The following is a 71,797-nucleotide window of genomic DNA, read 5'->3' on the forward strand; positions in this document are numbered from 1 at the left end:
CCCAGTAGAGCGTTGTAGGACTCAGTCAGGAAAAGATGGCAGGAGGCATTCCAAGGAGAGACCCTCACACACTGCCATTAGCAATGGCCTTCTTAGTCCAGGGGAGTCCCTTTAAAGCTCCTGAACAGACTACCCGTGAAGCCCCCGGCCCAGACGGCCTGTAAATGTTAAATGTTATCTTGGGCCCCTCCACACTGAAAGCAGCTTCTTAGCATTTCAGTGGTCTGGCCAGAACTGACTTCAGAGAAGACAGCAATCAATCAACTGTTAATGGGATAAGGACCTCAGGACACTTGCTTCTGCAGTAGCATGGTGTGCCCCCTCCTGCACAGCCTACAGTGACATGAGGCCTTGCATCTAGTCTCTGCCTCTCTTGCAGAGTCTAATCTCCCAGGCTTGGTCTCTCCGCACCACCTGGGCCCACGTTGGGAGCCCCTTTGATTGACCGACTATGGTTAGACGATCTTTGGGTGGCCTTACCTTAGTTTCTGGGCTCCACTTCCCTAAACACTAATCCCAGCCCCAAATACAGCACAAAGAGGCATGTCTAAATCCTACTTCCTCTCCTACCAGGAAACGAGACCCAGTCCAGGCCTGGAGGCGGTGCTGGGACCTAACATTTGCTCGCCTGGGCCACTGGATTCTCAGACCTTTCTAAACCCGTCCTACACATCCACCCACATTTCTCAGCACCTTCTAAGTCGGCACCTCCTATTAGTGACCTCTGCACAGGTTTTGTAATCATCAGTTGGAGCCAAACTAGCCCAGAGAATTATCTGAATAGTATTTGGCAGGCAGGGCTGTAGGGATGCAGCAGTTTGCTTGAAGCCCTGGGCCTGTCAGAGATGGGCTGGAGCACTGGCACTTTACCCGGGGGGCCTGCCTCTCCCTGCCGGCTTGGTGAGGGGATGCTCCTCCCTAGATTCATGATTGTTGAGCCTGTTGGGACTTGCCTGTCCTCTGGCCCCTTTCCAGCTGGAGGCCTGCCTTGTAACCAGGTCCCAATACCTTCCACGCAGACTTCAGACAGAACTCTATCTGGCCAATGCCTTAGCTAGTCATCTCACTCTCTTGCCCTTGGGTTCGGATAGAACCTCATACTTGACAGGTTCTGCTAGGCAGGAAAGAGGACCAGGAAACTCCTGCTCTGCTGAAAAGCCCAGAGCCGTGCTTTTCTATATCTCATGTACCTTATTAGCCACTGTGGCAGACTGAATAATTGCTTCACGAAATGTCCACCTCTTGAGGAGGAGATGTACTGATGGAAGTGGGGATTGGAGTGATGCGCTCCGAAGATGGAGGAAGGGGCCACGAGCCTTGAACTCTTTCCACCCCCACACAAATGCCACCCTGTCACTCTTCAGAGGGCAATGAAATCCAAGCTCCTTGACACCTGCAACCTCATTTCCCACCATTTCCTGTCACAGACCAGGTGGTTCCCTTGGCCTGGAAGCTGGAATGCCATTCCTCATCTTCTCAAGCTGGCCAAAGTGGATTTACCCTGTTTTATTTATACGTTTATTTTTTGAAAGTAGCCATCCTCATGGGGGTGGAATGGTATATTATTATGGTTTTGATGTCCATTTCTCTGATGATGAGTGACGTTGAGCATCTTTTCATGTGCCTGTTGGCTTATCAGTCACTCTTAAGCAGAGTTGGCAAACTTTTTCTGTAAGGGGGAATGTAGTAACTATTTTAGGCTTTGTGGGTTACACGGTCTCCGTTTACAACTGGTCATCTCTGCCATTGCACCATGGATGTGGCCATAGACAAGATGTAAACCAATGGGCGGGCTTGTGCCAGTAACATTTTATTGACCAAAGCACAGGCAAATAGGATTTGACCCCAAGTTCAGTTTGTGGACATTTGCTTCCAAGGCAAAGAACACTTGGGTTATTACTTTTCTCTGTGGGTCACTTCTGCATCGCTTTGGACTTAGCAGGCGCTCAGTTAATATTTTCTGAATTGATGGTCTCCACAGAGAATAAAGCCAGTGGTGTGTGTGTGTCTCCCAGTACTTACTAGAGAAGACATCTCGTAAGAGTTGCAGTACAGGGAAAGGCTGAAAGGCATTCACCCTCTTCCCCCCCTTTCTCTCCTACCCAGTTCACTCAAGAAAGTTTTCTGGACTGAAGGAGCTAATGTGAACACACCTCCTGGGGGCTGAGTGGGTAAAAGACCTGACCGAGGGAAGGCTCTAATTTGGGTCCACTATCATTCCGAGTCTTCCATAATTGGCAACTAGGCGGTGCTGGGGAAAAGAGGGCCATGATGGAAGGGTTCTAGTGTCTCTGAACATGCCTCGTTTTTGTCTCCATTCCCAACTCTTCTCTGTGCCCTTTCAGCCCTTCGTGTTGCAAAGCGTCTGTTTAGAGCCCGTGTCCCTTCCTCCCCAGATGAGCCCCTTTGCTCTGTTAGCTTCATAAATCTAGATGCGTGATGTGGGGTGCACTGGCCTGAGGGATCAGGAGCTTGTGGTTTAGCCCTGGCTCTGCTAATTCCCTTGGTCATGACTTCTCTCTCGAGTTCCCCCAGTTGGTCATTGTGTTAGTAGTTTTCTTCTCTTAATGCCCTTTCAGTCTGGTCCCTCTTACTGGGCAGAGAAACAAATCAAAAGTCCCTGGTCCTCGAGGAATGCAGTGGCTTGTTGGAGATCTGGGCAGCTAAGCCAGTGACTGATGGCAATGCAGGGCGGGCTCTGTAGGAAGCCAGAAGAGGGAGACTATGGAGATGAAGCTGTGAGGAGTAAATGATGTTGGAGATGACATGTGAAAGAAAAGGAGGCTTCAGGCCCAGCAGTAGATACCCTGAGGTGAGCTGTGCAGAGGAGAATGTAGCTGAGAAGCCATGCGGAATTTATAGGCCAGCTTGCTGGCGTTAGGTGGAGAGAGGAAGGCAAGGACCCACAGACAGAACAGCTGGCCACAGCCACCACTTGGTCCATGACCACATGCACCTGAAGATGCTAACGAAGCCTGGGATCCCGACTCTGGCCACTTCCCCCTCAGCTTGTCTCTTGGACCCTTCCTCAAAAGCAGGCTTCTCTACAGCTGTTGGCACTCACCCCACTGACTTGAATTTTGTATGAGGCCACAGTCATCTTTGAAAAGCTAATTAGAGCTCTGTGCCCTCTTCCGACAGAAGACACACACAGATGCCCCAAGGCTGTGTCCAGTTCCTGGGGTTCACAGGCCTCCTAATTCTACATATGAACGCCAGGCCTGGAACCTCTGCTCTAACCAGTCCCACTGGCTCTTCCATTCTGTTGCTGCTGTTATGCTGGGATTTCAGTAGAGGCAGGTGGTTACCCACATTTCTTGAGCACCCACTCTGTGGGGACACTGGTTGCTTCTGCCCTCAAGGAGCTCTGGGCCTGGCGGGGGTGGGAGAAAGTGCACTGAGGGAACACTCTAAATAAAGCAAACACTGAGAGTGATGGCCTGGGAGCCCAGAACAAGTAGATGATTTCCAATCGGGAAGAATAGGGTAGATTTTTGTGGGGAAAGGGATGTGGCCACTCTGTGTTTGGGGACGTAACAAGGAGAGGACATGGCAGGCAGCCAGGGCAACCCGAGTAAGGGGATGTCTGACAACTCGTGAGCAGTTTGGCCTGTGCAGAAGTGTGAAACCAGTGGAAGAAGCTGGAAAGGTGGGCTTAGAACAGGCTGTGACAAAATGGCTGCAGAAGGTGCTTGAGACGGTTGGAACGCACTGAAGTGTTTTTGATGGAGGAGGGACAGATCTGGTCTCTTTTGGGAACGACAACCTGGAGATCCACAAAGGCTGGATCAGGGGAGGCGGAGATATCAGCTTGGCTGTTCCAGTACACCTGACCCCGGTGCAGATAGGGCCAGGAGCCGAACTAGGTCAGTATCAATGGGGAGGGGAAGGGACTGAAATAAGAGACCTCCCCAATGAACACGCCGAGCTGGACGTGGACTTTCAGCTGTCCTCAAGCCGGCAGACAACTGGCTTCCCTCCAGCCTGATTCTGCAGGTGGATGTCACGAGGAGGCGGTTGGAGGGGGGAGGGAGGTGCGGGCCTAGGTCACTTCTCCAGGATGTCATTTTAGGGAAGTGTGCAGCAAAGTCATCAGCCATCAGACGAGGGACGGGTTGGAGTTGCCTGGGGACTCAGGCTGGTGAGTGAGATGAGTTCAGTCTTGCAGTGGCTGCGGCAAGATTCTAGCTGGACTTGGTGACCTGGAGGGAGTCCGCTTCGGTGGTTTGGAACCATGGGTGGGGCCTGTACACAGAGCGGCCGGCCCATGGAGCCTCCGCCAATAGGTCTGGGCAGTCAGAGCTTCTCCAAACAGATGGGAGTGACACAGGTGTGAGTCAGGAACGCCGGGCAGAGCGAGGAGCGGCCATAAAAGCTGTGTTTCCACTGTGGTATCGGCTCCAGGCTGTGCCCGTTTCTTCCCCATGGCAGCCCACGCAGTGCCCAACAGACGTGTAGAAGGACTGGCAGTGGGGCGCCTGGGTGGCTCAGGGGGTTAAGCCTCTCCCTTCGGCTCAGGTCATGATCCCAGGGTCCTGGGTTCTAGCCCCGCATCAGGCTCTCTGCTCAGCAGGGAGTCCTGCTTCCTCCTCTCTGTCTGCCTGCCTCTCTGCCTACTTGTGATCTCTGTCTGTCAAATAAATAAATAAAATCTTAAAAAAAAAAAAAAAAAGAAGGACTGGCTGAACGGAACAAGTGAGCAGACAAAAGGTTCCCCGAGGAAGTAGAAGATATGAACGGACTACCCCATCCATCTTAAGCAGAGGCAGCTGCCGGCATTTCCCGAAGATGGCTGGAAGGACAAAGCTGAGGGCACTTTGGTCTGCCAGCTTCGCTTTTTTAGGCCTGAGCCTGTCCTCCTAGCAGCTCTGAGAGCAGAGTATAACAGTCCCATGCCCTGGCCTCCTGTAGGAAATCAAGCAGTGAGCACTGAGTCCCTTCCAGATGCTTCTGCTAAGGCTTCACTTCTATCTCCTGGCTGCACCATCGTCACCCAGACCTTTGTCACTTCCTATCCGATCGCCCAAGCTCCACACAGGGTGGCCACAATACGTTTCTTGATTTTTGCGCTCTACTGCGTAAAGCGTCAGTGGTTTCCCATGCCTGCAGGAGACAGTTTAGTGCTCTTGGCTTGGCAGCCCTCAGCCCTGCGTATCCATTCAGCTAAGCCAACCTCCCACTGCTCCACATCCCCCACCCCAAGCCCCGCTGGTCCCTCCTGTGCTTCGCTGGATCCGAGGAAGAAACTGTAACAAGACTCTGAACCCGACCTTTCAGCCTGAAGTGCCACCTACTGACTCAGTCCGATTAGTGCTGTCACCTCCTCCTTGCAAGCATCTTTGACGGTTTTGCCTGGAGGCCGTAGCTCCCCTCCTTGAACTTAGACCACCTTGTCTCAAGTGTCTCATTTTCTGTCTGGTGTTACAGGGGCCTGTGAACATACCTTGGGCTCCTCAATTCTAAGTACCTTAAGGGCAAAGACCTTGTCTGTCTTTTCTAGTTGTGCGCCCCTGCCCCGTCGGCTTAGCACAGTCTCCCCCCGGGCGGGTGTGATACTCCTGTCACAAACCTCACGGCACATACAATATCGTCACTTTCTTCGTGTCCCCGGCTGCCTCTCCACCCCTAGGCAATGACAGAGAAGAGAACAGAAGTCTTTCACATTACATTTCCATCAGTCTGGGAAGAAACCAGGTCCTGTAAGCAGAACGTCACCAGAAAATAGAGAACACCACATCTTGTGTGCTTTGCCTCTTAGAAACTGGCCTGAAGGGATCTATGAGCATGAGCTGCAGAGAAATTGTCCTTTCTGCATCATCTTATGGACTTTCTGCCCAAACGCCAGTGGCTCACTGTCACCCAGCCCCATGCCCCATGTTAGAAGAGCTACACAGCAGAAATGGAAGGCCACTGGGGCACACTACCTTGCAACTAAAAAGGACAATGGGTCTCTGCTGATAGAGAGAGATGTGTGGGGGCACCTGCGTGACTCAATTGGTTAAACGTCTACCTTTGGCTCAGGACATGATCCTGAGGTCCTGAGATCGAGCCCCGCATTGGGCTCCCTGCTCATCAGAGAGCCTGCTTCCCCCTCTGCCTGCCACTAGCCCTGCTTGTGCTCTCTCTCCCTCTTGCACCCGCTGGCAAATAAGTGGATAAAATCTTTCAGGAAAAAAAAAAAAAAGAAAGACGTGTCCACGAAAGAGTGTTTTATGAAAGAACAATGGAAGCAGGCACACCAGCTGTACTGGGCAGAGAACACGGAAGCAGAGAAGGAGGAGGTCAACCAGTGGTCAGTTCCCACTAGGGGCTGATGGGGTGAGGGGTGACAATTATTTAAGCTTTTAAAAAGTGTTTGCTTTACATTCTGCATCTCTCTGAAGTTTCACCATGTGTTTGAAACTCCTGCCTTTCTTCTGTGGCTTCTACTCTAGTACTGCGTTGCACAGAAGTAAATCTAGTTTCCCAACATCGATTAGCAAATGGATTGTTTTTCCCCTACAGCTTCGATTATGTAGGACGCTGGAATGCTAAGTAACCTGGCGGGTTGGGGGGGACAGGGAGAGAACACCAAAAAGCAGAATTCGAAGCTGCCTGCTTTAAGAAATTCCAGTCCAATCTGACAACGGGAGAAATGCCAGCTGTTTCCTCCACCCTTGAAGGATGTTAGTTTGTGGGTCCACAGAGGAGCTGGTGGCTGGGGAATGCACTGAAGTGGGTCCAGTCTCCGGGCTGCATCAGTCGACCTTCCGCAGGTAACGAAAACTCTGCACGGTCCTTTCTATGGCGTCATCCATGCTGACCAGTGGCCGGTAGCCCATGAGCCTTTTGGCTCTCTCACAGCTGTAATAGTGGAACGTGCCAGCCAGTGCGACACGCATCGGTGTGAAAGTGGGCTGGAGCTGGATGACGGGACGCATCACCATCACCAGGAGGGCCAGCAAGAGGGCCAGGTAGTAGGCCACCCAATAGGGGATGTGGTACTTGGGGGCCTCGTAGTTGAGGCCTGTCAGGATGCGGGACAAGAATGTCCAGAAAGGGATGGGTTCGTCATTGGTGATGTGAAATGCCTGGAGAGAGAACAAGAAGTTAGGAAATGCTCCCTAGCTGGAGAGGTGGGCAGAACACACTTGGAACTTGGAGCTCAGGCGTAAGCTGATGACTCAGGCTGGGACCAGTATTTTGGGAAGCTAGTGGCCTCTCCCCACCGGCCCACCCAGCATCTCTGATCTGCAAACGTCAGCCAGCAGCAGAGAGGCTTTTCTGATTGGGAGCTATGGGCAGCCTTAAGGTGCAGACAGGAAAGGTGAGTTTTCTCTGTGGGGCAGGATTTTTAGGTGAAGCTTAGATTGCACTCAGGAAGGTATGTTTGTTAATTTAATTTAATAATCATGTTAATCGTGGTGAAACTCCTTATCTTCAGATGCAACAAGAGGTCACACACCATTTCTCAACTGTGCTGTATTTGGTCTGAAACATAAAGACCGACCCCCACCACCCTAAGTGTCCCAGGAGTGGGAAAACAGCAGAGGCCCAGGAGAAAAATGAGATCCAAAGAGGGGGTTCCAAAGGTAGCAGTGAGAAACAAGGAAGGGGGGGGCCCTATGAGTGGGAGGAGAGGGCGAGGGGGCCCTACTGTGCTCTCCCCTCTCCTCATGAGAGCCTCTTCCCGACATGTCTGTCCTGTGCACCAGGTGCCAAACGCCAGGAGACTGAGATACATCCACCCCTCCGGAGGGGTGAGAGGCATGAGCAAGGGTGGGCAGTGGGGGAGAAAATACGAGATTTTCAGAATGACGGGGAGGGAAGGTGAGTAGCAAGCACCCCACCAAATGTACATGGGACCCTGCTGGAGCGGTCATGTCCACAGTGGGCATCCAGGTCACGTGGCCTGGAGAAATAGGCCCCGAACGCTTGGTCAATCCTGGCTCATTGGCTCTGGATGTGGGCTGTCCTGAGGGATGAGGCACTGTAATTCACCACACTCCCGCCCACAGGGCATCAGCCTGGGAGCGAAGGGGTCCTAAAGCAGATCGGCCAGGATGCAGAAGCATGAAGGCCATCAGCCAATGGATCCAATCCCAGGGACACACAGTCCGAAGACAGGCAACTGTGCTTGGGGCAGGAGGAGCAGGTGCCCTACCTTCCCACTCCCAGCTGCATCTCGGGAGAGGTGCTCTGCAGCCAGGATGTGTCCATGTACCACGTTCTCCACAAAGGTGAAGTCCACCAAGTTCTCTCCGTTTCTGCAAGCAGACGAGGCACGGTTAAGGGACCAGGATTCCTGGGGCCCTCAGAGGGAGATGTAAGGGCCAAGTGACGAGTCTGAAAGCCCGGTCCCCTGCCTGCCCATCCTGGCATGGCATATACAGGTACTCCCTGCTCTAGACTTCTATCTGAGCTGTAAATCATCTTCAGCTCCCCCTAGGACACTCAGGGCTAAGGGCTTGCTTTGGCCTCACACTTTTCTACCATCTCTTTCTAATCCCTCAAAGCAAGAAGACAGGGCAGCAGGGGGGCAAAGCTATAGGCAGGGAGGCAAGGTAGCAAGGCAAAAAAAGAAAGGAAGCAAAGATGTACTGGGGAAACAGCCACGTGCTGTCAGCACCCACAAAGGCCTCGCCACCCGCACTTTCCTGGAGAAGGAATGTGAACACCTCTACAGGCCTTCCTAGATCCAAGGGGAGTTGAAGGCCTGGCCCTTGACCCTGTGCCAGTCTCTCCCCCCTCCCGGGGCCTATTTCCTCAATTTTCAAAAAGGGACATACATATTTTCTCAGGCTACATGATGAGGTACTAAGTTGAACAGTGTCCTACCCAAATTCATGTCTCCCTAGAACATTTGGATGTGACCTTATTTGGAAATAGGGTTTCGGAAATACCATCTCTGAAGATGTGACCAAGTTAAGGTGAAGTCATACTGGGGTCGAGTATGCCCTAAATCCAATGGCTGGTATCTTTGTAAGAGGCAAATTTGGATACAGACACACAGGAAAGATGGCTCATGTGCGGGTGGAGGCAGAGATTAGAGTGACTTGTCTACAAGCTAAGGAACAGCAAAGACGGCTGCCACCACCAGAAGCTGGGAGGAAGGCCTGGAACAGATTTTCCCTCTGTTTCCAGAAGGTACCAATGCTGCCAACACCTTCATTTCAGACTTCTTGCATCCAGAACTGAGAAAGCATTAATCTCTGTTGTTTTAAGCCCCTCGGTTTGTGGTCATTTGTTGGGGGCAGCCGCCAGAAACCCACACAGAGGGCAGCAGAGAAGGCAGCATTAGATAAGAGCTAACCAAACAAGACTGATCTTTGTTAGGGGCCAGGGAGAAGACCAACTGTGGGCCAACTTACCCAATCATGAACTTCATCTTGCCCCTCCTGGCTGCCTCGATGAGAATGGGCACCAACTGGGGGTCCCTTGGGCCAAAAATGCCATGAGGGCGAATGGCCACGGTTAAGAAATTCCCCTTGGGATCATTGGCACCCAGGACTTCCTGTAAAGGAGCAGAAGGGGCATGTCAGGGGACACAGAGGCTGACTTCTGCTCTGGTATAATTTGGGGCTACTTCTCTATCCCATCCACCTACGGGAGACACAGCTGGGTCAAAACCAGTATGATCAGGGGCCCCTGGCTGGCTCAGTCAGTAGACCATGTGACTGTCGATCTCAGGGCTTTGAGTTCAAGCCCCACATCGGTCACAGAGCCTACTTAAAACAACAACAACAACGGCATGATCAAAGAGAAAGGCCTGGGGTTGGGTTCAAAGACTAAAATGCACAAATGCAGTCAGGGGAAGATGAGCCTTGGCCGCAGTCTGTGGAAAAGATCTGAGGGTTCCAGGCAATGAGTTAGCCATGAGCCTCTGCCCTTCTTGCCTTAAGTTCCATGTGCTAGTTCACACCAGTCCTGAGCTGTTCTGGTCAGTTCTGAGTGCCACCCCCTAGGAAGGGACTCTGATGAACCCAAGTGAGCCAGGAAGAAGGGGCTGAGAAGGTAAACGGTCTGGGAGAAACAGGTCAATTCTTTAAGATGTGTCCTGTGAGGCTCAGTGGACAAACCAGAACTTAAGGGATTAAAGTACAAAGAGGTTTTGCCTCAAAAGTAACAAAACATCCTATATGATTTGTTATGTTATTGGTCAAAATGGTGACCATGACAATTCCTACCTAGATGGGACTGTGCACTTATAACATGACTTATGTCACTTGACTCAGGAAGTACGTGCTTGATAAGGACACTTACTGTAATGCCTCACCTAGGATTTCTACTCTATGGTGACAAAATTCCTGTGTACATTTTAGTTCCAGTGATGTTAAGCTACTTGACTGAGTTTACCATCAGGCACCCAACGTCAAGGCAAGTGAGACACTGATGGTCTGAGCCATGGCTGTCCCTTGCAGCTCCTGAGCACAGGAGGTGGGAGTCTCGGTGCCTGAATCAAAGTACACGAGGCCCGGCAACAGCCTCGGTGCTTCCGGGTTAAGTCCTCACAGGTGGGAGCTCTGGAAAGCTCCCTGTGCTCCCAGGAACAGGGTGGCAGAACCTGGAAACGGGACTCTGACTTACAAAAGGCCAGGCTTCTGCCCCTGGATTGGGGAGGCCCTTGTGCCTGCCTGCAGATGAGTTCTGGAACTTTCTGACCTGGAGTGACAGCAAACAGATGGGAGGCAACTGGCTCTCGGGCAGCTCAGAGGAATTCACGCCAAGCAAGCACTAAGCTCTAGCTCGATGTGGGACATGCTGCAAACACCTGGGAGAGGCACTCGCAGCTTCCCCAGCTAAGGCAAGTTGTCTGTGGCCCACAGGCATCCATGGCCTTCAAGTGAGTCTGTCCTTACAGTAATATTCTCCTTGGACGCTAGTGCTGGGGCCGGCTGCTCTGGAGTCCGAAGGCCTGGTGCCCATTACTCAACGCGGACTGCTATGAGAACCAGGTCCTCCCTGGCAAAGTGGGCCTGCCAAGTGGGAATCACTACCTTCCCAAGTACTTTTCCTTAAAATAAAGCAAGATCCTTTCATGGTTTAACTTAAATAAGGGAGGGGGGCAAGAGTGCCCCTAGGAAGGCGTGTTCAAATGAAAACACTTGTGTGTTAAGCCCAAGTTCTGCCTGTGTGCCCGGGGTCAGCATAAATTGCCTCTGATTTCTACGGCAACTGCTGACCTTGCGTGGCCTGGAGGCCCTGTGGTTTCGGGCCCCTCCCAGCGGCACGGCCTCAAGATGCAACTGAATCCCTGCGCATCAACTGTCCTCCGGCATAACCTGCTGCTGCCGACAGTGTCTCCCTTACGGGCTCCTTGTGAAGCTTAAACGAGGTACTTCCTGTACAATACTCAGACCCCTGTCTGGTCACATTAAGCTATTGGCATCGTTTTTAAAGTTGAATTTCAGCCCCAAAGTTCACTTCCCCAGTTAGGTATGCAGGCTTGAGAACATTAACGGCATAAATACTTTTCTGAAAAATCTAAACCATCCAGATGTTCATGGAACTTGCTTGTCACTCAACCAGTTCTCGGGTACATACTCTCTCCTGTAAGATTTTTGTCTCCGTGTAATAGTCAATCGGTCTCACAGCGTAAGGGAGGTCTTCAGTTCCATTCTTGATGTTGACACCCTCAAAAATGACACTGGCACTGCTGGTTAAAATGAGTTTCTGGCAGAAGAGAAAGGAAGATTTAAAAAATACAAGAAATGATCACTATTTAAAGAAGCTGATGGTCATACATGAAACAAAATCAAATGGCCCACTTTGTAACCATATAAATGATTTATTGCTTTTCAGGCCTTCTTAAAATAATTCAAAGCTCACCTTCTTCTGTAGCTACGTGGATTTGACACACATTCTATTACATTCTAAAACAGTGGATTTCACCTTTTTTGTCTGCTATCACTACTGAGAGATGGTACGGACTTCCATTATTTGTGGTATCTCAGTATGGGAATGATTCCCCAAGGGAAAAGGATAGCCCACAAACTCCAAGGGTCATGTCTGTCTCAAAGAGATGCTTTGTGATTCTAAGGCCAACCCTGGCATGTCAGCACATGTACACATGCCCAATTGAGGGCGCCTGGGTGGCTCAGAGGGTTAAGCCTCTGCCTTCAGCTCAGGTCATGATCTCAGGGTCCTGGGATCGAGCCCAGCATTGTGCTCTCTGCTCAGCAGGGAGCCTGCTTCCCCCTCATCCACATGCTACTCTGCCTACTTTTGATTTCTCTCTTTGTCAAATAAATAAATAAAATCTTAAAAAAACCCCCAAATGCCTCAAAGTTGTTCTCCTTTACCATTATTATTTTTAGTAGTCTCATTTATACATACTGATTTCCTACGAGGGTCTCCGCTTCCCTCTGGTTAAGGGCGGCGCCCAATACTGAACACCATTAGCTCGAATCATAGCTTTACCACTTTTATTCGACATTGTACTGAAGTCCTAGCAGGCACGGTGGGTTAAGACAAACAAGGAATAATTTGGAAAGAAGAGACAGAACTATCACCATTCACAGTTGTTGGAAATGTCTACGTAGAAAACATTATGAACATATAGAAAATTTTACAGTTCTGGGGAGTACAAAATCAATATACAAAAACCAACTGTGTTTCTATGCGTTAGCAATTAAAAATGTAATATGAAAGATATTACTTCAATAACCAAAAATTAGGTACAGAGGGATAAACTTGACAGAGGATGTGCAAAACCCTTCTAAAGTAAAGGGTAAAGTATTAAAAGGCATTCACGAGAGAGAAAGAGATGATGTGTCTATGGATACAGAGACTCAGTATCGGCAAGGTATCTGTGCTCTCCCAAACTGCCTTTAAATTTGATGCAGTTACAGTAATGATTCCAAGAGGAACTTGACAGGCTGATTCTACAATTTAGATGCATGAGCAGAGAGCTAAGAACAGCCGGGCAGATTCTGAAGAACACAGCTGGGGGTGGCTTGTCCCAGCAGTTACTGAGATTCATCCTATGGCTTGCTTGTGAGGGCAGAGCGCGGTGGCACGGGCGCAGGCGGAGGCCGACCGGGTGGAAGAGAGTACTGCAACAGACCCATGCGAGGCACCGATGCCTGCGGTGTGCAGGACGGGGCGCTGGGCGGGTGGAAAGGATGGATCGCGGGATAAATGGTGCCAAGCAACAAAAATTCAATCGGTACCTCAGACCATATAGAAACGCAAATTCCTGGTGGATTAAAGATTTAAATGTGCAAAGTAACGCTTTAAACCTTTGGGGAAAAAACCCCAAATCAAATAATCTTTTGATGTTACTCTTATCAAATGATTCCTAAATACAACATGAAAGCCATTTTTTTCCTTTTTCTTTTCATTCGAGAGAAAGAGAGGGAGGGAGGGATAGAGGGAGCACGAGATGGGTAAGTCTCAAAAACATAACATTGGGGGAAAAAAGCAAGTTGCAGGAAGATAGAGTCAAGATATCATTTCTATAAAGTTTTTAACTTTATAGAAACTGATAACTTATATTGTGGCTGCACCTGGAGCAAAACAGCAACGATAAATCCGGATTAAGAACACTGGTTCCCCAGGGGTGGGCAAGGACAGCAAAGGCCTCGAGAATGGATACACATAGAACTTCAATTCCACCGGTGACGTTACTGAAATGCTGTGATGATTATATGGGTGCTATGTCATTCCTGAATCTTTTCTGGATAACAAGGTTATTCCATTTAAAAAACAGCAGCCAGAAAATTCCAAACTCTAGTTACACAAGCATGGTGTAGACTAAGGAGGCCGGGATTTGCCATCAGAGAGTCTGATCTGAGTCCCACCTCTTTCATTTACTAGCAAAGGGCTATTTCCTCACCTCTTAAGTGACATTAGTAGCTCCCGGTTAGCTATCCAGGAGCAAATCAGGTGACAACTGCAGGGCAAAGTTCCTTGCCATTTGCAAAGCATAAGGGGTGGTTTTGACCCTGATCCTTCCTTTCCAGGGCACTGAGCCCTTTAGAGCTTCTTCCTCAGATGTTCTTGCTGGGCCAGCTGATGACGCCGGGGACCCCATAAGGGTGAGCCGAGAACCCGCATTTGTAACAAAGCATGTGGTAGAAATGTATAGCTCCTCAGGTCTGAGTTATAACAGGTTTCTATTGGTGAAAAGTAAATAGCTTGAAAATAGAGGCAAAGTCTGGAAAACAGTATGGCAGTTCCTTGAAAGGTTAAACACAGAATTACTGTCTGACCCAGGAATTCCACTTCCGGGTCTTTACCCAAAAGAACTGCAAGCAGAGACGGGAGCAGGTATCGACACAGGCATGCTCCTGGCAGCACGATGCACAGTACTTTCTCAAAAGTAGAAACAACCCAAATGTCTACTGGTGGATGAATGGCTAAACAAAATGTGGTCTATCCACTCAATGAAACATTATTCAGCGGTTAAAAAAAAAAGAAGGAAATTCAGAGACACGGTACAGCACGGATGAGCCTAGAACACATCACACTGAATGAAGTAAGTTAGTCAGAAAGGTACAGATACCGTATGAGTCCACTTCTTTGACATCTCTAGATTCATGGAAACAGAATGTAGGATGGTAGGTACCAAGGGCTTGGAGAGGAGGGGGTGGGGAGCTGATGCTTAATGGGGATGGAGTTTCAGTTTGAGAAGATGAAAGTTCAGGAGGACGGTGGGGATGTTTGCACAGCAATATGAATGCACTTGATGCCACTGAGCTGTAAATTAAAAAATGGTTAAGGGGCGCCTGGGGGGCTCAGTTGCTTAAGCGACTGCCTTCGGCTCAGATCATGATCCCAGGGGCCTTAACAGGGCCCCGTGTTGGGCTCCCTGCTCAGCAGGGAGCCTGCTTCTCCCTCTCTCTCTGACCCTCCCTCTGCCACTCCCCCTGCCTGTGATCTCCCACTCTTTCTGTCAAATAAGGAAATAAATAAAATCTTTTAAAAAATGGTTAAAATGGTAAATTGTATGACATTTATTTAACCACAATAAAAAATAAAAGCAATATCGACACTTTTATGGCTCTTTAACCAAAGACTAAGCCTTAGGGTCCTTAAATGGCCTATTGACATGCAGCTCACGTTGGCCCAGCAGCAAATAGGACTCAGTTTCTAGAATCTGCATTAACACTTTAGGAAGCAAGCCTGGCTAGGCCCAGGAAGAGAACAAGAAGAATCCTGGCTCCCACACTTAGAAAGGGCCATGACATGCTCCTGACAGCACTCACTCAGCTTTCCCCTTACCTGAACCCCAGCCGCTTTGCAAGTTTCAATGACATTCTTGGTGCCAATGTAATTCACTCTATAAAAGAGTTCCTTGTTGTTACTGGATGGTGGGGGTGATGCACAGTGGAAAACTGTGCTTACACCTTTCAGAGCTGGGTACAGATCCTGGAAAAGCAAACAAAGACAAAAAAAAATCACTCCCGCTTTAGACAAGTAAACAGCCTCCTCACATTCCCACTGTCCAATCTGTGGCACGTAGGTGTCTTGCCCTTTTATAATTTTGTAATTAACATGAAAATACATCTCATTGTAATTAACATGAAAATACATCTCATTGTAAAAGAGTCAAACTAAGTACCTAGGATGGGAACCATGCTGTCCCTTCAATTGCCTCTCTCCATTGACTAGTCCCCAATAAAAACTGTGTTAGGGCTTTAGAAACCTGTGGGATCCAGAAGAAGGTAATATCTGTACCTCTGTGCACCATGGGGGTGGGGGAGTGTGACAATACAAGACACCTGGGGGTAAAAGTCTTGGGAAAATAGATACAAACTATGAATCACATGAAAAAGTTCCATACCATGAAAGGCAGTGCAAATAGCCAATACAAGGAGTATTCCTTTCTGTGAAAATAGATATAGAACAGCAATCTGAAAGGGAAGGAAAACATGTCCATTTGATTTACTGCTAAAAGGAACCAAAACTCCTGGGAGCAATGGCTGACTGCAGATCTGGGTCAGGAAATAGACAAGAAAAGCCAGGAACACCTTGTCAAATCACAAAGTAAGGACGCTAGCCAAGACTCCTGGGGTCCTGTTGAACTCAAGAGTTAACCTGAAGAGGCTCTCACTGTCCCAAGAAGGGACAATTTGATCACCAGTAAGAATAAGAATTTGTTCTATAAACTAATGAGTAAAGGTAAGGCCAAGCAAAGAACTGAATCAATTAAAGAAAGATAGCATGTCACCATTTTCTGAAACGTTCATTCGGTAATAAGATCTAAGAATGACCATCAATAGATTCACATTACTAAAAGAAAGACAATCATGAATTACGTGCCTAGATTCAATGATTATCAATATTTTTCCATAATTGTCTTTGTGTAGATAATGGACATATGATTTTTTTTGAAACCATTAGAGAGTGAGCTGCAGGCAATGTGCCACTTTGCCTCTAAGCTCTTCACTACGTATCTTCTAACAACAAAGACATTTTCCTAAATACTGCTAAATAATGATCACATACAAGAAAGGTTACAGGATAGGACACTCTTTTCCAATAATCAGTCTATATACAAATTTCCCCCATTGTCCCAATAATGTCCTTTAAAGGCATTTTTATATTTCGATCCAGGATCCAGTCACAGATCATATTACATTTAGTCCTCCTATCTCTTCTGTTTCTTTGAATCTGGAACATTCAGTGATGATTCTTGCCTGGAACAATTATTAACATACTGGTTGCAAAATGGTAAAATCCTAATTTTTACTTTTATTAGTTGACATTCCTCTGTAATGTAGATTATATTCTACATTATGTAATGTAGAATTTATTATCTACATATGTAATTGTACATTATCTACATATGTAATGTAGATTATATTCCTCTATATAATTTTTCTTTTTAGCATTTCCATGGACACATGGATTCTTATTTTATTCAATGCATTACAATCCACTACTATTGTCTATTGTGAGGCTTAAAACGTCCCAAATTTGGCTAGTAGGGGTTCTTGAAGTTGGTTCTTGCATTCTTTTGGTATGTTCCCATTAGTTTTTGAACACGTTTTAAAAAAAGTAGGCTCCATGTTCAGAATGGAGCTCAATGTAGGGCTTGAAATCACAGCCCTGAGATCAAGACCTGAGCTGAGTTCAAGAGTCGGACACTTAATGGACTGAGCCACCCAGGTGCCCATGAGTACTTCCTAATTCTGTCCTAAGAAAGCGTTTCAGGCTCACTTGGACCACCCCCGCTCAGAGTCCTGAATGGGAGCCCTGTTTTCTTCTATGGGCAATTGTGTCTAGCAATGAAAATCTGAGCATTAGATAACGCTGATTGCTATTGGTGCCCCAGAAGAAAAAATGGAACCAAAGTCATATCCAGCTTTTAGTCTACTAGAAATATAGTAATACAAGGCACAGCTGTGACTTTAAATTTAGTAGGACCCACATCAAAAAAGTAAAAAGAAACAGATGAAAATAATTATAACATATTTTAAGATAAGATTATCCAAAATATTATCACTTCGACATGTAATCGATAGAAAAAGCATTTATGAGTTATCTATATCCCCTTTTTCTATTCTAAGTCTGCTTTACTGGACAGTGCAGTCCTAGGTCTTCCAGTTTGGAGAGAACACCAGAGGACAGAGGGACATAGCAAACAAAACCATGGGGATGCAATCTGTGAAATCTAGTCCCTGGGAAATGTTGTAGGACAATAAGCACAGTTTTAACTAAATATCGGTTATTCGACAAACAAAATGGGAAGGGGAACATATAGGAGAGACTTAACTAGGTCAATCAACTTCAATGTCTTCACCTTTTTGGCTCCTTATTTGGAAAAAAATCTACATAAAAATTCTTATTAGACATTCAGGGATATTTGAACACAGGTTGGAGATAAAGGAATTGTCAGAGTGTTTTAGGTGTAGTCATGGAATTGTGTTTTTAAAAAGGCTCCTTTAAGGAGCACTTGGGTGGCTTAGTCGGTTAAGTGACTGCCTTCAGCTCAGGTCATGATCCCGGGGTCCTGGGATCGAGTCTCGCATCGGGGTCCCTGTTCCATGGGGAATCTGCTTCTCCCTCTGCCTCTGCGCCCCCGTCCCTCGTGAATAAATAAATATTTTAAAAATGCAAAAAAACGGCTCCTTTAAGTCTTGCAAAAAGGGAGGGGGCACCTGGGTACAGTTAGTTAAGCATCAGACTCTTGGTTTTGGCTCAGGTCTCATCTTGGGGTCGGAAGATCAAGCTCCCTGGGCTCCATGCTCAGTGTGGAGTCTGCCTGAGATTCTCTCCCTCTCCCTCTTGCCTCTCCCCCACTCATGCTCTTTCCTCCTCAAATTAATAAGTAAATCTTTAAAAAGACTCCTTATCTTTTAGAGACAAATACTGAAATATTTATAAAAAAAATGATAATGGTGCCTAGGATTGGCTTCAAAATAATCTGAGGGTGGTGTGGGGATACAGGTGAAGCAAGACTCTCCATGACTGGACACGAAACAGGAAACCTATAAAATATTACAAAGACAGAAAGTGAAAGAACATATGAGGGAGAAACTAACAGACATGTAGATTATAATGAAGACTCTACTGTATGTCCGGTAAGGCTTCCAGAAAGAAACAAAATAGAGAATGGAGGTATAGTCAATATTTGAAGAATTTTCCAGAAATGAGGAAAGGCATGAGTCCTCAGATTTTTAAGGCCCACTAGCTGTTGAGTAGGTTTTAAATATAAAACTAAAATACAGACCTAGACATATTCTCTACAAAACACATGGGATAAAAAAGAAAATCCTAAAAGGCACGAGAGGAAACCCAGCTGACCCTCAAAGGAATGATGATCAGATTGAGCACCGGGAGGAATAATTATGAACCTAAAATTCCGCACCTCTCCCAGCAAATCAGCATTTATGAGAGGGTGAAATAAAGACATTCTCAGGCACATGAGGACTCAGCTCAGTGCCCAGATATTCAGTGAGAGATGCTAAAGGAAATGCTTCAGGAAGAAGAGGAAGGAACCTGGGAGAAAGAAATGGGGAATAAGAAGTACTGATGAATGAACTCAAGAATATGGCAGAAAACCCAAGCGGTAACTTTCACACCCATTTCTGAATGTCCTTCACCCTCTTCATGGCCTCCTGAGTTTGGACTTCATGATCCATCATGGCGGTCTCGGCCTTGCTCATGTCTGTCTTCACCAAGCTGGTCTGGCAAACTCTGGCCCTGGTTAAGGGCGACTCTCTCCTTGTCTCTGCAGGTGCCTGAGAGCAACACACCATGGTAGCGGGTCTCGCTTTGAGTTTGTGTTTACAACAAATCTGTAAACAAATACTAGCAACACCATCACAGGAGCAGTTGGGAGGGAAGCTGAAATTTGCTATGGAGCCTCATGTCCTTTGAGGGGACCCAGCAGTGATCTGAAGAGACAATATCCCTGCCTTCATGGAGCTTATTTTCTGTGGGGGCGGTGGGCGGAGAAACCAGCAGACATAGGGTACATCAGGTAGTACCAAGTGTCATACAGAAAGCTCAGGTAGAATAAAGGTGATCTGGAGAGACTTAAACAAATTTAGGGAGCAAGCTCTGTGGTTCACAAAGAGCACTCCTGGCAGAAAGAGCAGTGAGTACAAAGGTCCTGAGGCAGAAACACAGTTGGTGAGTTTGAGGAGTAGGAAAGAGGCCAGCGTGCCTGCAGCACTGAATGAGTATAGGACAGGGTGAGGCCAGAGAGGGAGTGAGGCTGATCATGCAGGGCCTCGAAGGTGATGATAAGGGCCTATACATTTACGCTAAACAGAAATGGACCACTGGAGGCTTCTGAACAGAGGGGCATCACGATTTGACTCACGCATTAACAAGGTGGTGGCTGGGACCAGCACGGTAACAAAGGAAGGAGTGAGAAGTCGCTGGACTGGGGATCTATTCTGAGAGTTCAATGGACACAATCTGCTGATGAATGAGATGGAGGGTACAAGAGAAAGGAATCAAGGGTAAATCTAATGTTTTCTTTTTTTTTTAATATGAAGAAGCCTGGTTTTATTTTTTATTTTTTTTAAGATTCTATTTATTTGACAGACAAAGATCACAAGTAGGCAGAGAGGCAGGCAGAGAGAGAGGAGAAAGCAGGCTCCCCGCTGAGCAGAGAGCCCGATGTGGGACTCGATCCCAGGACCCTGAGATCATGACCTGAGCCGAAGGCAGAGGCTTAACCCACTGAGCCACCCAGGTGCCCCTAAATCTAATGTTTTTGGACAAAGCAATTGGGAGGACAGAGTGGGCCATTTACTGAGACAGACAGGACTTTAGTAGGTTCGCTGTAGTGGGGGCGGGGACTCGCTGTAGTGGGGGCGGGAACTCGCAGCAGGGAACCAGGAGCTGAACTGTGAACTGTGAACAGGGCAAGTACAAATGTCTATTATGTATCCACACAGAGATGTCCAGCAGGCAGCTGGATGGACACGAGTCCAGCAGAGCTACAGGCTGCAGATCTCAAGCTGGAGCTTGTCAGCCCCGACACTGTACTTCGTCTGTGAGCCGGGGACGGAGGGCTTCGCTTGGACACCAAGTGTGCTCAGAGAAGGAAAGAGATGTAAGCAGTGAGCTCTGGAGCCTGCTACATTCAGATATTACAGAGCTAATGAGGCAGAATGGCAGGAGGAGAAATGGGCAAGTGGGGTGTCCTAGGCTTGGCCACTGGATCTGGTTGCCTCCAGGTCCTCGGTGGCTGTGACAGGGGTTGCTGGTGACAACCTCATGGGAGTGCTTGCAACAGACAGTGGAATGAAGCAATCACAGGCGGCAAGGGCAAATGGCTCTTTGAGCTCTCCTGTGACGGTGGAGAGAAGTGGGAGCACACATCAGGGTATTTTGCTTTCTTAAGATGGGTGATTCTGCAATGTGTCTGCGTGTTGTTGGCTATGACTGGGTGGAGAAGGACCCATTGCTGATGCGGGAGAAGAAGACCAGAATCCCCAGTGGGGCTGGCTGAAGGCCATGGTCAGTAGAAAGAGGCAGAAACCTTATGTTTTCTTCTCCAGCCCCGTTCAGCTGCCCAGAGGCTCCCAGGGAGGAAGGAGAATCAGATTTAAACATGGCTGGGGTTACGCCGAGGAAGTTATTCCATCCAACACTGGTCTAGGTACTGCTGCAAAGGTATCTCACAGCTGGGGTTGACACCTGTCATCAGCTGACTTTAAGGACCGGAGAGTGTCCTCCGTCCTCTGGGTACGCTTCATCTACTCACTCAAAAGGCCTTAAGAGCAAACCCTGAGGTTTCTGTAAGAAAAAATTCTGCCTCAGGACTGTAGCAGCACGTCTCGCCCAAGTCTCCTGCCTGCTGGCTTGCCTTGCAAATTGGTCTTGCCAGCCCCACAATCACACGAGCCAAATTCTTTCATTAAATCTCATTCTATCGCCAGCCCCCCAGCCACTTCCTCTGTCTACATACACACGCACCTTACTGGTTGTTTCTTTGGAGCGCCCTGACTGACGATAGAGACAAGAAGAAAGAGGCAAGGCGGCTAAGTGTTATGCAAGACAGTGAGTCAGTCATGGACTTCAAGGCAGTGAGGACACAAACGGGGTGAAGGGCAGTGGCAAGGAGCCCGATGTCTGGTACAGCGCAGGTATTAGAGGGCCTGAACTAGAAAGACAGTAGGTGCTGCTCAGAGCGGAGGGCCTGCAAGTGAGATCGTGGAGAGGACACATTTACTGGTGACAACAGGCTCTGGGGCGGGGGATGACAACAGGCCTGGAGGCCAAGAATGAGAGGAGGCCAAGGAGAGGTGAGGCGAGAGTACTGGCAGGGTCATGTGTGTGAATACTGAGCTCATCAGCAATTATGACAAGGCTGACCTCAGCCAGGAACTAAAATCACTAAGAAATGAGAAGGAGCCACCTGGGAAAGTTGGGAAAGGGAGCAGGTGCCCATGGAGGACTGTCACAGGGAAGGGCACTGGGGTATGTACAATCTGCCGCATCCCCCACACAGCCAGAGGGACCTCAGGGCAGTGAGGAAGTGGCAATGACAAACAAGGAAGACTTCTACCCCATCTCCAGGCTCAGAGGCGTGGGCAGTGTGGGAGGGAAAACAGCCTGGAGGGGAAGCCGTATCTTAAAATTCAAAGTAACAAAACCATAGTAAAGGATGCCAAAGCCAAGAAAAAAAGGTCACTGATGGGCTAAGGGAAGCTATCTGTGACACAGCATTCCAGATAGAAAGGAATTACAGAGCCATAAGAAAAACAAGGTAAGCCAAACACAAATGGACAAAGGTCACTGACAGGCAACCTCACAGACCATCAACAAAGAGCAGAGCCTGGCATCCTGAACAGGGAGGGCACATGCCTGTAAGCCTCACCTAGGTACCATTCTACACCTTTCAGAATGGTGACACCAGAAAGTCTAACTACATCAAATGTTGGCAAAGACGTACAATAATGGCGATCCTACCTACCACGCTGCTGGTGTGAATGGAAAATTGGCATAGCAGCTTTGCTGAGCAATAGGGCAACATCTAATAAAATTCAAAATGTTAATACCCTTATGACACAGATAAAGCCTGCAAACGTGATGCTCCGTGAAAGAAGCCAGTCACAAAAGGACAGATATCGCATCACTCCACTTAGATAGGCACCTCCAGAGAGACAGGAGAGGAGTGCTTGTCAGTGGCTGGGAGGGTAGTAGAGGAAATGGGGAACGATTGCTAATGGGCCTGGGATTTTCTTCTTGGTGGACAAAAATGTTCTGGAATGAGATAGAAGTGATTGTCACACAACTCTGTGAATACACTAACAACCACTGAGTTGTATATTTTAAAAATGTTAAATTTACAGAATGTGAAGCAAATCTCAATGAAAAAAACTCCTGAAAGCCAGCAATTGCACTTCTGGGCATTACAGGGGACCCTTGAACAATATGGTCTGAACTGCACGGGTCCCCTTATATGTAGTTTTTACATAAATACAGTACAGTACCATGAATGTATTTTCTCTTCCTTATGGTTTTCTTTTTCAAATTTTTGTTTCAATTCCCTTCCTTTTGTTTTTCTTCATAACATTTTCGTTTCTGTAGTTTACTTTATTGTAAGAATATAGTATATAACACATACAACACACAAAATGTGTGCTAATTGACTGTTTATGTTATCAGCAAGGCTTCTGGCCAAGAGTAGATTATTGGGGACTCCCCAAGCTTTTGGGGAGTCAAAAGTTGTACACAGATTTACAACTGCATGGGGGTCCATGCCCTGACCCATGCTGTCTCAAGGCCAACGGAATACTCTGCAACAGCAGGAGGTACGCTATAGCTGGTGGACAACTGTGTTTGCAAATGAAGGTGTCCTGGCCAATGGCCACACCCACTCATGCGCAGAGCTCGGCTGCTTTCCCAGTACCATGGCAGAGTAGAGTTGTACTGACCGAATGTGGGTTACGTTCTTTCCTGTAACTTCAAAATTTTTCAAAAACATGTTTTTTTTTTTTTTTAAACAATGTGGCTGACCTGGGAGTCGGGCAAGCCTGTAGTTTCCTTCTGGGGGCCTGTGGAACCCTGACAAGGCTGGGTGGTGCATTACCTGTTGGCTGCAGAGGTCTCCTAGGAAGAACTGCACCCGGGGATTGTCGAACCCCTGCCGCATATCAAATACATTGACAGTGTAGCCCCTTGCCAGCAACTGCTCCACCATGTGCTGCCCCAGGAATCCAGAACCTCCGATAACTGTGCACTTAGTGGCCTGTAGAAAGAAAGGGGTGGTAGGTGGTACGTGAGCACTGGAAGCTACAAAGCGCATCTAGCTGTTTGAACTTCTCGTGCTCTATCGCCAGTGGTACCCTCATCTCCCGGGGTCAGTTAAGAAGGAAAGAGAGAGAGCAAATGAGACCAAGATAGATGTGGCTGGACTGGATGATCTCATACATGCACGCTGCACATTTAACGAAAGGAGCAGGAGGCATCTCCGAAGAAAAATGAAACTACCAACGATCAAAACTGGACAATACAAAAAACCCCAAAGCGATACTTCTTGCTCCTAATAACTGAGGCCTGGGACTTCTAAGGCATAAGAAACAGAAACAAAACAGAACAACATACCACCCACTCAACTGACAATGTCCACTTAAACCATCAGAGAAGAAAGCAAGGTCTCTATGCTCACAGGACAAAGCCCCTTTCCCTCCCTAACCAGTCCAGGGCTGGGCTGCGTGACTTCAGGCTTGTCGCCTACCCACTCCCTGCCTTAGTATATCCAAGACTGTTGCTGTCTGGTAGGATCTCCTGAGGGGTTGCAGGGAGGATCGGCAAACTGTTAATCAGCCAGGCCCAGGACTTGTTTTCCCTTCTCTGAGCCCTGAGCAAGTTGAGGTATCAGGAAGAGCCGTGGTGTTTACATTTCAGCTTTTGCAACTTGTGCCCCTTCTTAGTTACATTCCAATTCCGCTAACTGGGGATAATGGAAGGCCAGAGCACCAGATGCGGGCACTTCAATACTCTGACACCGGGGAGGCGGTGTAAAACTGCATCTGCTGCATACTGATTGAGCTGGCTCCAAGTGCCTCTGAAGGCACACCCTGGGGGACTTTTGGAAACCATATCTGGGCTTCCTGAAGGTGACAAATCCCCATTCTCTCTCCCTAAGATCATCAGAGCTGGGAGTGTGGAAACGGAAGACATTAAAGATGTGGTCCATATATACAACGGAATATTACTCAGCCATCAGAAAGGATGAATCCCCAACATATGCATCAACATGGAAGGGACTGGAAGAGATTATGCTGAGTGAAGCAAGCCAAGCAGAGGGAGTCAATTATCATATGGTCTCACTTACTTGTGGAGCACAAGGAGTAACATGGAGGACATTAGGAGATGGAGAGGAGAACAGAGTTGGGGGAAATTGGAGGGGGAGAGACTGTGGACTCTGAGAAACAAATTCTAGGTTTTAGAGGGGACAGAATTGGGGGGGATGGGTGAGCCTAGTGGTGGGTATGAGGGAGGGCACGGATTGCATGGAGCACTGGCTATGGTGCATAAACAATGAACCTTGGAACATGAAAAAAATAAAATAAAATTAAGATGTTTAAAAAAAAAAAGAAATTCTGGGGCGCCTGGGTGGCTCAGTGGGTTAAAGCCTCTGCCTTCGGCTCAGGTCATGATCCCAGGGTCCTGGGATCGAGCCCCGCCTCGGGCTCTCAGCTCAGCAGGGAGCCTGTTTCCCCCTCTCTCTCTCTGCCTGCCTCTCTGCCTGCTTGTGATCTCTCTCTCTGTCAAATAAATAAACAAAATCTTAAATGAAAAATTAAAAAAAAAGCAATTCTGCTCCTGACTAGAAAACAGTCAACCAACCCCTCTACTTTGTCCTTAAATACCTCTATGACTGCGATATGCAGGAGACTCGGGAGGCGCCGGGGTCCCTTCTACACATTCACCCCTTCAACCTGGTGTCCCATCCAGGCGGGCATCTTTAGTGGAGTCCCTCGGGCCACCTGGAGATGGCTCTGGAGCTTTGGCATCATTGGTCCGGGCCTGCATAATCTACTGACATAACCAGCCTTGCCATTCCACCCCCGACACCAAATGATCTCTTGAACCCATTTCTGTCTAGGTTTTGTTTTGATGACTCCCACATACATGTCATCATACCATGGTAAATAATTTGCACTTCGACTCAAATTTTGACTTTCTGCAGGACACAGGCAAACTAAATATGCAATTCCATTTGATCCTCATGTGGGCTACCCCTTCTCCTTTCCTCAAGTCATCTGTACAGGAAAATGCAGTATTTTTAGATAACTCCAAGCCTCCCTGCTCCCCAAACTGATTTTTCACGGTTTACTAAAAGTTTGCCTGAATCCAAAGGTGTTCAGACTAGACATGTTTTGATAGTATCCCACAGGATTTCAGATTATTTTGGTTATATTATCCGGCATCTCTAGTTACAGTTGTTTCAAAGTTTGATGTTCTAATTAAAAAAAATCAAATAATCTTTCTATTATGTCCAGTGTAATTTCATTTCATGATTTTAAATGTGGATAATCCTTTTTTTAAAAGAGATTTATTGATTTATTTGAGAGAGAAGGAGAGAGCATGTGCATGGGGGAGGAGGGGGAGAGACTTTTTTGTAATGATGGGAACTTAACTGACATTTATCTCAGAGAAGTCAGGTATGCGATGGGGCAATGTCTCCAATCATACCCGTAATACTACATGGTTAGAGATCGTGTGAGATAACCACTTGCTTTTTACCGCCACGAATGATGATGCAGAGGAAGTGGGCACAGTGGATAAGAAGGAAATGTGTTCTAACCACTCCAAACTGAAATCAGGTAGTGAGACACAAGAATGGGTTACTCAGGGAAATTACAAACTCAACATCTTGGAAAGAGTTTTAAGAAAGAGTTTTAAGAATAGAATAGAAAGCCAACCGAATGATTTCAATTGCACTATGATCTTGGGCTAAGAGAATGGTTTAGGCCCCTGGGTTTCTTTAACCTGTTCTGTTTTCCTTCGTCGCTAGCAGTGGGCCTCTTTTCAGAAGTCTTACATAGAATATATTATAAGGTAAGATGAAAGTATTCTTTTTATTTTAGTAGTTCAAATTTATAACTTCTACTTCTTATCAAGTCAGCCAGCAACAAAGAACACCATTGATACAACCACTGAAATCTACATTTCTTTGGCAACCAGACTCTCACATTAACCTTCAACTAACAGAGGCGATTTAGAGGCTTTATTCTGAGCTATGCATGAAGACCAGGATGGTCTGGTGGTTCAGGGCACCTCCTGGGCGTCTATAATTTATTAACATTTGATACAAACACGTTTGACCTTGGTGTGATTTCATTTCTGAAGTGTCAGCATTCATTAAAAGTGAGTCAAAAAGTCAAACCCAACATCTACAGATCTACACAAAGATCCTCCAGGGGGGCCTAACAATTCCTTCAAGTCTTTTCTGACACTTGCTCAAATCACAGCATCATGAACAAAGAAACGGATGTTGAAACCACTACTGACATTGTTCTGACATTGTTACACAGCGGTAAGTAACTGGTAACTTAAATAAATATATATGTATCTTAAAAGTCAACACTGATTGATTAAATAAATGTACCAAATACAATTTTTGACCCGCAGCTAGTATCAATGGTTTGCTGGTAGTGTATGTGTGCTTGACTTCCCCCTTACCTGGTTTTGGCTGATCTTTTTCATGTCGTACTTACATTGGGAATGTCTTCTGTCCGATGTGTCTGTGTGTCTCTCACTGGCTCATCACATGCTTGGTCCATTTCAGCTCCGAATCTGGTTACGCTTGTGATGAAGTTTTCTCTTCATAAAGACATATTTAGAGACATTCATGTTACACGACTGAAACATCTCTTAGGTGTTCGTGTTTTTGTGGGTGCCACCCCGGCGGGTTTTCACGAAGAGCTGAACCAGCGCTGTCGCTGTTAAAGGAAGCTTCCTGCTTCCCGCTCCTGACGCAAGGGCGTGACTGGGCCCATGACTCACCATACACTTGAATTAGAGGCAGAGTGAAAAGTGAGTTAAATGACTTCACTCATCGTTTACAACAAAAGGAACACCTGTGGCACTGCAGCGTTTTCCATGGCGCTCACGGGCTCCAATTGTCCTGTTAGTCTGTACTTATCATTACGCTGTGGTAGTACGGTGGCAAAATGCACAGACCTTAGGAGTCCCGGGTTCTGGTGCCAGCCCTGCTACAAACTAGACACAACCTCTTTGCCGCTGCTGAGTTTCCCCCAAATGGACGACGTGCTCATCCCCGTGACGCGAGGGCAGGGGCTGCTGGGAGGGCTAGAGTGTAACAGGAGACAGAGCTCTTCTTCTCCGTGAAACGAAAGCCACCCTGACAAGGTGTGGAAGGACCCAGTGTCTGTGACCATCAGAAACCCGCAGGAAGTGGCCCCAGCGTGGTGAGCACCGAGTACCTCACAACCGCGAGACAGTGAAGTCTGTCGGCTGACAAAGACACACACCGCCAAACAGAAGAGTGGTTTCTAAGAGAAACTTTTGTGATAGCCCTTAGGATATGCTCCTCTCTCCATTCACTCACAATACTGACGTGAAAACCAAGAGCAGTGCTCAGTCTGGGTTAGATGTATTCGGTCTTACACCTGTTTTCTTTATAGTGGTCAATGTACTAAAGTCATGGATTTCCAACAGAGAAACAGATACTATCTGGAGACGGTGAAATCTGTCACAAAGAAAACAATCGAACTGCCTGCAAAAAGCCATATTCAGAGAACACTCACTGGTGAGAAGATGGCTGCCAGGCAGCCAACGCTGGGATCTCAAAGGCCATGACTGCTCCAGTCCAATCCCATGCCTCTAGTTACACACACACACACACACACACACACACACACACACACACGGCCTTGTAGGAAATGATTTTGTGGGTGGATGAAATGGCCTTGAAATGGATATTATGAACCTCTATGTCCCATGGGAGCCATTTTAGGGAAACTTATCTCTGAAATCATAATGGAAGTTATCAGGAAAACGTATTTCAAAAAACTTCACTTTTCATGACCTTTCCAGATGCACAGCAGAACCCCTCTGCTCCCTACCATGCAGACACCCCTCTAAAATGCAGGAGCTTCCCTGAGGGCCGGTGGGTTGCTACAGTGCTCCACTCACAATACCCACTATTTCCCAGATACCTGAAGAAGCGTGAGGAAACAAGAGGGCAGTTGGTCTTTGCAGTAACGTGGCCGTGAGCCAATGAGCGTCTGGAACCATCAGAAGCTAGAAGAGGCAAGGAAGTTTCCTTCCTTGGTGCCCTCAGAGGGAGCATGGCTCTGTAGACACCTTCATTTCAGACTTCTGGCCTCCAGAACTGGGAGAGAAGAAATTTCTGCTGTTTTAAGCTACTGGGTTTGTGGCTGTTTGTTACAACAGCCACAACAAATCAAAACAAGCATTCTTTCAGTTCGGAAATCCAAACAGCACAGCTGCCGATCCCATAATCATCTGTACTGTTAGAAAAGCAAGAAGCCTTTAAGCCTGTTCCCCACTTGATCTCTAGGGAAAGATCTGGGAGGTAAAAGAAAGCCATTTTGCTGCCATGATCCATACGGTGCAAACAGTGCTCACTCAACAAACCAACCCCCTGTTGAAGCAAAAACAAAATCAAATCTACTTTGTCTCAAATTATATACAAATCACTTTAAAGTCTGCAAACACTATGAGCCAGTTGAGAATGTTGGTGATACTTCAGTTGTCTCTAGGGACGAGGGTACCAAAGACGAGCTCAGAAAATGAGTCAGATCCCACTGGTGATCCCCTCCAACCTAAACCCCCATTTGATATACACTCAGATTAAAATGAACACCAAGAATAGCTCTGATCGAATAGACATTTCTTCAAAAAAGATATACTTTACAGATGGCCAATGGGAAGATGAGACAATGTTCCATATCACTAATGATTAGGGAAATGCAAATCAAAGCCACAATGATACCACCTCACACCCATTAGGATGGTGATTATAAAAAAAAAACCCCAAGAAAACAGAAATTGACAAGTGTTGGCGAAGCTGTGGAGAAACTGGAACTCTTGTGCACTGCTGTTGGGAATGTGAGAGACAGCATATGGTTCCTCAAAAAATGAAACATAGAATCACCATAGGACCAAGGAATTCCATATCTGGGTATACAGCCCCCAAAACCGAAAGCATGAATTTGAACACATAATTGTACACCCCTGTTCACTGGCACCACTACTCACAATAGCCAAAAGGTAGAAGTGGGGGCGCCTGGGTGGCTCAGTGGGTTAAAGCCTCTGCGTTCAGCTTGGGTCATGATCCCAGGGTCCTGGGATCGAGCCCCACATCGGGCTCTCTGCTCCGCGGATAGCCTGCTTCCTCCTCTCTCTCTGCCTGCCTCTCTGCCTACTTGTGATCTCTGTCTGTCAAATAAATAAATAAATAAATAATATATATATTAAAAAAAAGGTAGAAGTGACCCAAGGGTCCATCAGTGGATAAATAGATAAACAAAATGCAGTATTATTCTACCTTAAAAAGGAAGCAAATTCTGGCAACTACATAATGGGAGGAAACATCTACAAACCATATATCTAATAAGGGTTTTTAAAAAATGGGCTAAGGACTTGAATAGACATTTCTCCAAAGAAGACATACAAATGGCCAACAGGTACATGAAAAAATGCTCAGTGTCACTAATCATTAGGGAAATGCAAATCAAAACCATAATGAGATATCACTTCACTCCTGTTCACTCACGATGGCTATTATCAAAAAGTCAAAAGAGATGGGGCACCTGGGTGGCTCAGCGGGTTAAAGCCTCTGCCTTCAGCTCAGGTCATAATCTCAGGGTCCTGGGATCGAGCCCCACATCAGGCTCTCTGATCAGTGGGGAGCCTGCTTCCTTCCCTCTCTCTCTCAGCCTGCCTCTCTGCCTGCTTGTGATCTCTGTCTGTCAAATAAATAAATAAAATCTTTAAAAAAAAAGTCAAAGAGAAGTGTGGGTGAGGATGTAGAGAAACTGGAAGCCTTGCACACTGTTGGATGGAATGCAAAATGGTACAGCTCCTATGGAAAATGTTATAAAAGAGCCTCACAAAATTAAAAATAGAACTACCATATGATACAGTAATTCTAGTCCTGGGTACATATCCAAAAGAATTGAAACCAGGATCTCGAAGAGATAAACATTAGCCCTCCTTTGCTCATTACAGCACTATTCACAATGGCCAAGATGGAAACAACCTAAATATTCCTTGACAGATGAAGAGATAAAGGAAATGTGGCCCAACCACACAATGGAATACTACTCAGCCTTAAAAAGGAAGGACATTCTATAATATGCAACAACATGGATGAACTTTGAAGACATTATGCTAAGTGAAATAAGCCAGTCACAAAAGGATAAATACTATACGATTCTACTTATATGAGGTATTTATATGAGTTAAATTTAAACACACAGAAAGTACAATGGTGGGTGCCAGGAGCTGGGAGGAGAGGGGAATTGGGGAGTAAGTGTTCGGCAGGTACAGTTTCAGTTCTACAAGATGAAGAATTCTGGACATGGATGGTGATAAAATGTACTTGATGCCAGCCACTGTCCTCTTGAAATGGGCTCAGAACAGCTCTGATTGGGAAACATAAGACCCCAAAGCGCAACATGGATTGTTAAGATTCACATATCAGAAGCCTCAAGTCTGTCTCCCTTTACAAAGTTATGTCTTTGAACCCATTAAAAACCAGTATGTATGCCCGCCATACACATTGGGACAAAGCCTTGAACTAAAAAAAAATATCTAGGAAGAGACCAACTGAGCCCAATCTCCTCCCTCCTGCTGAGGCAAGGTCTCAACAACTGTTCTGGAGGCAAAAGGAAGGGACAACCTGTCCACTTCAAACCAGACAGAAAGACAAGTGTTTTCTCCTTTGAAAACATGGGAGATCAGCTTCTTCGTAAAGATGAAATACAGAGCAATTCAGAGGGACCCTGCCTGCTGTCCTCCATGGAGTCAGTGCTGGAAGCTAAGATGTGGTGAGCCACAAGTTCACCACTCTAGTCTGTGGACAGAAAATGCCTGTGTGCACAAGAAAACTGCAAATAGGAATCAAGGCAAAATGTTCTTCCTTAAAGGACTCAATTAGTGCAATCTTGTCCTTTCATAGATCTGAGGTATCTGGTTGTTTCTGTCAGTCATTCGTCTCCCTGCTTGTCTGTTTTTTAGGACACAGAAAGGCCTTGACTTTGAATGTGAGGTGGCCCCTGAGAAAACCATCAGCGCGCTTGCAAGTTTTGTCTTATGTTGTTCCCCCCACCTGGAGTGTCTTCTCTCCTTGGTGAGTTCCTTAAATAAGTCCCAAGGGGAAAGGGAGCTGCAAGCTGGAAAAGAGCACTGGGCACTGGCTCACTCAGTGAATGGCCACCGCCAAGCAGGACCTGCACAGGACACAGCACCAGGAAGCCCACGATGTAGTATGGGAGACAGACTCAGCGGAACACCGTGGAAGCGCTCCTGAGATCTGATGAAGGTACACCCGGAGCAGGGAGGCTGGCCCACGGTGATCCCTAGGCCAAGTTCTCAAGGCCCTGGAGGAGTGAGTCAAACAGGGGTTGGGTGTCCTGAAAGACATTCCATGGCCAGGGATGGAAAGGACAAGATGATGACACAGAGCCAGCATATTCTGGCAACTGACAAGTTGTGTCACAGCAAGTGTGAAGCAAGACTGGGAACAAGGTCAAGAATTGGAAGGGGCTGTGTGTCAGGTTAAGGGGTTACACCAAGAGGATATGGGGGAGCTCCAGGAAGTTGCAAGTAGGGTGAGTGTTAAGATCCGAAGCATCACTCTGGCTGGAGTGTGGAGAAGGGATTTGACCCAAGTCTAAGGCTTTGGGCGTGCCTGGAAGGGAAAGAGCCAATCAAAACGCTGCCAGATGTCAAGTCCTTTCACATCCAAATATATTAGGCCATTAAGATCCCCAAAGCAAGGAGAAACCCAGGCCTAGAGAGGTCAGCAGACTTGGCGGGAGTCACGCTGATGTTCCACAGCAAACGCAGCACTTGTGGCGGTTTTCTCTGCTCTGCCAGGCTGCCGCCCCGCACGCTGACTGGGAAGCAGGGTATGGAGGGACGCCATGTGCAAGGACTAGCAGAAGCAAAACTGGGCACGAGGCTCAGATGCCAGGCTGAGTGTGGACTTTACTCAGTAGTCCCGGGAAAAAAGGGCAAAGGGTCAGCAAACACTTTCACTTAATGGATGCTGATATATTGCATGCCTTTCTCAGCCTGAGAGACTTATGTTGTCCCCTGCCTCGCTAAATAATGCCCCAATGCCCAGAAGGGAAGCACATAAGGGCTGGGAACCCTCTTACATTGGGCTAGCTGCAGATGGCAGCTCCTGGATCTCCAGCTCCCCTGCTTCAGCCCATACCCTTGCACACCCCCCTTGTAATTATCCAAGCATGCATGCAACAAGGAGCTGGTTCTTTGACAAGATCAACAAAATTAATAAACTTCCAGCAAGACTCATCAAAAACAGAGAGGACCCAAGGAAGCAGAATCACTAATGAAAGAGGAGAAATGACAACCCACATCAGAGAAATACAGAAAATTGTAACAGAATATTATCAAAACCTGTATACCAACAGACTGGACAACTCAGAAGAAATGGGTAAGTTCCTAGAAACATGTAACCTACCAAGACGAAGCAGGAACAATTAGAAAATTGGAACAGAGCAATTACCAGCAACGAAATTCAATCAGCAATTAAAAAACTCCGAACAAGCAGGGAGAAAGAAAACTCCCGAATTCATTCTATGAGGTCCGTGTCACCCTGATGCCAAAACCAGATAAAGACAGCACAGAAAAAGAGAACAGGTTAGTATCTCTCACAAATGAAGAAGCAACAAATCCTAAACAAAACCTTAGCAAACCAAATTGAACAATACATTGAAAGAAATCATACACCACAATCAAGTGGGATTTATTCCTGGGACACAAGGGTGGCTCTATATTTGCAAATCAATCAACATGATATATCACATGAATAAGAGAAAAGATAAAAACCATATGATTATTTCAATAGATGCAGAAAAAGCATTTGACAAAGTACAACACCCATTCATGATTAAAAAAAAAAACCCTCACCAAAGTAGGTCTAGAGGAAACATGCCTCAATATATTAAGGGACTTATATGGAAAACACACAGCTAACATCATAGTCAATGGGGAAAAACTGATAGCTTTTCTCCTAAGGTCAGGAACAAGAAGACAAGGATGTCCAGTCTTGTCACTTTATTCAACATACTACTAGAAGTCCTAGCCACAGCAATCAGACAACAGAAAGAAATAAGAGACATCCAAATTGGCAAGGAAGAGGTAAAACTTTCACTGTTTGCAGATGACATTCTATATATAAAAAACTCTAAAAAGAGTCCACCCCAAAACTATGAGAACTGATAAATGAATTCAATAATGTCACAGGATATAATATTAATTTACAGAAATCTGTTGCATTTCTATGTACCAATAATGAAGCAACAGAAAGAGAAATTAATGAAACAATCCCATTTACAATTGCACCAAAACAATCCACTATCTAGGAATATACTTACGCAAAAAGGTGAAAGATCTGTACTCTGAAAACTGTAGAAAGTGATGAAAGAAATTCAAGATGATGGAAAGACATTCCATTCTGATGGGTGGGAAAAACAAATATTATTAAAATGTCCATACCACCCAAAAGCAGTCTACACATTTAATGCAATCGCGATCAAAGTACCAACAGCATTTTTCACAGAACTAGAACGAACAATTCTAAAATTTGTGTGGAACGACAAAAGACCTCGAGTAGCCAAAACAATCTTGAAAATAAACAAACAAAACCGGAGGTATCATAATCCCAGATTTTAAGTTATATTACAAAATGGTGGTAATTCAAACAGTATGGTACTGGTATTAAAATAGGCCACATAGATCCATAAAACATAATTGAATACCCAGAAATAAACCCAGAACTATGTGGTCGATTGCTCTATGACAAAGCAGGAAAGAATGTCCAGTGGGAAAAAGGCCATCTCTTCAACAAATGGTGTTGGGAAAACTGGACAGCCACACACAGCAGAATGAAACTGGAGCACTTTCTCATAATATGCACAACAATAAACTTGAACTTTGGATTAAAGACGTAAACGTGAGACCCGAAACCCTAAAAATCCTTGAAGACAGCACAGGCAGTAATCTTTCTGACATTGCCTACAGCAACATTTTTCTGGTAGGTCTCCTGAGGAAAGGGCAATAAAAGCAAAAATAAACTTGGGACTACATCAAAATAAAAAGGTTCTGACTGGCAAAGGAAATAATCAACAAAACTGAAAGGCAACCTATTGAATGGGAGAAGATATCTGCAAATGACACATCTGATAAAGGGTTCATATTCAAATATATAAAGAACTGATACAACCCAACCTCCAAAAATCCCCAAATAATCAAATTAAAATGTGGGCTGAAGACAAGAACAGACATTTCTGCATAGAAGACCTCCAGATGTGCAACGGACACATGAAAATATCCTGAACATCAGCCGTCATCAGGGAAATGCAAAAATCAAAACTACAGTGAGGGATCACCTCAGCTTCCAGAATGGCTAAACTCAACAGCACAAGAAATGGGTGTTGGTGAGGATGTGGAGGAAGGGGAACACTCTTGCTCTAGTGGTGGGAATGCAAGCTGGTGCAGCCACTGTGGAAAACCGTATGGACATTCCTCAAAAGATTAAAACTACAGGGGTGCCTGGGTGGCTCAGTCGTTAGGCGTCTTCCTTTGGCTCAGGTTATTATGATTCGAGAATGCTGAGATCGAGCCCTGCATCAGGCTCCCTGTTCAGTAGGGAGTCTGCTTCCCTTTCTCATCTTGTCTGTCTGTCAAATAAATAAAATGTTGAAAGAAAAATTAAAACTAGAACTACCCTATGATCCAATAAGTGCACTATTGGGTATTTACCCAAAGAACAAAAATAAAAATTCAAAGGGATACATGCACACTGATGTTTATAGCATTATTTATGATAGCCACGATATGGAAATAGTCCAAGTGTGCAGTAACTGATGAATGGATAAAGAAGACATGGTCTATGTACACAATGGAATATTACACAACCATCAAAAGGAATGAAATTTTGCCATTTCCAATGACATGGGTGTAGCCAGAGAATATTATGCTAAATGAAATATAGGAGAGAAAGACAAATATCATATGATTTCACTCATATGTGGGATTTAAGAAACAAAACTAATGGACATGGGAGGGGGCTAAAAAGAGAGGTATACGAACAAACAGGCTCTTAACTAGTGAGAAAACAGTGATGGTCACCAGAGGGGAAGCAGGTGAGGGGGTGAGTTACACAGGTGATAGGGAGTAAAGAGTGCAGTTATCATGATTGGAAAAAAAAAAACCCCACAATAAAATAAATTAAAAAAAGAAAAACAGAAAACCTCACACTTCCAAAACTCTTGTGTGACTTTGCTCACATTTCTCGGCCGAGTGTTTAGGTGTCAAAAAGAGTATATTTTGATGACTTCTCCGTCATGGTCACTCATATCTCTTTCGCTACCTTCAAAGTCCGTTCCCAAGTCCCCACCTTACCTTCCTGGGCTGGCCTTACACTGGAGAGAGAAGTGATCCTCTCTTAAAATCTGTTCGGGGGACGGGGCAGTGCTCTAGAACGGACACTCTCAAAGGAAGAGCCTCGGCTGGATTCGGTTTCTAAGTCTCGGTGGTCTAAAACTCTGTGACACGCCCGTTCCCTTCTCTGGGTCTCGGTTGCCCCTTGAGCACAGTCTCACGCAAGGTCACGGTCTTCTCTGGCCCCTCGGTCCCTAATTCACAAAGTCCCGACCGAGAGGCCCCACCCAGTCCCCTACTCTTCCGCCCAGCAGCCGTTAGAAAGGCAGCCTCCAAGGATGAGGTCGTGATCCTTACCCGTCCGTAGGTGATCCCCTGCGCGCCTTCGGCGTTTGCACCGAAAGACCTCCGGCCCCGGCGGCCACCCTTTTCTTCCCCGCCCGCATGAGCAGAGGATCTGCCGAGATGCCTCCGCCGAGAGGATTGGCTCAGCTCGGTGCCAGCTCAACCAATCGATGCTCAGAACATGATCCTGCCCAATGAAGCCAGGTCTCTGCTGGGAGCGCGCAGCCCCCGAGCCCCGCGCCTGGCGTTTGTCCGGTTAGACCCTCCCACCACAGCCCTACGCCAATGGGGAGCGGCGCCCCGCGCGCGGGACGGTGGGAACAGCGCCGAATCAGTGTGTACGTCGGTTGCCGTAACAACGGCCCGCGGAGTCCATCGGCAATGGTGAGTGGGGGCCGGCCTTTGGTGCCCTGCGCCCAGAGGCTGAGCTCTTCCCAGGCCTCATCTGGCCCTGGCAGCTCTCCGGCGCCGTTCTCGGCTTTGGAGTGACCCTACTTCCTCTGAGCTCTTTCCCGGAAGGGTAGGGTAGAGACGCTGGCCGTCCACCTGGGCCTGTGATTCTCCGCTGCCTCCCCTTCACCCACTCTGCGCCCACCCATCCCTCGGGCTCCCCTGGCCTTCCCCTACCAGCCCCCTCGGTGACCGCCCTTGGTCAAAGAAAACTCGGGTTACCCGCATGCCCAGACCCTTCAGACCCTGACCTGCTGGCCGCCTTGCCCTACCGAAGTTTACCCACAGGACAGGGGGGGAGGTTTATTATGTTTGTTAACGTGCATTCTAAATAAGTACAGGGACAATTGGGAGACGTTTGGAGCTTCTTGAAGGAGGCACAGATGTGTCGAGTGGATTGAGTTTTATTATTCGGTATTGGCGGAATATATACCTTAGTTACGTAGTAATATTTGGCGAAATGTAGAAGTAATCACAAAGTCGGAGTACATAGAAGGAAGTGGAATACTGCGAGCGGGTGTTATAAGGACATATCCAGAATTAGGATCCCCCAATTCAAGGGTAGCTGATTATCTGTACAGTTATCCACAGCTCCTTGGCTGGATCTCTTTGGGGATGATTTTCAATAAAAGATGTCCAAAGGAACAAAGGGTCTCCTTGCTTCTAGAAACAACGGGAAAGAAGAGGGAGGGATAGATGTGCATGGAAAGATTCATTGTTCTTTCCAGTAAAGCATTGCACTTTCTGTTAAGCAAAGCTTTGGAATTGCTTGGTGTAAATATTGTTAAAACACTTTGTAATTATTTTATGTAAAATATGGATTGTATTACCTAATAGTGTGCTTCTATGTTTGTAAAATATCTAAAGGCCTCTAACTTTAAGAAGGCAAGCATGGCATCATCTGCCCAGCGAAAAAGGATGAGTCCTAAGCCAGAGCTCACTGAAGAGCAGAAGCAGGAAATCCGGGAAGCTTTTGACCTCTTTGATGCCGATGGGACTGGGACCATCGATGTTAAGGAACTCAAGGCAAGCCCTTTACATTCCCACTGTGCTGCCTTGCCTTTCCTCTACTTCTTCATCTTCTTTCCCTGTCACTGTTCTACCCCTTTTGCCCTCTTCTCCCTGCAAAAAGTATCAGTGGACGATGTACCATGCTCTGTTTTTGGTCTTTATTTACCTCAAGTGTTATAAAATGAAATTGAGCACAGATATCAATCTGCATAATGTTGTAGTATCTCCCAATCATTTCAACTTGATTGTGTCAGATGCTGGCTTGATACTCTCCATGCTCTGATTTTTGCTCCTGCAAGGGTTAGCTGTGTCTATTGAGATGGTCCTGTTTTCATTGTAGGTGGCGATGAGGGCGCTGGGCTTCGAACCCAAGAAAGAAGAGATCAAGAAAATGATAAGTGAAATTGATAAAGAAGGGACGGGAAAAATGAACTTCAGTGACTTTTTGACTGTGATGACTCAGAAAATGGTAAGTTAGCTGGGATAACTAGCATATTTTCCACGCATAATAGTGAACAAATTTGAATCTAGATATAAAAATGTCTTCAGTGAAGAAAACGTGATACGGACTGGAGGGTTCAGTTGAGGAAGTATAGTACTTATGACTGACAGGATGCTTACATTCTACTTGGCTTTCTTCAAGGCCGCAGAATCACAGGAGAAGTCAGCTTACCCTCTGTAAACTCATAAGAGTACTAGCGTTGTCACTCTTGCGATTATTTTTCTTCCAACTGATACGTCACTGTGACAAGCACAAGCAGGAAATGCTGTAAATGCCAGCAATATTGCACTGCCTGACTAGATGAAATGCCTATACTTTAAAGGTCAAAATTCTGTTCTCTCTCGTTTATTCTGCGAAGCGTTAGTCTGAGGACAGGTTACCTCGACAGCTGTGTTTTTTCCTGCACCAGGAATTGGCCGTTCAGCACTTTCACCCATTGTCTAGTCCCTCAGATGTCACCATTTTACAGGATCCAGAGGGTCAAGAAAGACAACGTGACCTGAAAAAGCCACTTCACTCCCCCGCATGTCATCGCCCCGCCCAGGCTATGTGTTTATGCGCCCCGTGGGCCATTGCTCCTTCATTGCCTTTCTGGCTCCTCTCTTGTGTGGCTCAGCTGCTTGACTGGCCTGTGGAAAAGTAGCTCCATGTGTGCCTCAGGTCACAGGACTGTTCCTATTCTGATAATTCCGTTGCTTTGAAAACATCTAATCCTACCTGTACTTTTTGTGTATGTACTAATTTAAGAGATCAGGAAGCTTAACATTCTGTAACTACCTAGTAAAGCCGTCCCACACTGAAGGTGGGTTCCCCGATTGCTCTTATTAGAGGGGTTCTCTCTATCTTTAGCTACTTTTCAGAAATTTCTGGAGTTTGAGTTCTTGGAGATTTTCCTTTCTTCCTCTTAGAGTACTTGGGATCCCAGTAACTCTCTGCAATCCCATAACAAGTTCAATGGCCCCTGCACCTCCCTACCCCTGCCAAGTTCAATGGCCCTCTCTCTCCTCCCTGCACCTCCCTACCCCTGCCAAGAGGATCCCTTACACCAGCTTAAGCAGTGTATTTTCCCCTAGCTTTAACTCTACTCTCTACTCCTATTTCTCTTTGGTTTGTACAGAAGGAATGTTTTAAGTCAATCCTTTATATTTCTTTTTTTTATAATAACGTCACTGACTTTGTGCTCTTCTACCCGGGATGATGTTCAGTCTCCGGTGAGCTAAGACTTCTGTGACGAAGGCTATCATCAAGACCGTGTGAAGGGGTTAGATGGTAGTGGGGCTGCCGCATGACTAATTGCCCCTGTGTTTTCTGATTTACTTGTTAAGTCTGAGAAAGATACCAAAGAAGAAATTCTGAAAGCTTTCAAGCTCTTCGATGATGATGAAACTGGGAAGATATCCTTCAAAAATCTAAAGCGCGTGGCCAAGGAGTTGGGTGAGAACCTCACTGATGAGGAGTTGCAGGTTTGTAAGGCATCAGACTGGACTTCAATTCCTGCTTAGAGCCCCTGAGTTTTATTTTCTTGATGTGAGCCCCAGTGTGAAGGGAAAGTAGTGTTCCCTTACCCCTCTGTTGACCACTTAATTTCTCCTTTGATAGTGTGACAAACCTATGGGTCCCACTCCCAGAAAAATGCACACAGATACATTCTTACTTACTGTTTTAGGTTTTAGGAATTCCCTTAGTCAGGATGATCTTCAGGTTCCCTTCTAGATGATATGTGTGACAAAGTATTGCTTGATTTTTAGGTAACTTTGTGGTAGGCAAGCTGTTACAAAAAGTGCATTTCTTGCATTGGGTGGACCACAATTGTCTATTCATGTGACATTATAAAGACCTACTGCTCAGTCATAATTTAGTTACATTTATGAATTAATCTAAGCTGATTCTTCATTATCCTGCAGGAAATGATCGATGAGGCTGATCGAGACGGAGATGGAGAAGTCAATGAGCAGGAGTTCCTGCGCATCATGAAAAAGACCAGCCTTTACTGAGATCAGTCTCTCCTTTTCATATTGTGTGAAACCTGGGTTTTGAGAACATAAACTATTTTCTCCTACTCACCTCCCTGTATGACTTCATTAACAATCTTGGATCTCTTTTAGGTATCCGAAAGTGTTCTTTGACATTTAAGTTCTTTGTAAGGTGATCTGCTGATTGCTTCAATTCCTTAGAGCAGAACAAGAGCACATTAGGGTGGTGAAAAGGGTCTTAAAGCTTTCACCCACCTGCACTCCTGCCTTTTAATCAGCTCACTCAAAAGTTCATGCATTTCCACACTGATGCCACCACAGAATGACTTCTTAGACAAGCACATGTTGTACCCATGCCACCAGAAGCAAGGGGCATCTCCTTGATGTTTCTAGTTATAACTGACAGCTGAGTGCAGCTTTCTCTTTTATAAAAGCCAGTGAACTTACTCATGTGCATTCGGATGTGTGTTTGTGCTATTTGTTTTGTCTTAAAAATAAAGCCTTTCTTATTTTAAGCTTTTGTTCTCTAGGGATGAGTTCTTTGGCCTTGACTGTGAGTTCGTCTTCTAAGCCACTGTGTTGAAGGCAGCCTGGTAGATCCCCAAGTCCTTCCCAGCCCATGGACAGAAAATGAAATCAACCTTTACTATTAAATTGTTTCTTGCCTTGGGAATTTGTCAGGGTTAAAAGTAGCAGAATTTCCATTTATCTACAGCTAAATGCTGCCTTAAAAATAGTTTGGGCAAAGTATAAGGCTGAGAGTCCTCTTGGTAATTTGTGCTTGGACAAATTGGGGAAAGGCAAGTTACTATGACAGTAGGTTGAATTCAGCCAACCTCTGGTCAGTGTCTAAGACCTCAGTGTTAGGTTGGGCTGAGTGACCTTGTCCAGCCTCCTCTGGGCCCTGCATGGCATGGCCTATAAGAGAAGCCCTGGCAGATAAAATTAAAGTCTCTGCCCCAGGCTGGGCGAGGAACAAGAAGGGTCAAGGGGAAATGGAAAACCTGTAGAGGGAGAGAATAGGTTTTAAACTCTGGGGACATCCTAATCCCAGGCTGGGGTTGTCTGATACAGATAGCAAAGAGAACACCTAAGTCCATTTGAATTTCAGATCATTTTTTTTAGTGTAAGTATATCCCATTTGGACTTTTTGTTATTTATCCACTGTTGATCTGAAATTTAACTTGACTTGGGTTTCCTGTATTTCCCGTGGTACCCTTACATGGGGAGCAGGTAAAGAGGTACGGCTCTGGGCCTCATCCCTGGACACTGGCACCCTGAAGGACTTGGGAACCCTCCAGACATGTCTGCAGAGGGATCATTCCCTGAGAAACACTGGTGTGGTGAGGGGAGCCTAGAGTAGCCTCAGACCTGGGTTCTCTCATGGGCTCCACCACTTTCTGGCTGGGTAATCGGGGACAAACTCCTCCAAGTGCCTTAGGTTCCTTGTCTGCATAGTGGGGAGAAGGGTTGTGCTTAAGTCAGAGTCACTGAGGACCCAAGGCAGACTCACACAAAGGGCCAAGAAGGCATTTCAGAAGTGTTTGTTTTCAATCTCATTTCCTTGATGTCATTGTCACATGACTTTGTTAGGTGTGGGTCTGTGAGGCTTTATGTTTATTGTCCCCCAGAGCTGAGTTGACAGCATTTACCAGGAGGGTTTGACCTTTTTCATATTGCTGTTTTCTAATAAGAGGCACATGATCTGATAAAAGACATACAATATTGGAAAGGAGTGAGAAGACTGGGCCCTACTTCCCAATTCACTGTTAACTGTCACCCTGGAAACATTCTTATCTCCTGCTCCTTAATGTTCTCATAAATGAAATAGAGTGAGGAATATTGGGGGAAGGGAGAGTGATAAGTAACCTGTTATCCTTAAGGTTAAAAACAAGCATAAGGTACTCACATTGGTGCCTGCCAGCCATTTAAAAATAGGTTTGCCATTGCTCAGTGGAAGGGTTTGGGACAGAGGGAGCAGCACAGATCAGTGGGTGTGGGACTGGAACAGAGAGTCACATGGGGGTCAAGAATACGGGGAGAGAGTCAGCTGGGACTGCTTCATGTGGAGGCAGAGAAGAGAGCTGCAAGCAGGTAGGGGAATGTGGATGGAGAGAGGGCTGGGGTCAGTTTATGATGGGCTGGACCAGATCGTTGAAGGGACTGGAGGGGATAGGGAAGAAATGGTAGGGGAGGTCGGTGCAGGTGCAGATGATGTAGAGAGTTGTGGAGCAGGTGTAGGATAATGGGGAGGGAGGGGGCAGAGTCGGCTCAGGTGGGGTTGGACCAAGAAGCGTAAGGGAGGTGGCAGGGGGTGGGGACAGAAGTGGAAGAAGCTTCTGTGAGGCCAGACCAGGGAAAGGCAGGAGTATTTAGGTAAGATGTGGAGGGTGGAGGGTGGATAGGGAGGGAGAGTCAGAGTAGTATGGAGAGTAGGGAGGTGGGAGAGATCAGTTCAGCTGGGGAAGAATTAGAAAGGTCATGGAGAGTGAGAAGGGGTTGGGAAGTGGAGGGACCACAGCCAGTCCATGAGGTCAGGAAAGAGTGGTTCAGGTGGGGGGGAGAGAGAAAGGGAGCAAGGGCTAGTTTCTATATAGATAGCCCAGCCCTGTAGGGGCTTGGAAGGGGGTGATGGGGAGGTGGGGGGAGCAGAGGTCCATTCATGTGGGGCTGGAGGAGGGAGCTGCAGGGGAGTGGGGGTGGGAATGACATAGACAACACAGAGATTGGTTCATGAGAGTGCGGGGGAAGAGAGGGAAGAGCGAGGAAGCGGGGGAAGAAATTCCTTCATGTGGAGTTGAGGAGAACAGAGCAGAGGTTAGTTCATGTGAGGGTGGAGTAGAGAAGCGTAGGAGTGTGGTAGGATGGAGAGCAAGAGACAGCATTTCATGTCAAGCTGGATATTGGCAAGGAGAGGCAGCTGAAGTTGGTTGATGTACGATGGCCCAGGGAGAGTCTCAGGGAGGTGGCAGGGATGTGGATACGCCTTCATATGGAGCTGGGACAGAGAGGTGTAGGGGTGTAGGAGTGAGGATGGGGAGGGAGCTGGGGTCACTTCCTATGACGATGCAGCAGAGAGATCCAGGGAGATGGTGGGAATGGGGGCTTTAGGGAGGGATGGAAAAGGAGCAGTCAGTTCCTGTTGGGCCTCGTGGGCCTCCCTAGTAACTCAGGGATATAGTGAACTTTCTTGAAAGGACTCTTCGGTGGAATAGTCTTTTCCTTGCTCCAAAGTGTTCCAACTGCTAGGAACAGCTGCTTTAGCTGACAGCCGTAGTCAGGCTTGATAGAAGTAAAATCTGTCTCAGAAAGTTGCTTAAAGAAAGGAGGTAGCCCAATCCCTGTCTTTCAGACATGGAATCGAAGCTGGAGCCAGGATGCTGACAGGGCATTAAAGGGCAGAAACCTACATTAGCTGCCCTGGGGGCACCTCTTGGGGTCTGTTCAACTTTTATCAGATTTTATTTTATTTTATTATTTTATTTATTAAAGATTTTATTTATTTATTTGACAGAGAGAGAGAGAGAGAGCGAGAGAGGAAACACAAGCAGGGGGAAAAGCAGAGGGAGAAGCAGACTCTGATGAGCGGGGAGCCTGATGCGGGGCTCCATCCCAGGACCCTGGGATCATGACCTGAACTGAAGGCAGAGGCTTAACCGACCAAGCCACTCGGGTGCCCCTTCTGTCAGATTTTAAATGCTTGTTTTTGTCACACTTTCGAATACTAAGTTTTGGCAGCCTGCTCAGAGGGAATAACACACTCAGAGCACTTTAGCAATGATTACAGCTCAGCCACACCTCCACAGTCATCTCACTACACACTGCAATGTCCCTCTGACTAGAACTGCTCACTCCCTCACAAAGCCAGTTCCTCCAGCCCAGGTACTACCTCTTTTTGAGTCCTCCATGGCCGCTGTGGTAAGTCTCTTGTAGCAAGTGGCTCCCTTCTCCGCTCCATGTCTCAGGACCCGCTCAGCTCAACATCTAGAGGTCACTGGACTGTTGCACATCTTCATCTGCAGCAGAAGTAGTCAGTCTGCATTGATCACAGCTGTGAAGTAGTAACACTACTGACCCACTCCTTCCTTTTTCAGTTCTGAAGCTACCACCTCAACCCAAATCTGGATTGGTGTAGTGTCCTTCTTTCCTTGCCGTCATGGGACCTGGGATCTCTGCAATGCTGCATCTGCCCCTGTCGAGACTTCCTCACAACTATTCATTCCTTGGAGTCCCTGGGATCCAACAACCTCACCACTCCCCTGGATTTCCTCTCATCTCGCCTCTCTTCCCTCCAGCCTTTTTGAGCTTGAAAAATCAATCCTCTTGAAGGAATATGCCAACAAAAGAGGATTTATTTTCTTTCAGAAAGTTGCTCTTTTTCTTCCTTGCACTGACTAAAAGGCTTTTTACTTATCTGTCTTCAGCAGTTTTCGAAAGCTTCAATACATTCTTGGCTTTAGCCTCCCTGAGATTTTTCTTTGGGATCCTCATCATTGTTTTTGTTTGTTTGTTTGTTTGTTTTTTCTTTTGAGTGCATTATTAGATGTGTTCTCTCCTTCTATCTTTTACACTTATTTATTTATTCATTCATTTAGCCAATACTTAAGAAACACCCAGTCCTTGACCCAGGCCCTGAACTGAAAGAAATATAGTTGCTAGCTTCATGGGATTTATACTCTAGTGAATGATTGAGGGGGTGCTCTTTTAGACAGAGTGGTGAGGGAAGATCTCTCTGTGGAGATGACTTTCTAGCAAAGACCTGAAGCCATGTGGAAATCTGGATAAAGACTACCAGGCAGAGAAAATACCAAGTGCAAAGTCCCGGAGGTAGCAGCAAGCTTAGTGTGAGTAAGGAACGAATGAGGAGGCTCATGCAGCTGCAGCAAAGTAAGCAAAGTGCAAAATGGCAAATTGCAGAAGGAGGCAGGGCTTGGGTAAGTCAAGGCCTTGTAAACCCCAAAAGTAAGGGTTATGTTGTGTGGGTGATGGGGAGTATATATCTTTTCACAGTATGAACCTATTTAGAGGTCTCCCTGCATAGCTACATGGCTGACTTAGAACCTTTTTATTTTTAGATTTTTTTTTTAATTTGACAGACAGAGATCACAAGTAGGCAGAGAAGCAAGCAGAACACCCAATGTGGGGCTTGATCCCAGGACCCTGAGATCATGACCTGAGCTGAAGGCAGAGGCTTTAACCCACTGAGCCACCCAGGTGCTCTGACTTAGAACTTTAAAAAATAATTTTATTTATTTATTTGTCAAAGAGAGAGAAAGAGAGCACAAACAGGGGGAGGAGCAGAGGCAGGAGAAGCAGGCTCCCTTCTAAGCAAGGAGCCCAATTCAGGACTTGATCCCAAGACCCTGGGATCATGACATGAGCCGAAGGCAGATGCTTCACTGAGTCTCCCAGACATCCCATGACTTAGAATTTTTTAAAAATTTGGATTATTGGAGATTGAGAAATTTCTGGGACAAATTTTGCTCTGAAATGTGAAGCGATAAAGTCAGATTTTTCCTTTTTAGAATTCCCAACTTTCAGCAGCTGCATTCCCTTCTAGAGTCTCCAACAGTGGGATCACAAATTATGCTTTGTGCTATTTTGCTTCCTGTCTTTTTGCCAGGTCCTCAAAATGTCATTATTATTTTCTCCCATGTTCTGGTTATTTTCTCGCCCCACAGCCAATACTTTCTAGCTGGTCAGGTTTAATAGATCATTCTAGGGACTGTGGCTTATTAACTCCCAGACCTAGGGTTTCTCAAGCTCCTTATGGTTTATTTAGAAAGGACTTGATCCTTGCATTATGAGTGTTGGGCATGGATAATTATTACCCCATTTTACATAGAAAGCAACTGAGATTCAGGAAGGTCAAATATGAAAGCCAAGACTCAAACTCAGAGTTTCTGACTCTAAAACTCATGTTCTTTCTACTCTAGCACTCTTCTCTGTAAGAAAATTTGCTTCTTATTTCAATGAGTTTAAACACTTTCAAGCGGAAACTGGTTGGTTTATCCTATTCTCTTTCTCTCTGGATTGGCTTACATCATCTCTATCTTAATTTCTCCCTTGGAACTTTGATTGTCTAACCCTAACCCATCAGGATAATTACTTAAATGCGCCACAGCTTCCTGGTATAGATTTAGACCCCCAAAGAGGTTCACATAGATTTAGACCCCCAAAGAGGTTCACATGACCAGTGCAATGATTAAGTTTCTGTATCAACCTGACTGGGTTATGGGGTATCAAACATTACTTTAGGCGTTTCTCTGAGGTGTTTTGGCTGAGAGTAACATTTAAATCTATAGACTGAGGAAAGCAGATTGCTTTCTAATTGCTTTCTAATGTGGGTAGGCCTCATCTAATTGGTAGAAGGTATGAACTTAACAAAAAGGTTGACCCTTCCCCCAGTAACAGAGAAAGAATTCCTCCTTCAAACTGGAACATTGGCTTTTTCTTGCCTTGGAACTCAAACTGAAATGTCAGCTCTTCTTGGCTCTTGAGCCTGCCAACCTTCAGACTGGAACTGCACCATTGTTTCTTCTGGTTCTTAGACCTTTACACTCAGATTGAAACTTACATCATTGTCTTTCTTAGGCCTCCAACTTGATGATTTATCCTGAAAATCTCTATAATCGTGTGAGCCAATTCCTTATAATCTATCCATCCATGCATCCATCTCTGTCTCTAGATAGACAGACAGATAGATATATAGAAAAATAGATAGATATAATCATATGTATATGTACAAGTATAATGTATTGATTCTGTTTCTCTGGAGAACCCCAACTAATATAACCAGCAGAGGGCAATCTCCTATCAAACACTGCCTGTTTCCCATTTGAAACTCAGACAATTGTTCTCTTCCAAGGGGAGAAAATCTTTATAATTCTTTTTTTCCCCCTCCAGACAAAAGAAGGTAACTTCAGAGAGCGAAAGGAGCATAAAGAACCGTTGGTGTATGTGATATGAAAAGGTCATCCCCAGAACAGGTCTGAGGCCTCCTGGGAAATGCATTCTGCATGAAATAGACACCAAAGTTCTGCTGGAAATTATAATTATAATTATAATCAGTGGGATAAGCTATAGGGCAAGATTTCACAGATAGAAGTTCTCTAACAGAAAGAACAATGGAATGAGTAGGAAGAAGGATGGAAACTGACCTTACTGACATAGTTTATGTGTATACATTATGTATAATCTTACATTCGTACCTACATAAGAATGTAAATTCAGAAAACAAGGTTTGGAAGGAGGCACACCAAACTTTTAATAGTGGTTTTCTCTGGAGAGAGGAAGGTGCTTGGAAGGGGCTAGAGTGAAGTGGATTTCTTCCTTTTATTCTCTGCTGGGTTTGAATCTCTTCAAGATTGTATTGATGTATGAATTATATTTTTAAGATGTTATTAAATAACACTTCACACATTTTAGGGTGGCCATACTAAAAAAAAAGCCATAAAATAAGTGTTGGTGAAGATATAGAGGCATGGGAACCCCGACACATTGTTGGTGGGAATGTAACATGGTGCAACACTTTGAGAAACAGTTTGGTGGTTTCTCAGGATCAACACTGAACTATCATATAACCCAACAATTTCACTCTTAGATATATTACCAAAATAATTAAAAGTAGGGACTTGGAAAGATATTTGCACACCCATGTTCATAATAACATTATTCATGGTCAAAAGGTAGAAACTCAGGAGTCCATACACAGATGAATTGATAAACACAATGTGGTATATACACAATGGAATATTATTCAGTTATAAAGAAAAGGTAAGTTTTTATATGTGCTAGGGCTCCTGGGTGGCTAGGTTGGTTATATTTAATGTCACTGAATTGTACACTTATGAGTGGCTTCTAGGGAGTGCAGAGGCGTGGCCTCAGTTTTATGGATGATGTCTTTGAGTGAAGCAGCAAGTGCTGAAGAAGTTTCTCACAGTTGGAATATAATAAGGAGATGTGAGAATTCACTGTCACCCACTTAATGCAATCTTAGAACCTAGCACAGGGTTGGTGTACCATAGATACTCAGTAAATATGTGTTGAATAAATGAATGAATTTCTGTGACTTGCTAATAATCTACTTTAAAAAACAGTTTCTATGCTATAATTTTGGGCACCATAGTCAATTATTTGATCCACAATGAGAAGTACAAGCCTGGAATTCACATGCTTGGTTGTCATTAGCATAGAAATAGTATATTAGTTGGGGGAGGTTAACTGCTATATCAAACAATCTCTGTATCTCAGTGGGCTGACTCAAGAAAGGATTATTTTTTACTAGGGTTGTACTACAAAATCAGTAAGGGTGGGTTGGGCTCAACTCCACACGGACTATTAGGGACACAGTTTCCTTCTGTGTAGTAGCTCCACAGACCCTAGGCACTACAAGACCTCCACTGGCTTCTTTGCACCTGGTTGGCAGATGAGTGAAGACAGAGATCTCAGAGGACCATGTGTGAGGTTTGAGTAGCCAGACCAGCAAATGTCATATATTTCTTTTTCCTATACACTTTGGTCAGAACTCAGTCACATGACTGCACTGAACACAAGGGATTCTGGAAAATGTGGTCTAGCTCCAAGTAAAAGAGGAAAAGGAAATGGTGTTTGATGAACATGTAGCATCACCTATGTCATAAATAATATAAATGTGGAAAGCACTCCTGAGGTAACTGCATATCATGCATGCTGAAGGAAATTTGCTCAGGACCAGAGTCCCAGGAGCTTCAGTGTTTAGGAAATGGGAAGAGGAGGGGAGTCAAAGCAAAAAGACTGAAAATAAGGAAAGTGACTGCAAGAATGTCACCAAGCAAGGGGAAGGTATGTCAAGAGACAGATCTTAGAAAGAGCAATGTCTTTGGAAATCAGACTGTGGTGGCTTAAGAGTGCAATGTGGTGAGAAAGTAGACTACTGTACAAGAGTAAGAGAGAAGGGTAGTAGCTGGTGGTCATGCAGAAGTGGCATGGGGGGAACTGTTTTGCTTTGTTTTGTTTTTTAGTGGGAGAGACTTGAGAATGTTTGAATATTTAAAGGCAAGGAACCACAGCAAATAAAGACAGAGTGGTATGCGGCAAAGAACAAATACATGACTACTGGAACAGAAGAAATGGTCTCAAATCAGACTTCAGTGTACATGGTGATTTGGTTTATGTCAGGAAAGGTGCAAAGTGACAGGCTGTCTCTGATGCACCTGTGAATGTGGTCATCCATGTGTATACTTTTATTTTTTCAAGAAAGGACTAAGGCAGCTTGAAAAGAAACATTCTGGTGGCAAAATAAATTTTTAAGGAGGGAAGAAAATGACGTGTTGGGACAATGACCTGAAACATGCGTTTAGGTTTTATAAGTGAACATCTCTTTAACACTGACTGCTTTAAATATCAGTGCTAAACTGATTTGAGATGACTTGATCAATTTGTGCTGTGAACCATTAGATAATTCCATTTATGTAACTTGCTCTGCAATGTCACTTTTCAGGCAGAGACTTAAATTTATTCTGGATGTTGCTAGGAGAATCACGCAGTCCTTGCTCTTTGCCCCATGTATTGTGCAACAGTCTTTGACCACAAGCAATAAAACCTGACATGAACGTTAGACAGGCACTGACTGTTCTGGCCTCAGAAACAGCTTCAAAGTCTGACAAGAGGCTCATTTTCATTTCTCTATAATCATATCTTGTTCCTGATCCAGTGGCACCCTATAAGCCATCCCATTTACTCTGAACTCTTTCTCCCAAGCTGTTTGATACTGCTAAGGCTTCACACATCCCTTTGTCTACAATGTCCTCTTATTTCTCCTCTCCCCACAGCAGACTCATTCTGAGCCTACAAGATCTAGTTTACTTGTCACATGCTTTAGGAGATTTTTTTCGTGACTGGCCTGGGCCAGATCTGTACTCCCCTCTGTGTTCCCCCAACCCCTGTCCTCTCCATCATAGCTCAGGTCCTGCTAGATTAACGAGATCACCACTCCGCTGACTTTGTGCTTCAACTCTGCATCCTTCGGGCACCATACCTAGCATGGTCAGAGCTGGCATACCATATGTAGAAGACATTGTAGCAGAGAGGTAAGGATTTCTATTAAAATCACAACTACCATTTTGACCTTGGTGATACTTACATGGGTGTGTACTCTTGTCATATTTCTCATCAAGATTTACACTTAGAATCTGCGCAGTTTACTGGATGTAAATTATACCTTGATAAAACGCTGTTAACCTAGAACAAAAATTAAACACTGTATTTATTTATTTGTCAGAGGGAGAGAGTGTAAGCACAAGCAGGGGGAGCTACAGGCAGAGGCAGAAGGAGAAGAAGACTCCCCACTGAGCTAGGAGCCTGATGCAGGACTCAAGCTTTATACTTACCATCTGTGCAGTTTACTGAATATAAAGTATACCTTGATAAAGCACTGTTAACCTAGAAAAAATGTTTAAAGATTGTATTTATTTATTTGACAGAGAGAGAGAGAAAGAGGGAGAAAGAGAGAGAGCACATATGAGCACAAGCAGGGGGAGCAACAGGCAGAGGCAGAGGGAGAAGTAGACTCCCTGCTGAGCAGAGAGCCCAATGTGGGACTCTATCCCAGGACCCTGGGATCATGACCTGAGCTGAAAGCAGATGCTTTACCGACTGAGCCACCCAGGTACCCCCAGAAATTGTTTTAATAAAAAAGAAGAAAAATTTCCTTAACTACTTGCAGTTGCTTTTCCTTTCCAGGGGAATGACACACTTTTCTCTGAGTAGATCGTTCTTTGCTTAGGGAGATACTTGACTGCCTTGGGGATGAAAGGAGAAAGTCAAAGAGAGAACTTAATTGCTCTCCACATGAAGGCAGCAGAATCTGGGATTTCCTAGTGCAGCCACTTTAACACTAAAGAAAGTTGTCCCCCTAGTGCTGAAGGGCTTAGGGACTTTGTTTCATGATATCTATGAAAGGCCTTGTGTATCTACTCTTTTGTTTGGTCCTCAGGACCAATGTCAATATGTCTTCAGAGTCTTTCTGTGAAAGAAACCAACCAGGCTGATCATCTCAGACTGGGGCATGGGTGCCAATCATCGAGAAGCTTTGAGATGTTGGAACCCTAGGCAGAAATATGCTGGTCATGGGTCCCAGGGCAGGAGAACTGTGCCAGAAGTCCTTGAGTGCACAGATATAACAGAGGGACAGGTATGCCCTGGAAAATGCTCTCGATGTTCAGAATTGGGTGAGCTGGGGTGCAGTTCATCCAGGCTGGCTGAGTTGTAAATCCAGGCTTGTGATTGGTTGGTTGGGGATTACTAAACTAAACTGGAGTCCTGGCATAGCTGCCGGGTAGCTTGTGTGACCCAGAGAAAGATATTTAAACTTCGAGTTTTGAGTCTCTTCTCTATAAGATACTCACAGTCTTTACCTCACAGGACTGGAAGCACTGAAGGATGTTGTATTAGTCTGCTTGGGCTGTCATAACCATGTACCACAGATTGGGTGCTTAAACAACAGAAACCTATTGTCTCCCAGTTTTGGAGGTTGGAAATCTGAGGTCCAAGTGTCAGCAGGGTTGGTTCCTTCTGAAGGCTTTCTCCATGGCTTGTAGATGGTCCTCTTCTCTCTGTGTCCTCACATGCTCTTCTTTCTGTATTTGTGTCTTAATCTCCTTTTCTTATAAGGACACCAATCAGATTTGATTAGAGCCCACCCATAGGACCTCATTTAACTTTAATTACCCCTTTAAAGACCCTGTATCTAAATATAGTCACATTTTGAGGTGCTGTTGTTGAGAGTTCAACATAGAAATTTTAGGAGGATACAATTCAGCAGAGAACATGTATCACCCCAGAGTCTGGTGTGCAGGAAGTCTCACTAAATATGTGTATAATTTTGCGTTGGGATTTTCTGGTTGCTGTACGATTAGTGCCTAAGGGACAAAGAGATGGGACATGTCCACTCTCCAAAGAATCCAGGACAATAGGAAGCAGACATATTCTTCAGGGCTTTCTAAGACATGAACAGAATCAGTACTGCTACCACCTCCCCCCGACCCCTGCCACAGACTTGCCACCACGTCAACACTTATTCCAATTTTGTCTTTTTAATGCTGGCAGTCTTCTCTACTAGACTGGAGCTCCCCAAAGCTCTGTTTTCTCCAGTTCTCTATTCAACCCCCAGAACAACTGAGGGGACCATGACTCTGGCCATTCTTATTTTCCTGCCAAGTGGATATCAGAAATGCCTTCCCATACTGAAGGCATTTTTGGGTTAAGTCCCTCCAGCTGCTGGTGTCTGAAAGCAGCTAAGGGCAAATACAGTGGCCCCTAAGGGGTGCTTTCTGACACATGAACTTAGGCTCATTATATCTGCTCCCTATTGGTCAATTTTCTGCTTTGTAAATTATAACTATGACTGGCTACATAATTTGTGGAACCCAGTACAAGATAAAAATCCAGGGTTTCTTGTTCAACAGTTGAATTTCAAGGTTACAACAGAGCATTATATCAACCATTCAGAGCTCTTCTAAGCATGGGCTCTGTGGGATTGCCAAGGTTACAGACCCATGAGGGAGGCTGGTGTTAGTTCTAACCTTGGGCTTTCTCTTGAAACCAGACAGGTGTGTGCTGCATGATAATCTTAGGGAAAGTGCTTTACAAACAGCCAAGTGCTGGACTTGAAGACTGTAAATCTTCCCAAAGCCCAGCGTCTTCCACTCCCTGAAATCTGCTGGGCTCATTTGGACTTTGCTAATTGGTTTGCTTACTGCACAGCACTCTCTCCTTATTCTCCTCTTAAGACCTCTCACCCAGTGTGCATCCCCCATTCACTTGGCTATGGGCCAGGATGACCTAAAATGATTAGAATCAAGGGAGACCATCCATTCCTTAGGACTAAGATCCACAGATGTTCTCACACCTCTGCCCTCAGTCTAGAGAAGTCTTCCTTATGGGGCAGCCTAGGAAATCCCAGCGTTCCCTAGCAACAAGACCGAACCAGAGCTGTTGCTAGGGAAACCCTGGGATTTCCATAGCTACCAAGAGCACAGTGAGCATCTCTGCTTCCACAGCTGAATATATCCGGTGTCAGCAGAAGAGGGGGAAGGGGAGTTAATGTTTTGCTGCCAGGGAAGGCAGGACTTGTTCCTCTGAATTTCATTATCTGCACAAAGGGGGGCAAACAGGTCACAGAGTGTAGGACCTCCTCAAAGCTGACAAGTGGATGGTCTCTCCTACTACAAATAGACTTCTGAGAAATGGCTGGGGAACTTTTCTGTGTAGAGTTGTGCAGTCTCCTGGGCTTCCACAACATCTGGTGCCCCTGGAACAGAAATAACCATACTATTTTGCATCTACACATTTGTGTGCTCTCCTAATGCCCAGCATCTGAGATCTTTCCAAGGCTGTGTCATGGGTTGCTGTGTCCCCAGTGGCCAACACAGGGCAGGGTTTCCTAACCTCCTTGCTCATCTGGGGAAGTCTGTGGGGCTCTTCTCAGAATGGTTTTGAATGCATGAAACAAAATAGGTAGGATTACAAAGGAAAGCAGTTTTATTGAAATACAGTTATTAACACATCTTTTAAATCATAGTCTTGATATTATAAAATATATATGCATCTTTATTGATGCATCGAATGATAAGATTAAATGGCAGGTCTAATAATTCCTGTAATTTAAAAGTAGTAACAAGTGTAAAGGATATTTGAAGATACCTGCTTCCACAGTAACATGATATGAAAATATCAAGGATTTCTCTTGGTGACAAAGTCAGAGGTACCGCTAATCTTCCTGTCATTGGTTGTTTACATTCATTATCCATAATGCTAAATTTTAGTGAGAAGTTAGTGAAAATTGTGATGTGAAGTGTGTAAACCTGGCGATTCACAGACCTGTACTCCTGGGGCTAATAATTCATTATATGTTAATAAAAAATAAAAAAATAAAAAAAAAGAAGTTAGTGAAAATAAAGAACTTTCTTCCTCCTTCTAAGTTCTTTGTAGGTTGTGGCTCTGTGTTTGGACATTGCATACTCTATGAATGAATGGGCAATGAATGAATGAATGAATGATGAAAGAATACTAGCTGAATAATTTGCCATGTTCTTTGAGCAAGTTAGTATCTCAAGAGGAAGGGCCTTGTTCAGTCACCCTGTCCCTTGTTGCTTCTTTCTTTAAGAGCTGAGGAATTTCAATAAGTGATCTTGTAACAAGTGGGTATCTATATGAAGAAGAATGAAGTTGGACCCTCATCTGATACCATATACAAAAATTAACTCAAAATGGATCAAAGACCTAAACATATATGCTTAGAGCATAAAACGTTTTGAGGAAAACATAGTGGAGAAACTTTATGATACTGTATGTGAGAATGATTTCTTGGATATGACACTAAAAGCACAGGCAACAAAAGAACAAGTAGACAAATTGCACCACATCAAAATTAAAAACTTCTGTGCATCAAAAGACACAACGAACAGACTGAAAAAGCAACACATTCAATGGGAGAGAACGTATTTGCAAATCGTATGTCTGATTAGGGGTTAATATTCAGAATACATAAAGAAGTTTTACAACCAAACAACAACAAAACAAATAGCCTGGTTAAAAATGGGCAAAGGACTTGAATAGACATTTTTCCAAGGCAGATATGGAAATGACCAATAAACACATGAAAAGGTGCTCAAAATCACTAATGATTAGGGAATTGCAAGTCAACCACAATGAATACCACTTCACACCTATTAGGATGGCTTCTATAAAAACCACCACTACCAACAACAAATAACAAGTGTCAGCAATAATGTGGAGAACTATCACATTCATCCAGCAATTACACTTCAAGTATATACCCCAAAGAACTGAAAGTAGGTTTTTTTTTTAAAAGATGTTATTTATTATTTGACAGAGAGAGAGATCACAAGTAGGCAGAGAGGCAGGCAGAGAGAGAGAGGGAAGCAGGCTCCCTGCTGAGCAAAGAGCCCAATGCGGGGCTCAATCCAAGGACCCTGAGATCATGACCTGAGCTGAAGGCAGACACTTAACCCACCAAGCCACCCAGGCACCCCTGAAAGTAGGGTTTTGAAGAGATATTTGTTCACTCATGTTCTTAACATTATTCACAATAGCCAAGAGGTGAAAACAAAGCAAATGTTCATTGATGGATGAATGGATAAACAGAATGTGATATATACACATGCAATGGGATATTATTCAGTCTCAAAAAAGAAGGGAATTTTGAGACATACTACAACGTGAGGACATTATGGTAAGTGAAATAAATCAGTCATAGGAAGACAAATACTGTATGATTCCACTTACATGAGAAGTCAAATTTATTCATTTATTTATTTTTAAAGAATTCTTTAAAAAATATTTTATTTATTTATTTGTCAGAGAGAGAGAGACTTAGAGAGAGAGAGAGAGGGTGAGAGAGCACATGTAGGGGGAGAAGGTGGCTCCCCGCTAAGCAGGAAGACTGATGCAGGACAGGAGTCAAATTTACTGAGACAAAATAGACTGGTAGTTTCCAGGGGTTGGAGGGGGAGAGGGAGATGGGGAATTAGTGTTTAATGGAATAAAATTTTAGTTTTGCGAGGTGAAAAGGGTTTTGAAGATGAATGGTGGTGATGGCTGCAAAACAATGCGAATGCACTTAATGCCACTCAATTGCACACTCAAAGATGATTAAGATGGCAAATTTTATGTTATGTGTATTTTACCATGATTAAAAAGATCTGAGGGAAAAGAGAAGGCAGCCTCTTGGTTTCAAAATGCTTTGTGTGGGAAAAAGCTGCCCGTGGATCCTGGCAGGGGACTAGCAGGCAATCAACAACCTTCATGCATGGTCCTGCAACCAGAGAATGTTGAGCTAGTGTTTGGGATAAATGAATGGCGCAATCCAACTGCTTTGCAGAATGTTGGAGAAGGATGCCTGTTTCAAGGAATTCTGCAACAAGGACTCTCCGGGGGGCCCTGAGGGAGGTAATAATAGCTCTCAGCTCTCAGGCCTCTCAGCCCTCTCACTTTCCATCTCCTGGAAACCCAAGCAGCTATAGTGGCTTCTTAACCAAACACCTGGGGAAGCAAAGCCAAAGGAGGTGTTGCTCCACAATCCCATTATTGTGTCATCAGTGGGGTGGGGGCCTGGTAAGTCTGAATCCTGCACAGGGTGGCCCTCATAGGCCATAGAGGCTCAAGGGCACAAAGGTAGTGTCCATTGGGGGCCCCAGAATAGCAGATAAGATCTCCATTTGAGGGGTGTGGAGATACAAGGCCCGAGATTGCAGCCAAGTGGAGAGAGTGGCAGGAGGCAAGACTGGATAAGGTGCTAGCGTCCTTGTTGTACAGGACGCTGTGGGCCATGGAAAGGAGTTGAGACTTTATTCTGAGGGAAGTAGGGAGCCACTGGAGGGTTTAAGCAGGGGAGAAATATGATCTAATTTACTTTTTAGTTAAGATCTTTTTGATAACTGTGCTGGCCAGCACACAGTGATGCAGTCTGTAAGTACTGGGCTCTCAGAGAGCCCTCCCCACTAGTGGCACTTCAAAGAGCCAAGGCCCCAGCTCAGCGGCCTTTGCTTGCAACTGCTGAAGCACAGTGGTGAGAGGCTGGCTGGGGCCTGCTGTCCCTTTCCTATATTGGCTTTGTTAGTGGTCCCTGATTTGGAAGTCGAGACTTTGGGTCCAAACAGCAGGTACAAACTAGTAAAGTTAATGAGGATGAGGGGCCCCCAACTGGGATTGGGAAGGCAGGGACAGATGGAGGGTTGGTTGGGAAAGCAGCAAGGGCTTCTCTTTGGGGTTCCCTCCTTGGCTAGACTGCAGGAGGCAATCAGGACTCTAAAAGTGTGGAAGTGGCAGTGGGGGAAATTCTCTCTGTTTAAACTGAATTCACTCTCAGGCAAAGTCTCCCTCTTCCTAGGACTTTTATCTCATATATCTTCCAAGGTTCCATGGCCAGAAACCTGCTTCCTACCTCCACCACTGCCAAATTTGGTGATTTTTTTTTCTGAGCATCAATGTTGTTACATTCTGCAGAGTTACCCAATGAAGAAAAGACTGCAAAATAGCTGCTGTATTTAGTAACACAGAGACAGTGGAGACTGAGGTTGCATTCATTCATTTATTCAACTAAATCTACTGAACATCAGCTATGTTACAGGTACTGTGTTAAGGGAAAAAGAAAATAAACAACAACGACAACAACAACAACAACAACAACAAACCAGGAAGGATCCAGGTTTCAAAGAAAAGAGAAAGTCCAGCACCAAACCTGTGGCCCTTCTGCCTTCTCAATTCCTTAAGAAGACTCTGGTGGCCACGAACTCTACCAACAGGCCCGTGTGATCCAATCTACAAACTTTTTTACTGGTTGGCTTGGCCAGGTGGCAGGACCCTAGAAGACCATGGGCCCCAGCAGGCTGAGACAGGAGCTGGGTGAAGGGATGTTCTCCTACCTCCTATTGCTGGCAGGACTGTGGGTAGGATTTGAGGCAGCTTCAGAGATCAGACCCCATAGCCTGGTCTTTCCATCACAGATACCTACAGAACATGCAGCAGTGTCCAGGGATCTTGACCTGAAATTTATAGCACTAGAAGAATGATAGACTAGGGCTGGAGTGTCATGGGCTTTGCTCAGGGAGAAAGCACTGTTTCCTGCTTTCCTTCTGTTTCCATTTATTGTAATTATTGTTATATTTGGATTTATTTCTACTATCTTATTTTGTGCTTTCTGTTTCTATGTTTCTTTTTTCTCCTTCCCTGCCATGTAATACATCAATCAAATTTTGTTTTGTTCTGTTTTAGACTGAAATCTTTTCCTTTCTACTGGTTTGGAAGTTATATATTCTTTTTAGCATTTTGCCTTTGAGTATTCTATATGCACAATTGATTAAATAAATCTAAAATTAACCACTATGTCTATAGTGCTCTCAAACTGCATGACAATCTTAGAACATTTTAATTTTTGCTGCCCTTTCCCATCTTATATGTTATTGTTGTCCAGTTATTTTTCCTTGTTTCTCCTCAAATTTAAAATTTTCTTAATCATCATCATTGTTATCATCTTCACTATCCCTATTGTTTTATATATATATAGAATAAATCATATTACAAATACAATATTTTATTTAATTTATAATGTGTATAAGCTTATACATATAATTTATAATATAACTGTAATTTATATGAATATAAATTTGTAAATATATAAACACCTTTGGTGAACTCATCATCACTGCTGTGTGAGGAATTACAAGTGGTGGCAGTAGTGAAAAGCTGCCCCTGCCCGGCTTCCCTGGTCATGGAAGTACACACTGGTGGCACATATGGTAAAGGAAGAACATACTTTGTGTTCCAGGCTAAGCATAGGTGAGGGACTTGCTTGGGAGCTCCTGTGCTACCACACTCTGGAAATTCTAGTGATTCCTGGGTGAAGCTTTGATGTTACTGACAGGTTTTTACTACCTGCTAGAGGCCAATTAAGGGTATGGACTCAATGTAGTATATCTCTGTGGTCAGATTCTGTATGTCTTGGAATATTTACCAAAAATTATGTGTTAAAACTAAGAAATGTATAACCCAAGTCCATCACCTCACAAAAGAAAAATAGGTCCAGAAATGGGCAGTGGCCTGACCAGAATCACACCAGCAGGTCAAGACTATACCTCAGTTTTACTGCCTTTTACCTCCGTGCTCTTTCCACTACAACATGCCATTCTCCTCCAGTCATTTGTAGCTTCCAGTTATGCTCTGTCTCCAATGTTCTGTATCTCTGTTATTGATACCACCAAACACTAAATGGCCCAAATCAGAAATCTGACATAAATCCGTGACATATTCCTCTCCTTCAGTGCCCACACCCTGTCTATTTCTAGGTCTTAGAACTTCCTCAAATCAGTTCACTTCTCTCTACTTCCAATGCCCCAGTCAATTAACAAATATTTATTGAGGACTTACTGTTCTGAGGCACCATTCTAGATATTAGGACACAGCAAGTAAACAAGACAAAATACCTGTCCTCAAGGATCTTACATTCTGGGGTGTGTGTGTGTCTGTGTACCTGCGCAAGCACATGAGAGAGACAGAGATGTACACACACACACACACACACACATACACACGCACACAGAGACATACACACACAGACAGAAGAGTGATAGATAACTAACAGGTAAATAAATACATGACTAAAAACATTGAATCTCACAGTTAAATGAATGAGTTATATGATATGTAGACTATATCTTATTAAAACCATTTTAAAATGTATATGGACCATTTGTGCTTCTTTTTCAGTGAAACTCATTTATTTTGACCATTTTTAGAGTGCATTGTCTTTTGCTTTTAGTTTGTAGGTGTTCCTTGTATATTCTGAACATCATTCCTTTGTTAAATGTATCTGTTTTGAATGTATTTTTATAAGTGGGGCACCCGGGTGGCTCAGTTGGTTAAGTGCCCAACTCTTGGTTTCTTCTTAGGTCATGATCTCAGGATCGTGAGATCGAGCCTTGCGTTGGGCTGTGCTCTGCACTGGGCATGGAGCCTGCTTAGGTTTCTCTCTCTCCTTTGGTCCTTCCCCTCCCTTATATATGTAATATATATATTTTACAAGTGTGAAATATATGTATAAAAAACTGCATATACATACAGTTTGGTAGTGATTATGAATCTAATACTCATATAACCACCATAAAAATCTAGATATAGAATATCACCAGCAATGCAGCAGTTCCCTCACAATGTCAATCATAACCAATTGCTTCCACACTAAAGAGGGGGTTATAAAAATAATTTCTTTTTTCTTTCAGTTTTACCAACTTCCAATACATTTTTAACAATATTGTTTAGTTTCAACTGAATTTTAAACATTTTATTCACTTTTAATTTCAAAAATAACTTGCATATGTTAAGTTCACAGTTATATGAGTTTTGACAAGTGCATCTGCTCATGTGTCCACCACCAAAATTAAGACATAGAATTTTTCCATGACCTCAGAAAGTTCTTCCATTAATTTCCCATCCAATTTTCCTTCATCCAAGGCAACTGCTATTCTGACTTCCATCACTACTTTTAGTTTTTCATGTTCTCAAACTTTATATAATTGGAGTCATATAGAGGTAGTCCTGTGTCAGAATCCCTTCCCTCAATGTAATGTTTTTAAGACTCATTGCGGGGGCGCCTGGGTGGCTCAGTTGGTGAAGCATCTGCTTTTGGCTCAGGTCATGATCCCAGAGGCCTGGGATCGAGCCCCACATCAGGCTCCCTGTTCAGTGGGGAGCCTGCTTCTCCCTCTCCTTCTGCATGCAGCTCTGCCTACTTGTGCTCTCTTTCAAGCTGTCAAATAAATAAATAAGAACTTTAAAAAAGACTCATTGTGTTGCATGTATCAGTACTGTATTCATTTTTATTGCTAAATTCCATTGTAAGGATATATCAAAATTTGTTTAACCATTTACCTGCTTTTTAGCAGGTAAATGTCTTTTGACATTTGACATTTGGATTGTTCCCATTTAGGGCTTTTATGACTCTGTTATGAACATTTCTAAATATTCTTATTCACATGCTTCTTTAGACACATGGCTTCAGTTATTTTGGAGAAAATACCCAGAAATATAATTTCTGGGACACAGGCTTGATGTGTTTAACCATTTAAAAACTGCCTGTTTGGTCAGAGTCCCAAGAGATTTGTATGCATGCAGGAAGATTATTGGAAATACATTCAGGGAGGGAGTAAATACACCTGGAAGTGCATAAAGAAAATAGGGAGGGAGAAGTAGCAGAGGGAGAGTTGAATTGTGACTCAGTCACAATACAGACTTTCCAATCCCTTGAGGAACTCTGGAGCTGGCAAAAAAGCCCAGTCTTTATACATCTGCACTGATGAGTCATTGGATGTTGTTTTCTCCTGGGGAGACTATATAACCTTTGGTTATGTTAATTCCTGTAATTAAAAAGCAAAGATTGTCATATTGCTTTAAAAAGCATGATCCAATTGTATTTTCTTTATAAAATTCTACTTTAAATATGAAGAAACAGATAAACTGAAAATAAAAGAATGGTAAATGATATACCATGGATTAGCTGTATTACTCTCAGATAAGGTAGGTATCAGAGCAGGGAATATTATTAGAGATTAAAAAAATAAATATTTCACAACGATGAAGAGGTCAATCTACCAGGAAGACACACTAATCTTAAATGTGTACCCATTTAATAATTTTAAATTAATAAATTTAGTTTCTAAATAAGTGAAGCAGAAACTTAGAAGAGAAATAGACATATCCACAATTTTACTTGGAGATTTTAATACCTCTCTTTCAATACTTGATATTGATATCGGTAGCGATATGGAAGACTTCAACAGCATTATCGACCAACATGACAAAATTAGTATTTACAGAACATTCCACCCATTAACAATATACACATTCTTTTCAGAAAACATATTTTTCAGGTGCACATGGAATATTTGTCAAGATAGAATGTATTCTGTCATAAAATAGGTCTGAAAAAATTTAAAGGATCGAAATATAAATGTATGTTCCTGTACAACAACAGAATTAAATTAGAAATCAGTAAGGAAAATCTGGAAAATCCTAAAATATTTGGAAATTTAGAATTAAACTTCTAAATAGTCCACAGATTAAACACGAAATCCCAGGGGAAATAAGAAAACTTTTGCAGTTGAATAAATTGAACTACAACACATCAAAATCTGTGGGATTCAGCTAAAGCAGTACTTAGAAATATAAATGTTTATACAAGAAAATAAGAAAGATATTCTTTCTCCAACTTTATGTAGGTATAGTTGACCATTAAAAATTATATATATTTAAGGTGTACAATTTGATGGTTTGATGCACATACACATTGTAAAATATGCATTAAGCTAATTGATAAATCCTTTGCATCACACAATTACAATTTTTTCCCTATGGTAAGAACACTTAAGATGTACCCTTTTAGCAAATTCCAATATACAATACAATATTGTTAATGATATAGTCACATTGCTGTACATTATAGCTCCAGAATTTATTCAACTTGCATAACTGAAATAAACCATCTAAGATTCTATGTTTTTTAGATTCTATTTTATGAAATGAGGAAAAGAAAAGCAAATTAAAACCAATGTAAACTGGAAAACAGAAAACAGTAGAAGAAATGACACTAAATGTTGGGTCTTTAAAAAGATCGATAAACTTCTAACCAAAACTCTTAGAACAAATGAGAGAAGACACACATTATCAATATCAGCAATGAGATAAGTAATGTAATCACAGGCCCTACAGTTATTAAAAAGAATATTATGAACAAACTTATGTCAATAAATTCATCAACTTACAAGAAATGGGCAAATTTCTTATAAGACATCAAGAAGGTACTAAATAATATGAACAGTCCTATATCTATTAAAGAAATTGAATTAGTAGTTAAAATCTCCCCACAGTAAAGCTTTAGACTTAGATGGCTTCACAGATGAATCCTACCAAATTTTTAAGAAAAGAATAATGCAATGCTATACAAACTTTCCCAGGAAATTGAATATGGGCAAATACATCTCAACTTATTTTATAAGACTCTTATTACTGTGATACTGAAGATATCCACAAATAATACTAGTACAACAAAATACTACAGAACAATATCCCTCACAAACTTAGATGCAAAAATACCTAACAAAGTATTAGTAAACCAAATCCAGAAACATATAAAAAGAATTATACACCATGACCAAGTGAGATTTATTCCAGGCATGCAAGGCTGGTTCAGCATTTGAAAATCAGTCTTTGTAAACCACCGTATCAATAGGCTAAAGAAAAATTGCGTAACTATAGCATTTCGAGTCAGAAAAAGCATTTGACAACACCTAACACCCACTTTTGATAAAAACTCTTAGCAAATTAGCAACAGAGGGAAATTACTAAAACTTGATAAAGAGCATCCAAAAAAACCAAAACCCAAAACCCAAAACCAAAAACAAAATCCCCTACAGATAGCATCATACTTAAAGGTAAAAAACTAAATCCTTTTACCCTAAGATTAGGAGCTAGGTAAAGATGTCTGTTCTCACTACACTTATTCAACATGGTGCTAGAAGCTTTAGTCACTGCAACGAGGCAAAAGGAACCCATAGATGGCAAATAAGCTCATAATTGGCCATTAGGGAAATGTAAATTAAAGCCACAATGAGATATCTCTATATATTTATCATAACAGTTCAAATAAATAGTGACAACACCAAATGCTAGGAAGAATGTGGAAAAACTGCATCATTCATATACTGCTGGTGGGGATATAAAATGCTAGTCACTCTGAAAGACAATTTGGCAGTTTCTAATAAAAGTGAATGTGCAACTTATTTCCCAGAAATTGTGCTATTGGGCATTTATCTCAGAGAAATAAAAACGTAAAGAGATTTAACTTCAGTACTCAGTCTTTATCCAGTCCTTGCACCCAATGCCTGGCTAACTGTGGGTCTAACAGTCTGGCCCCAACCCTGCAGAACCCACCCTTCTTCCATCCTCATATACCTGTCTTTTACCTTCTTCCCTCCCCACCATCAAAAACTTGCAGAGACACACATCTTCTCACAACAATTTGATTTTATTTTAGTCATTACTCTTGGTGTACCCTATTGGTGTAAAACTTGATGTCTACATAGCTGACAATTTCTCAGTAGCTAGATCTCAGAGACTATGCAGATAGTTCTGAGGCATCAGGCATCATTCCAAAGTTAATTGCTACACAGGTTGTCACTAGAAGTAGTGGGATTATCCATGCTTTCTTGGTCCTTGTATGGCTTATTTTGATTCAGTCTGTGATAGTGGTCTCATAGGGTTGACCCCCTAGGTTTCTTGGATTTTATGGAAGAGGTGGGAATTTTTAGAGAAGCTGTTTCCTTCCTTTTTAGCTCTCTTGAAGGGGTCTATTTATTTGTCTTGGATACCTGGAAGAACAGTAGGGTGAGCATAGAAAGGTACTGGTTTGGGGGAACAGGATAAAGGATGGATGAAAATAGCAGCTTCAGGAGAAAGGGTGCACTCCTCTTCTGGGGAGAGGATGTGTGCCAAGCAAAGACGGGAGTAACCTTGTTGAGGGTGTTAATGGAGAAGAGGAAGAGGAGCCTGGGTGTAGTCACCTCACCTTGACACTGCGTCTGGACCTGGATTGACAGGGCATCTTCCCTTCTTCATCCCTTTGGTGTTTGGGGTATGTTGTTCCATAAATGCATTAGGAGAGTCTAGTTTCCTGGTTACCTTTGCCATGTCATCATCTCCCCGTGGTGTACTCCAGATCGCCTGAACTTGCTGTATATACCCCTGGCCTGGACAATGAAGGGGGCTATACCCTTCAGCTTTGATTGGTCAGCAGGGCATTCCCTCAGCCAATGGTAGCCATAAGAGCAGCTTAGACATCACAGAGCACCCGCTTGGCATTCCCATAGTGGGAGGAGAGATGCTGGGGAAGTCAAGATGCAGCTTACACATCTCACAATGCATCACCCTGATACCTCCATGGTTGAACGAGGGATGCTGGAGAGCCTAAATATCTGGTTGGAGAAACGAAGTATTTTTAGCACCCCTAAAGAGGCCTCCAAACTGACCTTCCACCCCCTTATCATCTTCCCATGTTTAATTCTGGTGGGTCACATGGCAGGGAGAAGGAAATACCTTTCCCCGTGGCCACTCTATTCAGTGGTTCATTGTGTTCTCTCCCACCCTTCATTATCTAGTATTTGTATGTCTTAGCTAAAATTCCTCCAAGGTATTATGGATGTATCTAAGTCTTGTTTCAAATCTGGGGATCATGTTCATCTCAGTAGGTATCCAGGCTTGGGTTTTAAAAGTGCAGGGGGTATAAGGGAAATATTTCCATATGGAAGTTGTACAGGATGTTTTCATGTAGAAAACTAAAGTCTAAAACTAATGATATCACAATATGGGGGTGAAGAGGAGATGTTCAACATTGTACTTGAAGTTCTGTCTAGTACAAGAGGAAAAAGACTTCCTGATTGAAAGGGAAGAGTGAACCTGTCTTTATTCAAAGACCACAAGACAGTTTGCAAAAAATTTATCTACAAAATGTTTTTAGAGCTAATAATTGGGTTTATGAAAATTGCAGAATACTAGTTCAATAAAAAATCAATTATTTTTTATATTATGGCAATGAATATTTGGAAATTGAAATAAACAACACGGCAATTTAAATTACCTTTAGAAAAATGGGATATTTAGAAATAAATCTCAAAAATATGTAGAAGATCTCTACACTGAATACTATAAAACATTGCAGAGATAAATTAAAACCTAAATATATGGAGATAGATATCTTTTTCAAGGATTGGAAGACTGAGTCTTGTTAAGATGTCAATTCTTTCCAAGTTAACTATAGGTTTAATGCAATCCCAACTGAAATTCAGAAAACTTATTAGTAGAAATTGGCAGCTGGATTCTAACATTCATATGAATATGGATAGAGTTTACATAAGTAAAAACGGTAAATAGGGGAACAAATAGGGGAGGAGTTACACTCCTTGATTTAACGCTTATTATAAAGTGAGAGTAATCAGTACAGTATGATATTGGCATAATGACAGAAATATATCAATGGAAAAACAGAGTGCAGAAATAGATTCAAATGTATACACACATATAGACAATTGGTTTTCAATAATGGTGCAAAGAAAGATTAGAGAAGAAGAGAGAAACTGTTTTTTCAACAACTGAGTCGGGAAAAATTGGATATCCATACACAAAAAATATATTTTTTTTTTTTTTAAAGATTTTATTTATTTATTTGCCAGAGAGAGAGAGGGAGAGCGAGCACAGGCAGACAGAATGGCAGGCAGAGGCAGAGGGAGAAGCAGGCTCCCTGCCGAGCAAGGAGCCCGATGTGGGACTCGATCCCAGGACGCTGGGATCATGACCTGAGCCAAAGGCAGCTGCTTAACCAACTGAGCCACCCAGGCGTCCCCACAAAAAATATATTTTAATCCATATCTCAAACTATATAAAAGAGTAACTCAAAATGGATCATAGACCTAAATGTAAAACTAAATGTATAAATTTAGGAAAAAAGCACAGATTAACACCAAAAAACAAAAACAAAAACAAATGCAAACAAACAACAGAGATGAACATGTTTATTGTCTTTGGTTAGTACATAAGTTCTTAGCTAAGACAGAAAAGCCCAATCCACTAATAAAAATACTGATAAATTTGAGTTCATCCAAATTAATATCTTCTGCTCTTGAAAGACATTGTTAAGATAGTGAAAAGACAAACTATAGACAGGGATAAAATATTAATATTCTAAAAATAAATATCTGGTAAAGTTCTTGTATTTGGAATATATAAAGAATTTTCAACTCTAAATAAGAGAAAATAAAACAACCCAATAAAAAATAGGCAATATCCTGCAACCTTGCTAAAACTGCTTATTCCAGAATTACTTTTGTTGATTTTTTCATATTTTATGCAAAGAGATTATGTCGTTTGTGAACAAAGAAAATTTTATTTATTTCTTCCTTCCCAATCTGTATCTCTTACTTCCCCTTTTCTGTCTTATTACATTAATTGGAACTTCCAGTACAATATTGAAAAGTAGTTTTGAGAGGGGACATCCTTGCCTCGTCCCTGATCTTAGTGGGAAAGCTTTGAGTTTCTCGCCATTTTGTATGATGTGAGCTCCAGGGGTTTTGTAGATTTTTTTTTTTATCAAGGTGAGGAAATTCCCTACGTTACTGAGAAGTTTGTTTTGCTTTGTTTTGTTTTGTTTTTTTAATCATGAATGGGTATTGGATTTTGTCAAAAGATTTTTCTGAATTTAGGATATGATCATGTGATTTTTCTTGTTTTACCCCATTGATGTGGTAGAGTACATTAATTGATTTTTTGAATGTTGAACCAGCCATGCCTGGGATAAATTCCATTTGGTTGTGGTGCATAATTCTACTGGGGTGCCTGGGTGGTTCAGCCAGTTAGGGATCTTCTGAGCATGACCTTCTGCTCGGGTCATGATCTCAGGGTCCTGAACTGAGCCTCATGTCAGGCTCCCTGCTCAGTGGAGAGTCTACTTCTCCCTCTCCCTTTGCCCTTCCCCCCACTTGTGCTCTCTTCCTCTCTCTCAAATAAATAAAAACTTTTTTAAAAAAGTTAAAGAGCTACAATAATCAAAGCAGTTTAATATTAGTGAGAAAATAGACAAATAGATAAATGGCAGAGAACAAAGAGCTCTACATAAATATAGTCAAATGATCTTTGACACAGGATCAAAAGCAATATAATGAAGAATGGCAGTCTTTTCAACAAATGGTGATAGGAAGTTGGACACGCACATGCAAAAATAAATCTAGGCACGGACCTTACACATTTCATCATAATTAACTCAAAGTGGATCATGGACCAAAATGTAAAGCACAAGAACATAGAACTTCTAGAAGATAATACAGGACAAAATCTAGATGACCTTAGGTTTGGAGATGACTCTTTAGAAACAACACCAAGGGCACCATCCATGAAAGAAATAATTAATAAGCTGGACTTCACAAAAATAAAAAAGAATTTCCCTACAAAAGATACTGCCAAGAGAGTGGAAAGACAAGCCACAGACTGGAAGAAAATCTTTGTAAAGACATTACCTGATAAAATACTGTTATACAAAATATACAAAGAACTCTTAAAATTCAACAATAAGAAAAGAAAGAACCTGATTAAAAATGGTTCAAAGATCTGAATAGAAAATTCAGCAACAAAGATATATGGAGGCCAAATAAGCATATGAAAAGATGCTCCACATCATAAGTCCTCAGAGAAATGCAAATTAAAACAATGAAATACTACTGCATACCTACTGGAATAGTCAAATTCAAAAATACTGACAACACCAAACATTGCTGAGAATGTGAAGCAACAGGAATGCTCATTCATTCCTAGTGGGAAAGATAGTGCATCTGCTTTGGAATGCAGTTTGGAGGTTTCCTACAAAACTATGCTCTTAACCATAAAATACAGCAGTTACACTCTTCGGCATTTACCCAAAAGAGTTGAAAACATGTCCACACAAATACCTGCACAGGAATATTTATAGGAGCTTTATTAGTAATTGTCAAAACTTGGAAGCAAACAAGATATACTTCAGTAGGTGAGAGGATAAACAAACTGGGGTATATCCAGACACTGGAACACCAAAATTTAACAGTGAAAATAAATACCCTATCAACACATGAAAAGAACTTCAATGCATATCACTAAGTGAAAGAAGTCAATATAAAAAGGCTACATACTGTATGATTCTAAGTATATGACATTCTGGAAAAGGTTAAACTATGGAGACCATAAAAGGGTCAATGGAAGAGAGCATGAATAAGCAGAACACAGAGTGTTTTTTGGGCAGTGAAACTACTCTGTATGATAGTATAATGGCAGATACATGTGGTTGTACATTTGTCCAACCCATAGAATGTATAACACTAAGAGTCAACCCTAATGTATATCATGAATTTTGGATGATAATAACGTGTCAATGTAGGTCAATCAATTGTAACAAACCTAACACTCTGGTGGGGGATACTGATAAAGCAGAAGACTATCCATGTGTCGGGGCAGGGAGTATATGAGAAATCTCTGTACCTTCCTCTCAGTTTTGTTCTGAATCTAAAACTGCTCTGAAAAACAAATTCTATTAAAAAATACATGTCAGACTTAAGCCCTAACATTTCCATAATTACATTAGGCCAAATGGTCCAAAGACATCAATTAAATGATAAATAGTGAAAGAGTGGATTTAAAAAATGACCACTTATACGGTATGTATAAAGAACTCCATGCAAATATAGTGATATAAGTAAATAGAAAGTAAACAGGAATATCACTGTACTTTTATTTGTAATAGTAAAAAAAAAATTGTAAACAGCCAAAATGTTCTTTACTAAAGAAATGGTTAAAGAAACTGTGCTTCTTATATATCATGGAATTCTACTCAGCAATAACAATGAGCAAACTCTTGATATATGCAATAACTTGTATGACCTGAATGGTATTCAAAATGAAAACATTCAATCTCCAAAGGTCTCATACTGTATAATTCCATGATAAAAACTTTGTAGAAATAATAAAGCTATAGAAATGGAGAATAGACAGTTGGTTTTCAGGAAATAGGAATTGTGAGGGGAGAAGGATGAGTATGATTATGGAGACTAAGGTAGCACTAGGGAGGTCTTTGTAATGATGGAATAATTCTGTGTATCCTGATTGTGGTGGTGGATGCAGAAATCTATGGTTGTGATATATTGACAGAACAATACTAATACATTGTATCAGTGTTAGTTTCTTGATTTTAAACCCCTGGGTAAAACTGGATAAGGGGCACATAGGACCTCTCTGTACTATCTTTGCAGTTTCCTTGAATCTATAATTACTTCAAAAAAAAAAAAAACCTAATAAGTGAATGTAGACTTCCATTTAAAAAATCATTTTTAAAAATTTCTATCAACATTTTAAATTAACATATAATGTATTATTTGTTTCAAGGGTACAGGTCTGTGATTCATCAGCCTTACACAATTCACAGTACTCACCAAAGCGCATAACTTCCCAATGTCCATCACCCAGCCACCCCAACCCTCCCTCTCCCTTCCCTTATTTCCTGAGATTAAGAGTCTCTTATGGTTTGTCTCCCTCTCTGGTTTTGTTTTGTTTCATGTTTCCCTCCCCTCCCCTATTATCCTTTGTCTTGTTTCTCAAATTCCTCATGCCGGTGAGATCATATGATAATTGCCTTTCTCTGACTGACTTATTTTGCTCAGCATAACACCCTCCAGTTCCGTCCATGTCGTTGCAAATGGCAAGACTTCATTTTTTTTTGACGGCTGCATATATATATACCACATCTTCTTTATCCATTCATCTGTTGATGGACATCTAGGCTCTTTCCATAGTTTGGTTATTGTGGACATTGCTGCTATAGACATTCGGGTGCACGTGTCCCTTTGGATCACTACATTTGAATCTTTAGGGTAAATACCCAATAGTGCAATTGCTGTGTCATAAGGTAGCTCTATTTTCAACTTTTTAAAAAAGATTTTATTTATTTATTTGACAGACAGAGATCTCAAGTAGGCAGAGAGGCAGGCAGGGGGTGGGGGAAGCAGGCTCCCAGTTGAGCAGAGAGCTGGATGCAGGGCTTGATCCCAGGACCCTGGGATCATGACCTGAGGCGAAGGCAGAGGCTTTAACCCACTGAGCCACCCAGGCACCCCTATTTTTAACTTTTTGAGGAACCTACATACTGCTTTCCAGAGTGTCTGCACCAGCTTGCATTCCCAGCAACACTGTAGGAGGGTTCCCTTTTCTCCACATCCTCGCCAACATCTGTCGTTTCCTGGCTTGTTAATTTTGGCCTTTCTGACAGGTGTGAGGTGGTATCTCACTCTGGTTTTGATTTGTATTTCCCTGATGCCAAGTGATGTTGAGCACTTTTTCATGTGTCTGTTGGTGGTTTGGATGTCTTCTTTGCAGAAATGTCTGTTCCTGTCTTCTGCCCATTTCTTGATTGGATTATTTGTTCTTTGGGTGTTGAGTTTGAAAAGTTCTTTGTAGATTTTGGATACTAGCCCTTTATCTGATATGTCATTTGCAAATATCTTCTCCCATTGTCAGTTGTCTTTTGGTTTTGTTGACCGTTTCCTTTGCTATGCAAAAGCTTTTTATCTTGATGAAATTCCAATAGTTCATTTTTGCCCTTGTTTCCCTTAACTTCAGTGATGTTTCTAGGAAGAAGTTGCTGTGGCTGAGGTCAAAGAGGTTGTTGCCTGTGTTCTCCTCAAGGATTTTGATGGATTCCTGTCTCACATTGAAGTCTTTCATCCATTTTGAGTCTATTTTTGTGTGTGGTATAAGGAAATGGTCCAGTTTCATTCTTCTGCCTGTGTCTGTCCAATTTTCCCAACACCATTTGTTGAAGAGACTGTCTTTTTTTACATTGGATATTCTTCCCTGATTTGTTGAAGATTAGTTGACCATAGAGTTTAAGGGCCATTTCTGTGATTTCTATTCTGTTCCATTGATCTGTGTGTCTGTTTTTGTGCCAGTACCATACTGTCTTGATGATTATAGCTTTGTAATAGAGTTTGAAGTCTGGAATTGTGATGCCACCAGTTTGGGGTTTCTTTTTCAACATTCCTCTGGCTATTCAGGAACTTTTCTGTTCCATACAAATTTTAGAATTATTTGTTCCATTTCTTTGAAAAAAGCTGATGGGATTTTGATAGGGATTGCATTAAATGTGTAGATTGCTTTAGGTAGCATAGACATTTTCACAATATTTGTTCTTCCAATCCATGAGCATGGAACATTTTTCCATTTCTTTGTGTCTTCCTCAATTTCTTTCATGAGTACTTTATAGTTTTCTGAGTACAGATTCTTGGCTTCTTTGGTTAGGTTTATTCCTAGGTATCTTATGGTTTGGGGTGCAATTGTAAAGGGGGTTGACTCCTTAATTTCTCTTTCTTCTGTC

At 43.7% G+C, this 71,797-nt stretch overlaps 2 protein-coding genes across 3 annotated transcripts; one reads left to right on the plus strand and one right to left on the minus strand.

Annotated features, from left to right (window-relative positions):
• Window positions 1-6,295: 6,295 nt before the first annotated feature.
• On the minus strand, window positions 6,296-36,492 carry NSDHL (NAD(P) dependent steroid dehydrogenase-like). Of its 2 annotated transcripts, XM_032845244.1 has the most exons (8): window positions 36,385-36,492; window positions 27,120-27,225; window positions 23,483-23,641; window positions 15,205-15,351; window positions 11,524-11,652; window positions 9,351-9,493; window positions 8,144-8,246; window positions 6,296-7,070 (listed from the first exon to the last, which is right to left on the minus strand). In XM_032845244.1, exons 1-8 carry the CDS (start codon window positions 36,471-36,473, stop codon window positions 6,738-6,740), a joined length of 1,209 nt encoding a protein of 402 aa, XP_032701135.1. In that variant the 5' UTR covers window positions 36,474-36,492; the 3' UTR covers window positions 6,296-6,737. The 2 variants fall into 2 exon arrangements, with proteins under 2 accessions (XP_032701135.1, XP_032701136.1); XM_032845245.1 differs by lacking the exon at window positions 36,385-36,492 and having other exon boundaries at window positions 11,572-11,652; window positions 27,120-27,202.
• Window positions 36,493-36,629: 137 nt separating this feature from the next.
• On the plus strand, window positions 36,630-40,823 carry CETN2 (centrin 2). The gene is made up of 5 exons (XM_032845247.1): window positions 36,630-36,756; window positions 37,690-37,848; window positions 38,174-38,302; window positions 39,661-39,798; window positions 40,240-40,823. Exons 1-5 carry the CDS (start codon window positions 36,658-36,660, stop codon window positions 40,327-40,329), a joined length of 615 nt encoding a protein of 204 aa, XP_032701138.1. The 5' UTR covers window positions 36,630-36,657; the 3' UTR covers window positions 40,330-40,823.
• The last annotated feature ends 30,974 nt before the right edge of the window (window positions 40,824-71,797 follow it).

The sequence above is a fragment of the Lontra canadensis genome, unplaced genomic scaffold (assembly GCF_010015895.1).
Source record: "Lontra canadensis isolate GAN:19392208 unplaced genomic scaffold, GSC_riverotter_1.0 scaffold161, whole genome shotgun sequence".
Classification (NCBI taxonomy): domain Eukaryota; kingdom Metazoa; phylum Chordata; class Mammalia; order Carnivora; family Mustelidae; genus Lontra; species Lontra canadensis.

Bases quoted from the DNA above. Each gene is read 5' to 3' on its own strand.
- NSDHL (XM_032845244.1), bottom strand. From the start codon at position 36,473: ATGCGGGCGGGGAAGAAAAGGGTGGCCGCCGGGGCCGGAGGTCTTTCG. The intron at 11,653-15,204 runs GTAAGGGGAAAG...CTCTTCTGCCAG, and splicing joins GCAAAGCGGCTGGGGTTCAG to AAACTCATTTTAACCAGCAG. The intron at 9,494-11,523 runs GTATGTACCCGA...GCTCCTTTACAG, and splicing joins CAAAAATCTTACAGGAGAGA to GAAGTCCTGGGTGCCAATGA.
- CETN2 (XM_032845247.1), top strand. From the start codon at position 36,658: ATGGGGAGCGGCGCCCCGCGCGCGGGACGGTGGGAACAGCGCCGAATC. The intron at 37,849-38,173 runs GCAAGCCCTTTA...TTTTCATTGTAG, and splicing joins TCGATGTTAAGGAACTCAAG to GTGGCGATGAGGGCGCTGGG. The intron at 39,799-40,239 runs GTTTGTAAGGCA...ATTATCCTGCAG, and splicing joins TCACTGATGAGGAGTTGCAG to GAAATGATCGATGAGGCTGA.